The 68,655-nt window shown below is 51.2% G+C and overlaps 1 protein-coding gene and 1 pseudogene across 3 annotated transcripts; one reads left to right on the forward strand and one right to left on the reverse strand.

The window, feature by feature from the left end:
• Window positions 1-31,799: 31,799 nt before the first annotated feature.
• On the reverse strand, window positions 31,800-32,133 carry LOC116950465 (small ribosomal subunit protein eS17 pseudogene; annotated as a pseudogene).
• A 6,127-nt stretch (window positions 32,134-38,260) lies between these two features.
• On the forward strand, window positions 38,261-50,222 carry LOC116950528 (uncharacterized). 3 transcript variants are annotated; one of them, XM_032968382.2, is made up of 10 exons: window positions 38,261-38,632; window positions 40,635-40,798; window positions 46,443-46,521; window positions 46,781-46,891; window positions 47,237-47,468; window positions 47,694-47,785; window positions 48,246-48,329; window positions 48,594-48,673; window positions 48,824-48,872; window positions 49,000-50,222. In XM_032968382.2, exons 2-10 carry the CDS (start codon window positions 40,745-40,747, stop codon window positions 49,098-49,100), a joined length of 882 nt encoding a protein of 293 aa, XP_032824273.1. In that variant the 5' UTR covers window positions 38,261-38,632; window positions 40,635-40,744; the 3' UTR covers window positions 49,101-50,222. The 3 variants fall into 3 exon arrangements, with proteins under 3 accessions (XP_032824273.1, XP_032824274.1, XP_075928993.1); XM_032968383.2 differs by having other exon boundaries at window positions 40,638-40,798; XM_076072878.1 differs by lacking the exon at window positions 38,261-38,632 and adding an exon at window positions 40,078-40,179.
• Window positions 50,223-68,655: the final 18,433 nt, after the last annotated feature.

Raw genomic sequence — 68,655 nt, forward strand, 5'->3', positions numbered from 1 at the left:
GCACAGCTGTCAACCCATGGCACCTTGGGGTCTGTCCCGTGACCTCCTGCACCTAGCCTGGCACAGCTGTCAACCCATGGCACCTTGGGGTCTGTCCCGTGACCTCCTGCACTTAGCCTGGCACAGCTGTCAACCCATGGCACCTTGGGGCCTGTCCCGTGACCTCCTGCACCTAGCCTGGCACAGCAGTCAACCCATGGCACCTTGGGGCCTGTCCCGTGACCTTCTGCACCTAGCCTGCCACAGCTGTCAACCCATGGCACCTTGGGGTCTGTCCCGTGACCTCCTGCACCTAGCCTGGCACAGCAGTCAACCCATGGCACCTTGGGGTCTGTCCCGTGGCCTCCTGCACCTAGCCTGGCACAGCAGTCAACCCATGGCACCTTGGGGTCTGTCCCGTGACCTCCTGCACCTAGCCTGGCACAGCAGTCAACCCATGGCACCTTGGGGTTTGTCCCGTGACCTCCTGCCAGCAGCGAGCCTTCCACACTTCACGTGGCCTCAGAGTGCACCTAGCCTGGCACAAGCGCCGTGGTGACGTCACCGCCGTTTGGTGGCTGTTGTGGTGGGTAGGAGTGTGGGTGTTTGGGGTGTAGATAGTAGGGGTAAGGATAGTAGGGGTGGGGGGTAAGGATAGTAGGGAGGGGGTAAGGACAGTAGGGGTGGGGGGGTAAGGATAGTAGGGGTGGGGGGGGTAAGGACAGTAGGGTGGGGGGTAAGGATAGTAGGAGTGGGGGGTAAGGATAGTAGGGGTCACACCTATTACCATCATTAAGGGAAAAAACGGTGATCCAATCTCCGACCCCCAGGAACAGGTTTGCAAATTTGCTGAGCATTTCTGTGAGGTCCTGGGGGAGGGAAAATCCCTCAGCCAGGAAAACATCGTGGCACAAAGTGAGGATGACCCTGCTGAGGCTGCGGTGCCTCAAATATTAGAGGAAGTCACCCCCAGTAAGTGGCTGGCTGAGGTGCCATCTGTTGAGGAAGTACTGAAGGCGATCCGGAGTCTGAGACCAGGAAAGGCAGCAGGCAGAGATGATCTCCCAAGCGAAATGCTGAGGGAGGGTGGCGTTTGTGCACAGACTGCCCTATATGACATCATAACAACAGTCTGGACCACTGGACGGGTTTCCGCGGGATTGGAAGGATGCCCTGGTGGTCCCCCTCTTTAAGAAGGGGGACCGCACAGACTGTAACAACTACAGGGGCATCTCACTCCTCAGTGTGTCGGAAAAGGTCCTGGCAAGTATTATTCAACATCGCCATGCTAGGCACGCTGAGGAGAGGCTTGCGGAGCCCCAATGCGGTTTCAGGAGAGGGCGGTCCAGCACAGACGCAATTTTTTCCGTCCGTCTGCTACAGCAGAGGTGTCAAGGCAGAGGTGTCAAGGCCTATGATACCATCAGTAGGCCTGGGCTCTGGGTTGTTCTTCGTGCTTTTGGAGTACCTGACCCTCTGCTCACGATCATTAAGGACCTTCATGATGGTGAGCGGGCCCGGGTAAAACTACGTGGCCGGGAGTCAGAGCCATTCCCTGTACACCTTGGGGTGCGACAGGGATGTCCTCTGGCTCCCACATTATTTAACATCTATTTTGACCACGTAGTTCGTGAAGCCTTCAATAGCTGTACCGGGGGAATCTCCATACAGTGAGGGAAAAAAGTATTTGATCCCCTGCTGATTTTGTACGTTTGCCCACTGACAAAGAAATGATCAGTCTATAATTTTAATGGTAGGTTTATTTGAACAGTGAGAGACAGAATAACAACAACAAAATCCGGAAAAACGCATGTCAAAAATGTTATAAATTGATTTGCATTTTAATGAGGGAACTAAGTATTTGACCCCTCTGCAAAAGATGACTTAGTACTTGGTGACAAAACCCTTGTTGGCAATCACAGAGGTCAGACGTTTCTTGTAGTTGTCCACCAGGTTTGCACACATCTCAGGAGGGATTTTGTCCCACTCCTCTTTGCAGATCTTCTCCAAGTCATTAAGGTTTCGAGGCTGACGTTTGGCAACTCGAACGTTCAGCTCCCTCCACAGATTTTCTATGGGATTAAGGTCTGGAGACTGGCTAGGCCACTCCAGGACCTTGATGTGCTTCTTCTTGAGCCACTCCTTTGTTGCCTTGGCAGTGTGTTTTGGGTCATTGTCATGCTGGAATACCCATCCATGACCCATTTTCAATGCCTTGGCTGAGGGAAGGAGGTTCTCACCCAAGATTTGACGGTACATGGCCCCGTCCATCGTCCCTTTGATGGGGTGAAGTTGTCCTGTCCCCTTAGCAGAAAAACACCCCCAAAACATGTTTCCACCTCCATGTTTGACGGTGGGGATGGTGTTCTTGGGGTCATAGGCAGCATTCCTCCTCCTCCAAACACCGCAAGTTGAGTTGATGCCAAAGAGCTCCATTTTGGTCTCATCTGACCACAACACTTTCACCCAGTTGTCCTCTGAATCATTCAGATGTTCAATGGCAAACTTCAGACGGGCATGTATATGTGCTTTCTTGAGCAGGGGGGCCTTGCAGGCGCTGCAGGATTTCAGTCCTTCACGGCGTAGTGTGTTACCAATTGTTTTCTTGGTGACTATGGTCCCAGCTGCCTTGAGATCATTGACAAGATCCTCCCGTGTAGTTCGGGGCTGATTCCTCACCGTTCTCATGATCATTGCAACTCCACGAGGTGAGATCTTGCATGGAGCCCCAGGCCGAGGGAGATTGACAGCTCTTTTGTGTTTCTTCCATTTGCGAATAATCGCACCAACTGTTGTCACCTCACCAAGCTTCTTGGCAATGGTCTTGTAGCCAATTCCAGCCTTGTGTAGGTCTACAATCTTGTCCCTGACATCTTTGGAGAGCTCTTCGGTCTTGGCCATGGTGGAGAGTTTGGAATCTGATTGATTGATTGATTGCATCTGTGGACAGGTGTCTTTTATACAGCTTACAAGCTGAGATTAGGAGCACTCCCTTTAAGAGTGTGCTCCTAATCTCAGCTCGTTACCTGTATAAAAGACACCTGGGAGCCAGAAATCTTTCTGATTGAGAGGGGGTCAAATACGTATTTCCCTCATTAAAATGCAAATCAATTTATAACATTTTTGACATGCGTTTTTCTTGATTTTTTTGTTGTTATTCTGTCTCTCACTGTTGAAATAAACCTACCATTAAAATTATAGACTGATCATTTATTTTGTCAGTGGGCAAACGTACAAAATCAGCAAGGGATCAAATACCTTTTTCCCTCACTGTATGGAACAGATATAATGGGAGGCTGATCGATGCCCGGGTGCGGTCAAGGGATGGCTCCCTATTGCTCAACCACGTTATATATGCCGATGATTTGGTAATAGCTGCTCATTCAGAGGAGGAGTTGGAGACGCTGCTGCTGAGACTGGAGCGTGCCACTTAGAGATGGGGCCTTACCATCAGCCCCACCAAAACTAAGCACCTGCCTGGGTATTTTGTACCATCGGACACTCCACCCCCACAACTCCCAATCGGTGATGGGGCAGTTGTGGAGAGAGTGGAGAGTTTCCCATACCTGGGCAGTGTGCTTATGACCGGCTCCAGTTTAACAGCAGAGGTCTCACTCCGAATCAGTCGAGCGGCAATATCTTTCCATCGGTTGCGTAACACTGTGTGGAAGCTACCTGGTCTGTCGCTCCGCACAAAGCTTCAGGTCTTCTCGGCCACGGTCATTCCCTCCCTTCTCTACGCTTGCGAAACGTGGACCCCCCTAATGGAACATCTTCGCCGGTTAGAAACATTTAGGCTGGCCTGCCTACGACCCATCCTGGGTTTAACCAGGCTGGATTGTGTGAGGAGCTCACAAATACTTGAAAGATCCGGGCACGGTCCCATCGGTGAGCTCCTCCGGCAAGCACGGCTGCGTTGGCTGGGTCATGTAGCCCGCATGCCCAGCCACCGCATGCCGAAACAGCTTTTGTTCGGCCGAATCGAGGAGGCTAAACGGGCGCGGCACGGGCTAGAGAAGAGATGGAGTGACGTGGTACAGGAGGACGTGGAGCTGAGTGGACTTGCCGATGACTGGTACCAGCTGTGTTAAGATCGGCCTCTGTGGAGGAGGCTCGTGAAGGACGCTACTGGGCAGTTGGAGGCAGTCGCCTTCCAACAACAACGGAGGGCGGAGGAGCGACGCTCACAACAACGAGCGGAGCGCCGGGTGGCTAAAGCACAGCAGGTTGGCACAGTAGGGGGCACAGGTGGTGCATCAGCCGGTCATCTCAGTCATCTCAGTCAGTCGACCCGTGGCACCTGGGTCTGCCCCGTGACCTCCTGCCCGCGGGCGTTCGACGCTTCACGTGGCCTCAAGGTGCACATAGCCTGGCACAAGCGTCGTGGTGCCGTCACCGCCACTTAGTGGCGAATGGCGGTTTGGCGGTTGTTGTTGTGTGTAAATGTGTGAATGTGTATGTGTGTAAATGTGTGTGTATGTTTGTGTGTGTGTGTAACTGTGAGTGTGTATGTTTGTGTGTGTGTAACTGTGAGTGTGTATGTTTGTGTGTGTATGTGTGTGTGTATGTTTGTGTGTGTGTGTGTAACTGTGAGTGTTTGTCTCGTCTCGCTCCCCTGACGCCTCTCTCTGTAATCGGCGCTGACAGCTCATTTCCCGTGAGCCCACGGATTCTACAGCCAACAGCTGAACCTCGTGCATCCCCCCCCAAACCACAACCCCCACCTCCACCTCGACACCACAACCCCCACCTCCACCACTCCTCCACCACACCTCCTCCACACCCCCAAACCTCATCCACACTCCCACACCACAACCCCCACCTCCACCACACCTCCACCACACCCCCCAAACCACAACCCCCACCTCATCCACACTCCCACACCACAACCCCCACCTTCACCACACCTCCACCACAACAACAACAACCGCCATTCGCCACTAAGTGGTGGTGACGTCACCACGACGCTTGTGCCAGGCCATGTGCACCTTGAGGCCACGTGAAGTGTCGAACGCCCGCGGACAGGAGGTCACGGGGCAGACCCAGGTGCCACGGGTCGACTGACTAAGATGACTGAGATGACTGGCTGATGCACCACCTGTGCCCCCGACTGTGCTAACCTGCTGCGGCGCTCCGCTCGTTGTTGTGAGCGTCGCTCCTCCGCCCTCCGTTGTTGTTGGAGGGCGACTGCCTCCAACTGCCCAGTAGCATCCTTCACGAGCCTCCTCCACAGAGGCCGATCTTGACACCGCTGCTACCAGTCATCGGCAAGTCCACTCAACTCCACGTCCTCCTGTACCACATCACTCCATCTCTTCTCTAGCCCGTGCAGCGCCCGTATAGCCCCCTCGATCCGGCTGAACAAAAGCTGTTTCGGCATGCAGTGGCTGGGCATGCGGGCTACATGACCCAGCCAACGCAGCCTTGCCTGCCGGAGGAGCTCACCGATGGGACCTTGCCCAGATCTTTCAAGGATTTGTGAGCTCCTCACACAATCCAGCCTGGTTAAACCCAGGATGGATCGTAGGCAGGCTAGCCTAAATGTTTCTAACCGGCGAAGATGTTCCATTAGGGGGGTCCACGTTTCGCAAGCCTATAGAAGGGAGGGAATGACCGTGGCCGAGAAGACCTGAAGCTTTGTGCGGAGCGACAGACCAGGTAGCTTTCGCACAGCGTTACGCAACCGATGAAAAGATATTGCCGCTCGACTGATTCGGAGTGAGACCTCTGCTGTTAAACTGGAGCCGGTCATAAGCACACTGCCCAGGTATGGGAAACTCTCCACTCTCTCCACAACTGCCCCATCACCGATTGGGAGTTGTGGGGGTGGAGTGTCCGATGGTACAAAATACCCAGGCAGGTGCTTAGTTTTGGTGGGGCTGATGGTAAGGCCCCATCTCTTAGTGGCACGCACCAGTCTCAGCAGCAGCGTCTCCAACGCCTCCTCTGAATGAGCAGCTATTACCAAATCATCGGCATACATAACGTGGCAATAGGGAGCCATCCCTTGACCGCACCCGGGCATCGATCAGCCTCCCATTATATCGGTACCAAATGCAGATTCCCCCGGGACAGCTATTGAAGGCTTCACGAACTACGTGGTCAAAATAGATGTTAAATAATGTGGGAGCCAGAGGACATCCCTGTCGCACCCCAAGGTGTACAGGGAATGGCTCTGACTCCCGGCCACGTAGTTTTACCTGGGCCCGCTCACCATCGTGAAGGTCCTTAATGATCGTGAACAGAGGGTCAGGGACTCCAAAAGCACGAAGAACATCCCAGAGCCCAGGCCTACTGATGGTATCATAGGCCTTGACCAGGTCAATAAAGCAGAGATGTAGGTCTTGTTGGAATTCCCTACACCTCTGCTGTAGCAGACGGACAGAAAATATGGCATCTGTGCAGGACCGCCCCTTCCTGAAACCGCATTGGGACTCCGCAAGCCTCTCCTCAGCGTGCCTGGCAAGGCGATGTTGAATAATCCTTGCCAGGACCTTTCCCGGCACACCTCCCAAACCACAACCCCCACCTCATCCACACTCCCACACCACAACCCTCACCTCCACCACACCTCCTCCACACCTCCTCCACACCCCCCAAGCCACAACCCAACAACCATTACACAACAACCATCACCACAACACGGTCCGCACCACCACCACCACAGTGAGAGCGAGAGAGTGGAGTCTCTCTATGTTCTCCGCTTTCCAGCCCGCAGCTATAAACAAGACCCCCATCAACCACAATACACGTTGTTGTTGTATTTTTTTTCTGGGTTAGATCGCGTGCATATGTGTCGTTCAACCCGCCACCACCCGACTCAGCCCAGATTTGTGTCTGTCTGCCGCCTGATGATGCCGGTTGTAATTACTGGCGAAACGTCGGACTCAGATTGTAAACGTTGTGGATTTGCACTCCAACACACAACCGGTGTGGCTGTGTACTAGTGACGAATTGGCCACGTCCCGTTAACGTGACACACCTCACCAATTGGCTGTGTCGGGTGGTGGCGGGATTAACGACGTATTTATGTTCACGCGATATAACCCAAAAAACAACATCTACTACGGATGACATTGGCCGCGAAAGCCTCCTGCGTGCGAAGACCCCTTCAACATTTATTTATTTTATTTCATAGTTTCATAGTTTATTTATTTGGTATAGCCCCGTGAGCCATTCGGCTCTTGAATCGGGTGCAACCGCAACAAACAAAAAACATGAACAAGAAAACATCTTAAAGTGACTATGTGACTGTGCAAACAGAAAATCCAGGAAAAAAACAGCAAAATATTCCTGAAATAGCACCGTACACCAACGCTGTGTGCAAAAATCCCAGTGGGATGCAAGTCAAATAACAACAACAACCACAAGACAACTAAGATTAAGGCCATCAGTCTAACTCCGTACTACAATAAACAAAAACATGGCCAAAAACAAAAAAAAAGTTTTCGAAATCACCAAAATAAAAGCCATAAATGCAATGTAACAGTGATCATAGGGACTGTGACCGAATTTTTTACAATAAACTACATAAATAAATTATAACACCAAAATCTAGAGCCATATTTTAGGCCACTGAATAGCAATGGCAGCTAGGGGTGTACAACTCCTCTAGAGCAGTTTTGAGTGAAGATCTCATAGGTAGTGATTCAAGTTGCAGTTTATTGGCAATAGCATTCCACAACATCAGCAGCAACAGCGAAGAACGTCTCTCGCTCGCATCCCCGTTACGCACGGACCTACTTTGCAATCTAGTGGTAGTGCCTTACGCCGGTAATGCCCCCCCCCACCCCGCCCCTTGCCCCAAGCGCCCACTCATAGCCAGCCTGGGGGTGAGCCGCAGCGCGCCGCGCGCCTCCCGCGTAGCTGCATCGCCCCCTAGCGGAAGTCGCGAATCCGGCGGCTGCGGGGCGCCTGCCGTGGGTCTCCCACGGTGGGTCTCCCAAGTTTCTCCCTGAGTTTCGTCTTACACATCCCATCAAGCAAAGCGAGTTGAGCCCTCCGGTGTCGACTCCGTTTGGGGGGGGGGGGGGTTGTGGGGGACCCTTCCGGCAGCATCGACGGCGGCAAGGAATTGCAGGGCTGCGCTTCGGGGCCGTGCTTGTAACGCCAACCCGAGTTCGACTCCCGCTCGCGGCCAACGGCGGTGACGGGCATGTGAACGGGTCCTGGACCTCCTCCCCTAGGTCGACTCAGCCGCAAAATGAGTACCCGGTGCGGTGTGTAACCATCGCCACCGGGGAGACAAAGGCGTCCGGGCGTGGTTTCTGGCCACCCACCCCCTCGTGATGCCGTGCCAACCTTCATAGGTGCTGCTCACTAAGCACTTGCCCCAACAGTCTGTTAAGGCTGCACAGGGGATCTTTGTCTTTGCATCCCGGGGATCATGGTTCTGGTGCTGTGTGCCAGTTGCGTGTGTATGGGTCTCTATGTGAGTCTGTCCCTATGTGTGGCTATGGGTATCTGTGTGAGTCTCTGGGTCTCTATGTGAGTCTGTCTCTATGTGTGGCTATGGGTATCTGTGTGAGTCTCTGGGTCTCTATGTGAGTCTGTCTCTATGTGTGGCTATGGGTATCTGTGTGAGTCTCTGGGTCTCTATGTGAGTCTGTCTCTATGTGTGGCTATGGGTATCTGTGTGAGTCTATGGGTCTCAATGTGAGTCTATAGTTATTTGTGTGGCTTTGGGTATCTGTGTGAGTCTATAGTTATTTGTGTGGCTATGGGTATCTGTGTGAGTCTCTGGGTCTCTATGTGAGTCCGTCTCTATGTGTGGCTATGGGTATCTGTGTGAGTCTCTGGATCTCTATGTGAGTCTGTCTCTATGTGTGGCTATGGGTATCTGTGTGAGTCTATGGGTCTCAAAATGAGTCTATAGTTATTTATGTGGCTAAGGGTATCTGTGTGAGTCTCTGGATCTCTATGTGAGTCTGTCTCTATGTGTGGCTATTGGCATCTGTGTGAGTCTCTGGGTCTCTATGTGAGTCTGTCTCTATGTGTGGCTATGGATATCTGTGTGAGTCTCTGGGTCTCTATGTGAGTCTGTCTCTATGTGTGGCTATGGATATCTGTGTGAGTCTCTGGGTCTCTATGTGAGTCTGTCTATATGTGTGGCTATGGGTATCTGTGTGAGTCTCTGGGTCTCTATGTGAGTCTGTCTCTATGTGTGGCTATGGATATCTGTGTGAGTCTATGGGTCTCTATGTGAGTCTGTCTCTATGTGTGGCTATGGGTATATGTGTGAGTCTCTGGGTCTCTATGTGAGTCTGTCTCTATGTGTGGCTATGGATATCTGTGTGAGTCTATGGGTCTCTATGTGAGTCTGTCTCTATGTGTGGCTATGGGTATCTGTGTGAGTCTATGGGTCTCTATGTTAGTCTATAGTTATTTGTGTGACTATGGGTATCTGTGTGAGTCTCTGGGTCTCTATGTGAGTCTGTCTCTATGTGTGGCTATGGGTATCTGTGTGAGTCTATGGGTTTCTATGTGAGTCTGTCTCTATGTGTGGCTATGGGTATCTGTGTGAGTGAATCTATGGGTCTCTATGTGAGTCTATAGTTATTTGTGTGGCTATGGGTATCTGTGTGAGTCTCTGGGTCACTATGTGAGTCTGTCTCTATGTGTGGCTATGGGTATCTGTATGAGTCTATGGGTCTCAATGTGAGTCTATAGTTATTTGTGTGGCTATGGGTATGTGTGAGTCTCTGGATCTCTATGTGAATCTGTCTCTATGTGTAGCTATGGGTATCTGTGTGAGTCTATGGGTCTCAATGTGAGTCTATAGTTATTTGTGTGGCTATGGGTATCTGTGTGAGTCTCTGGGTCTCTATGTGAGTCTGTCTCTATGTGTGGCTATGGGTATCTGTGTGAGTCTCTGGGTCTCTATGTGAATCTGTCTCTATGTGTGGCTATGGGTATCTGCGTGAGTCTCTGGGTCTCTATGTGAGTCTGTCTCCATGTGTGGCTATGGGTATCTGTGTGACTCTATGGGTCTCTATGTGAGTCTATAGTTATTTGTGTGGCTATGGGTATCTGTGTGAGTCTCTGGGTCTCTATGTGAGTCTGTCTCTATGTGTGGCTATGGGTATCTGTGTGAATCTATGGGTCTCTATGTGAATCTATAGTTACTTGTGTGGCTATGGGTATCTGTGTGAGTCTCTGGGTCTCTATGTGAGTCTGTCTCTATGTGTGGCTATGGTTATCTGTGTGAGTCTATGGGTCTCTATGTGAGTCTATAGTTATTTGTGTGGCTATGGGTATCTGTGTGAGTCGCTGGGTCTCTATGTGAGTCTGTCTCTATGTGTGGCTATGGGTATCTGTGTGAGTCTCTGGATCTCTATGTGAGTCTGTGGATCACTATGAGTCTATGGGTATTTGGTGAATCTATCTCTGTGTGAGTTTATGGGTCTCTATGTGAGCCTGTTTCTGTGTGATGATATGGGTCTCTATGTGAGTGCCTCTATGTGTCGCTATGGGACCTCTGTGTGAGTCTATGGGTTTCTGTATGTGGCTATGAGTCTCTAGATGAGTCTTTAAGTATTTGTGTGAATCTATAGGTATTGTTGTGAGTCTATGGGTAGTTGTGTGAGTCTATGGGTCTATATGTGCGGCTGTGTGTCTCTATGTGTATCTATAGCTATTTTTGTAAGTCTATGGGTCTCTGTGTGAGTCTATAGATATTTGTGTAAGTCTATGGGTCACTATGTGAGTCTATAGTTATTTGTGTAAGTCTATGGGTCTCTATGTGAGTCTATAGTTATTTGCGCAAGTCTATGGGTCACTATGTGAATCTATAGGTATTTGTATCAGTCTATGGGTCTCTATGTGAGTCTATAGATATTTGTGTATGTCTATGGGTCTCTATGTGAGTCTATAGGTATTTGCCTAAGTCTATGGGTCTCTATTTGTGTCTATAGTTATTTGTGTAAGTCTATGGGTCTCTATTTGTGTCTATAGGTATTTGTGTAAGTCTATGGGTCTCTATGTGAGTCTATAGTTATTTGTGTAAGTCTATGGGTCTCTATTTGTGTCTATAGGTATTTGTGTAAGTCTATGGGTCTCTATGTGTGTCTATAGTTATTTGCCTAAGTCTATGGGTCTCTATTTGTGTCTATAGGTATTTGTGTTAGTCTATGGGTCTCTATGTAAGTCTATGGGTATGTGTTTAAGTCTAAGGGTCTCTATGTGAGTCTATAGTTAGTTGTGTAAGTCTATGGGTCTCTATGTGAGTCTATAGTTATTTGTGTAAGTCTACGGGTCTCTATGGGAGTCTATGGTTAGCTAAGTCAGGAGAGCCTCGCTGAGTCTCAGGACTCATTGGCCGGCGGGTGCTACCACATGAGAAGCGAACCAAACAAAGCAGATAAAAGGAAGAACGCTGTGCACGATGGGGGAGACACATTCACATCTCCGTACGGATTGATTCAATAATCCGCTTACTGAAATTCTAACTCGCGGTCCTGGGAAGTTCCATCTCGACGCGACCCACCAACCCTCGCCTCTGAAACCGCCCGGACCCCTGGCGCGCGCGTCGCGTGCAAGGAGCCATGCAGCCACCAGAGGGCGCTGCAGCCCCGAACACTCACAGAGAACCATAGACTCATCACACAGAGACCCATAGACTCATCATCATACAGAGACCCATAGACTCATCACACAGAGACCCATAGACTCATCATCATACAGAGACCCATAGACTCATCACACAGAGACCCATAGACTCATCACACAGAGACCCATAGACTCACACAGAGACCCATAGACTCACACAGAGACCCATAGACTCATCATACAGAGACCCATAGACTCAGAGACCCATAGACTCATCACACAGAGACCCATAGACTCACACAGAGACCCATAGAATCGTTACACAGAGACCCATAGACTCATCACACAGAGACCCATAGACTCATCACACAGAGACCCATAGACTCACACAGAGACCCATAGACTCATCACACAGAGACCCATAGACTCATTACACAGAGACCCATAGACTCACAGAGACCCATAGACTCACACAGAGACCCATAGACTCACACAGAGTCCCATAGACTCACCACACAGAGACCCATAGACTCATTACACAGAGACCCATAGACTAATCACACAGAGACCCATAGACTCATCACACAGAGACCCATAGACTCATCACACAGAGACCCATAGACTCACAGAGACCCATAGACTCACACAGAGTCCCATAGACTCATTACACAAAGACCCATAGACTCATCACACAGAGACCCATAGACTCATCACACAGAGACCCATAGACTCACAGAGTCCCATAGACTCATCACACAGAGTCCTATAGACTCACAGAGACCCATAGACTCACACAGAGTCCCATAGACTCACCACACAGAGACCCATAGACTCATTACACAGAGACCCATAGACTCATCACACAGAGACCAATAGACTGATCACACAGAGACCCATAGACTCACTACACAGAGACCCATAGACTCATCACACAGAGACCCATAGACTCATCACACAGAGACCCATAGAATCACACAGAGTCCCATAGACTCACACAGAGACCCATAGACTCAGACAGAGTCCCATAGACTCATCACACAGAGTCCCATAGACTCACTCATAGACCCATAGACTCACACAGGGGCATCATAGACTCAAACAGAGACCCATAGACTCACACGGAGACCCATAGACTCACACAGGGGCCCATAGACTTACACAGGGGTCCATAGACTCACACAGAGACCCATAGACTCACACAGAGACCCATAGACTCGCACAGAGACCCATTGACTCACACAGAGACCCATAGACACACATAGATAACCATAGACTCAAACAGAGAACAATAGACTCACACAGTTACCCGTAGACTACGTGGGTCTATATGGGTCTCTGTGGATCCCTGTGAGACGATATAAGTATATGAGGGTCTCTATGGGTATCTGAGGGTCTCTATGGGTCTCTGTGGGTCTCTATGAGTCTGTGGGTCTCTATGGATCTCTGTGGGTCTCTATGGCTATGTGGGTCTACGTGGGTCTTTATGGGTCTCTGTGGGTCTCCCTAGGCCTCTGTGGGTCTCTATGGATATGTGGGTCGCTTTGGGTCTCTATGGGTCTCTGTGAGTCTCTTTGGGCCTCTGTGGGTCTCTATGGGTATGTGGGTCGTCGTGGGTCTCTATGGGTCTCTGTGGACCTCTGTGGGTCTCTATGGGTATGTGGATCTCTATGGGTATGTGGATCTCCCATGGGTCTCTATGGGTCTCTGTGAGTCTCCGCTGGGACTATGTGGGTCTATATGGGTATGTGGGTCGTCGTGGGTCTCTATGGATCTCTGTGGACCTCTGTGGGTATCTATGGGTATGTGGATCTCCCGTGGGTCTCTACGGGTCTCTGTGAGTCTCTATGGGTATGTGGGTCTCTATGGGTATGTGGATCTCCCGTGGGTCTCTATGGGTCTCTGTGGGTATCTATGGGTATGTAGATCTCCTGCGGGGGCTTCCTGTACCTCTGTGGGTCTCTAAGGAGGACGAGGGGCTTCCCCTTCAACCCCCCCACACGGTTGGAGCAGCGCCGAGACATCGAGGGGTTCGGGGGCGGTGGTGGAGGCTCCGCGCCGGGCTTCCTGTGGGAGTGCGCTGCCGTGATTGGCCGCCTCAGCGGTGGTCTTGCGGATCGGATGATGTTTACGTCGGGGTCACAGTGAGTCAGCTCGGACCCACGTGGGGAGACGTTGGAATGGGGGGAGCGGTCACGCAGTGGTCGCTATCGCCCTGTGCAATATTAACGTCACGATCTTTACCCCGCTACAGCTCCCACAGCCCCTACAGCACCCACAGTCCCGACAGCTCTTGTTGCTGTTTTCCCCAAGCAGCGTTCCAGTAGCGCGACTGCTCCTCGCTGTGCCAGAAGGAGGAGGAGGAGGCAGTAGAGCAAGTGGGCAAACTCTCCCTCTGTTTATTCCACCTGTACGGGGTGGGTGGGTGGGGTCGGGGGCCCGATTATGACCCATCATCATCATCACCACCACGTTTGGACAGAGCGCATGGTCCAGAGGGCTTCATCTGGCCTAATGAGGAGCAGGTGACATTGTTTGCGTCGCTAAAATCCCACGCGCCTGTGGCCCCCACCGAACGCCGCCCGAACTTTGCCGCACAAAGCGAAACGCAACAGCGGTCCATGCCCGTTCAGCGTCGAGAATCGCTCGCGACGATTGAAGATCCCACCCCACCGTGTCACCTGAACAGATTTTTGTTGTTGTTGTTACGGCACGCGCTGTGTGAGCGAGCAGCGAACTCGCCGGGTTTGTCATCTCTGTCCACCGCTCATAACAAAGACAAAGATTCCCTGTGTAGCCTGCAACAGACTGTTGGGGCAAGTGCTGCTAGCCAGCAGCTATGAAAGTGGGAACGGCACAGACGGAGTGGGTGTGCCAGCACCACGCCCGGCCGCCTTTGTCTCCCCGAGTGGCGATGTTTAACACAACGCATCAGCTACTCATTTTAACAATCACAGTTCAGACCTTGTTACAACATTGGGGTTGTTTTTTTTTATCTGCACCAGTTTCCACTGCTCGCAGGTGTAACAGGGGGCCATAGCACTGTGTTGCATTATATTTTCAAGCTTGCTATGCTTGTTTTCTCGTTCATTTGTACCTGGTTGCTTGTGTTGCAATCGAAACGTCGTATTCAATTGTTATTGAATTTATTTCTACGTGACTTTACCGAAAGAACCAAAGAGCAATTCCTGCAGTCACGAAAGCTTCGAATTTAATTTGTATGTTATATTTTAAAGATAAGTTTTTAAATAAATGTTTTCCCCCAGGCAATGCCTGCTACTTCCTGCTCGTACTAAATAAATAAAAAAGTCGTGCTCAATATATAAATAAATAGGGTCGTGTGTTCCCTTTGTCTCTTAATGCAGGAAGTTAATGTGTGGTGTGTGTGTGTAGTGTTTGTAGTGTGTGTGTAGTGTGTGTGGTGTGTGTGTGTAGTGTGTGTGGTGTGTGTAGTGTGTGTGTGTGAGGTGTGTGTGAGGTGTGTGTGGTGTGTGTGTGGTGTGTGTGTGAGGTGTGTGTGGTGTGTGTGTGGTATGTGTGAGGTGTGTGTGGTATGTGTGAGGTGTGTGTGGTGTGTGTGTGTGTGGTGTGTGTGAGGTGTGTGTGGTGTGTGTGTAGTGTGTGTGTGGTGTGTGTAGTGTGTGGTGTATGTGATGTGTGTGTAGTGTGTGTGGTGTGTGTGTGGTGCGTGTGAGGTGTGTGTGGGGTGTGTGTGTGGTTCGTGTGAGGTGTGTGGTGTGTGTGTGTGGTGAGCGGTAGTGTAGCGGTTAACGCGCTGCACTACGAACTCGGTGACCCGGGTTCGATTCCCGCTCGCGGACCAACATCAGTGACGATTATCTGAACCAGTCCCGGGCCTCCCCTAGGTCGACTCAGCCTCAAATGAGTACCTGGCGCGGTGTGTTAAACATCGCCACTTGGGAGATAAGCCGGCCGGGCGTGGTGTTGGCCACCCACCCCCTCGTGTGCCGTGCCGGCCATCATAGGTGCTGGCTAGCAGCACTTGCCCCAACAGTCAGTTGCAGGCTCCACGGTGGATCTTTATCTTTGTTATGAACGGTTGACAGAGACGACAAACCCGACGCGCTCCGAGTTCGCTGCTCGCTCACACAGCGCGTGCCGCAACAGCAACAACAACAAATCTGTTCAGGTTACACCGTGGGGTGGAATCTTCAATCGTCGCGAGCAATTCTCGATGGATGTTGCATCACGCGGCACGCCGACCGGCTCGAGCCCGCTGTTGTGTTCGCTTTGTGCAGGAATGTTCGGAAGATCGCACTCCTGTTGGGCCACGTCACAGGCGCGTTGTGATGTCAGACCCCCCCAGCAATGCCACTTGCTGCTCACGTGGCCAGATGAAGCCCTCGGGGACCATGCGCTTTGCCACAAACGTGGTGGTGATGGTGACTCGTAGAGGCTCATATGGACTCACAGAGATGCATCGAGGCACATCGAGACTGGGTTAACGGTGGGTTAATGTTGACCAATGTTAGCGCGCAAAACTTGAGCCAGCCGCAGCACCTAAAACCTGGCAGGACCCTCCTGAAAATCAGTCTTGAGGCTCTCTCCTCCTGGGCCCACAAGTGGAATATCAGTAGGAATAATACACCACTGTACGTACACTACAAAGACAAAGATCCCCCGTTTAGCCTCAGCAGACTGTTGGGGCAAGTGCTTTTGGCAAGTAGCGCGTATGAAGGCCGGTTTGTAACACGAGGGGGTGGGTGATCAATACCACACCCAGCCGTCTTTGTCTCCCCAGTGCTGATGTTTCTACGCGCCACGCTCGTGTGTATAGAGGCGGACATCGACTTGCGAACACCCGACTTACGAACACCCACACTTACGAACACCCGACTTACGAACACCCACACTTGCGAGTTCGCGACTTAAAACGCGAACTCGCACTTGCAAACTGAACCGTGGGACTATTTTGTTTAGAGGAGGGATCCTCCACAAGATGTAATGAGTCAACATCGAGCTCGGAGTGTTTGTGTGTGTGCGCGCATGTGCACGTGTGTGTGTGGCTGTATGTATGTACGTGTGCGTGTGTGTGTGGAATAGTAGCGTAGCGTTTAGGGTGCTGCGCTACGAACCCGGCAACCCGAGTTCGATTCCCGCTTACGATTATCCGAACCGGTCCTAGGCCTTCCCTAGGTCGATTCAGCACTTGTCCCAACAGTCTGTTAAGGCTATATGGGGGATATTTGTGTGTGAAAGTGAGTGAGTGTGTGTGTGTGTGAAGGTGAGTGAAAGTGAGTGTGTCGACTCAGCCTCAAATGAGTAGCTGATGCGGTGTGTAAAACATCGCCACTCGGGAAGACAAAGGCGGCCGGGCGTAGTGCTGGCCACCCACCCCGTCTGTGCTGTTCCGGCATTCCATCAGTGGCGCTGGCGAACAACACCTGGACTAACACCTGGACTAACAGCCGGTTGTGAGGCGACACGGGGGATCTTTGTTTTGTGCCGTGTGTGTGTGTCCGTGTGTGTGTGTGCGTGTGTGTGTGCCCCGTGTGTGTGTGTGCGTGTGCCCGTGTGTGTGTGTGCGCCCCGTGTGTGTGTGTGCGTGTGTTGTGGGTAGCGGTAGTGTAGCGGTTAGCGAGCTGCGCTATGAACCTGGCGACCCGGGTTCGATTCCTGCTAACGGCCAACACCAGTGACGATTATCTGAACCGGTCCTGGGCCTCCCCTAGGTCGACTCAGCCTCAAATGAGTACCTGGTGCGGTGTGTAAACATCGCCACTAGGGAGACAAAGGCGGTCCGGCGTGGTGCTGGCCACCCACCCCCTCGTGTACCGTTCCGGCCTTCATAGGTGCTCGCTAACAGCACTTGCCCCTACAGTCTGTTAAGGCTATACGGGGGATCGTTGTCTTTGTTGTGTGCGTGTGTGCCCCGTGTGTGTGCCCCGTGTGTGCCCCGTGCGTGTGTGTGTGTGCCCCGTGTGTGTGTGTGTGTGCCCCGTGTGTGTGTGTGCCCGTGTGTGTGTGTGCCCCGTGTGTGTGTGTCCCGTGTGTGTGTGTGTGCCCCGTGTGTGTGTGCCCCGTGTGTGTGTGTGCCCGTGTGTGTGTGTGTGCCCCGTGTGTGTGTGTGGTGACTCGAGCCACTTCCGATAAGCCGGCCAGCGCAAGAACTCATTGCAAGTGAAAACAAAATCGATTATTTTTCCTGTTCTATGTTACTTTATTTACGTTTTATTTACCATACAATTTTTTTTTGTTGACGGTGTTACATTACAAACGTACAATATTTCTTCATGTTAATGAGTTCAAAGAAAACTTCCCTTTTTTTGCCGAACCGTAGACACATTTCAGAACGACTCAACGTATGGACATCTAAACGCAGTGCATCGCCGTGCTCCCGACTTACGAACCGTTCGACTTACGAACGCGGTGTGGCCGGTTCCATTGCCCGGCCACCTTTGTCTCCCCGTTGCCGATGTTTACAAAAAAACCAACAACGCACAGACACACCGCTCACAGACAAAGATCCCCCCGTAACAGACTGCTGGGGCGAGTGCTGTTAGCGAGCACCTATTAAGGGCGGTACGACACGCCAGAGTGGTAGGTGGCCAGCACCACGCCCGACCGCCTTTGTCTCCCTAGTGACGATGTCTACAACATCGCACCGGGTTGCTCAACTTATAGGGGTGGCCCAGGACCGTCTCGGATAACGAATTGCCTTCGTAATCCGAGGTCCAGGGCGTCAACTCTTAACGCATCGCTCAATCTTGATCGTACGCGCCGATGCCGCTCATCCCGGCAGAACTGGCACGCTCCGAGGGGGGGATGGGGGGGATCAAGGCAGGGAGAGAGACCCCGTGACGACCTCGGCGGCTCTCCTCCGCTGAGCAGGGCGAATTGCGACCGCGCGGGAAGTGATAAGAGTGGAATCCCGTGCGCGCGCAACGTTGACGGATCGCGTACGACAAGTGGTAAATAATAATAGTAACAATAACATCTAAATATATATTTTACATTTGAGACGTTACGTTAAGGCGATTCCTGAGCAGGTGCGTCTTACACAGACCACGGGAGTTAACAATAATGATGATGATGGTTTAAATGAAGAAGTGAGAAAGTCGTTTGCGAATAACGAAAGGGCAACGAGTCACAGGGGTTGAGCTGTCACAACCCCTGTGACCCCCCCCCCCTCCTCCACCCCGAGATACCGTGGTGACAGTGAGCGATGCACCACATGAAGATCTTAGGGGGCCGTCCATAAATGACTTGGGTCGCCAGGTTCGTAGGGCAGCGCGCTCACCGCCAGGGGCGGAGCCAGGATTTTGACTTTGGCGGGGAGGCTGACTTCAATATTGTGAGATATCTCAGTGTGTTTATGTTTTCCAATGGGCACCACAAATGTATAAAACAAATTTTATTGGATGTGAACGCAGAGTTTATTAATAGGTCGGAGCCGCTGATAAGTTCGCAAGGCTGCCGCTCAAGCAGCCTGCAGGGCAGCACAAGGTGGCAGCCTGCAGGGCAGCACACAAGGTGGCAGCCTGCAGGGCAGCACAAGGTGGCAGCCTGCAGGGCAGCCTGCAGGGCAGCACGAGGTGCCAGCCTGCAGGGCAGCACAAGGTGGCAGCCTGCAGGGCAGCACAAGGTGGCAGCCTGCAGGGCAGCACAAGGTGGCAGCCTGCAGGGCAGCCTGCAGGGCAGCACACGAGGTGACAGCCTGCAGCATTTTGCAGCAGCCGGATATCCGGTTATCCCGATTACCGACTTTCTCAAAATTTCAGGGGGGGCAAAGCCCCCTCCCCCAGTCCCCCCCCCCCCCTGTGGCTCCGCCCCTGCTCACTGCTACACTACCGCTCCCCACAACAACAACAACACACACGCGCGCGCGCACACACCCACCAAACCCAAACACGCAATATCCTTCTCATGCTGCTGCCCCCGACACGCATAACCCAAACAAAACCACGCGTGCGCAACCAGCGACGGTGAAACACGTGACCAGTCACGCGAGCCTCGTGATCGGCCGCGTCACACAAGAGCCACCACCCCTTAGGGTTCGTGAAACAGTGGTTGTCCGAGTGTAATGATCACCTCGTGGTGGTGTGGCGAGCGGTCAGGTGGAAGCGGGGGGGCTCCCCCAGTATTTCATCTGTACTCGCACGGTGCCACCTAGAGGCGGTGTTGACCGTGAACGGGAATCGAACCCGGGTGGCCAGGTTCTTAGGGCAGCGCGCTCACCGCCAGGGGCGGAGCCAGGATTTTGACTTTGGGGTGGAGGCTGACTTCAATATTCTGAGATATCTCAGTGTGTTTATGTTTTCCAATGGGCGCCACAAATGTATAAAACAAATTTTATTGGATTTGAACGCGGAGTTTATTAATAGGTCGGAGCCACTGATGTGGCTGATAAGTTCGCAAGGTTGCCGCTCAAGCAGCCTGCAGGGCAGCACAAGGTGGCAGCCTGCAGGGCAGCACGAGGTGGCAGCCTGCAGGGCAGCACGAGGTGGTAGCCTGCAGGGCAGCACGAGGTGGCAGCCTGCAGGGCAGCACACGAGGTGGCAGCCTGCAGCATTTTGCAGCAGCCGGATATCCGGTTATCCCGAATACCGACTTTCTCAAAATTTCAGGGGGGGCAAAGCCCCCTCCCCCAGCCCCCCCCCGTGGCTCCGCCCCTGCTCACTGCTACACTACCGCTCCCCACAACAACAACAACACACACACGCGCGCGCACACACCCACCAAACCCAAACACGCAATATCCTTCTCATGCTGCTGCAACCGACACGCATAACCCAAACAAAACCACGCGTGCGCAACCAGCGACGGTGAAACACGTGACCAGTCACGCGAGCCTCGTGATCGGCCGCGTGAAACAGTGGTTGTCCGAGTGTAATGATCACCTCCTGGTGGTGTGGCGAGCGGTCAAGTGGAAGGGGGGGGGGGCTCCCCCAGTATTTAATCTGTACTCGCACGGTGCCACCTAGAGGCGGTGTTGACCGTGAATGGGAATCGAACCCGGGTCGCCAGGTTCGTAGGGCAGCGCGCTCACCGCCAGGGGCGGAGCCAGGATTTTGACTTTGGGGAGGCTGACTTCAATATTCTGAGCAGATAGTATTCCCGTCTTTGCTCTACTAACTGTTGGTCACCTAATATACAAACCTATACCTCATATTTTTAACCTGTCCATCAACGAAGCATCAATTCCTCGAGAATGGAAACATTCCTATGTCCGTCCACTCCACAAAGGGGGCCCTAAAGATGATCCAAATAACTACCGACCTATCTCAATTATGTCCCCGTTGATGAACATTTTTGAAAAATTATTGACCTACCAAATTAGCAGTTTCCTGTCCACCAACAATCTACTACATCTAAAACAATCTGGGTTCCGAAAATAATACAGCACCACATCTGCTGCATTAGACTCTCTGAATCACATTTGCAGTAGCCTTGATAATAAGCAGTACTGTGCCTGTCTTTTTCTAGACCTGTCCAAAGCTTTTGATACAGTAGACCACAACACCCTGCTTAGTAAACTAAGTTGCCTCTGTTGTTCCGAAAACGCAGTGAAATTGTTACAAAATTACCTCTTTTCTCGCACCCAGACTGTATTCACATTCCCTATTGCCGTAAAAAAACTGGAGGAAGGACCTTTGCTATTGATGCCCCCAGAGTCTGGAATGCTATTGCCAATAAACTGCAACTTGAATCGCTACTAATGAGATCTTCTCTCAAAACTGCTCTAGAGGAGTTGTACACCCCTAGCTGCCACTGCTATTCATTGGCGTAAAATAAAATAAAATGTTTCGCTCCGGATGACGCTGCAAAGTATTATCTGTATTTTGATTTAGCGTGCTGATCTTAAAGGTGCATTGAAAAATTTGATACTCCGACCGATGCTTCTGTTGTTGTGGAGTAACTCATGCAGGCAGCTATGGCTCTAGGATTTGGTGTTACATGCTATTTATGTAGTTTATTGTAAAAATTCGGTCACAGTCCCTGTGATCACTGTTACGTTGCAATTATGGCTTTCATCTTCTTTGGTTCTTTCGGTAAAGTCACGTAGAATGAGAATAAAATAATAAATTGATAAAATAAAATAACACAATAATATTCTCAGGTGAGAATAACACAATAATATTCTCAGGTGAGAATATTATTGTGTTATTTTATTTTATCAATTTATTATTTTATTCTCATTCTACGTGACTTTACCGAAAGAACCAAAGAAGATGAATCATTGCAGTCACGAAAGCTTTAAATCGAAAATTATGGCTTTATTTTTTGGTGATTTCGAAAACGTTTTTTGGTTTGGACATGTTTGTTTTGTTGTAGTACCGAGTTAAACTGATGGCCTTAATCTAAGTTTTCTTGTGGTTGTTGTTGTTGTTTGACTTGCATCCCACTGGGATTTTTTGCACACAGCGTTGGTGTACGGTGCTTTTTTCAGGAATATTTTGGCTGTTTTTTTTCAGGAATATTTTGCTGTTTTTTTCCTGGATTTTCTGTTTGCACAGTCAACACATAGTCACTTTAAGATGTTTTTCTTGTTCGTGTTTTTTTGTTTGTTGTGGTTGCACCCGATTCAAGAGCCGAATGGCTCACAGGGCTATACCAAAATATATAAATTGAAAAAACCTTCCTGGCTCACCCCCTGCGTCCGTCCTCCCTGGCTCCTCCCCCCTCCTCTTACCCTATGTAATTAATCTCTCATTACAAATAGCTCTCTCAAGAGTAATTTTGCTGTGCTTTTTTTTTACACCTGATGAAGGAAGCTTGTGTTGCCTCCGAAGCGTCGTGATTTAATTCAGTCGTTTTCATTTTTTGTTTTATTTATTAAATCTTTTTTTCACCTTACGTGACTTTACCGAACGAACCAATGAATGCGTGTCGGTAGAGTTGACCTGTGACCCTGCCCGGGCCTGCCCCGTCTCGTCAACCTCTGCTGGAGCCCCACACCCCCCACCCTCGCCCCGCCCCCCGCCCCTCACCCCCCACCGCCCCGCCCCCCGCCCCACACCCCCACCCCCACGTCTGCCCGCTACGTCGCGACCGAGCACGTGACTCGGCCGCACCCTCCACCCCCACCGCCTTTTGAGATGACGCGCGGGACCCCGTGACAGTCCCCCCCTCCCCCCACGAACTTTGGCCTACTCTTCCACTTCGAGAATGGAAGAGGCGCGCGCGGCGTTACCCCCCCAGAAGAGGCAGACGAGGAGCGATTCCACCCCCCTCCACCCCCCGTGTAGACTTCAACACAGACCGATAACACTGATCATCGGTGGCCTTAGCAAACAGCAGCAGCAGCAAGCGATGAAGGCCGACACGGTACGAGACGGGGGGTAGAGTGGTACTCATTTGAGGTCGAGTAGACCTAGGGGAGGCACAGGGCAATCGTCTGCCGGTGTTTGGTGGTAGACGCGGCGCGCTAACCGTTGCGCCACCGCTCCCCGCCGGTACGGTCGCGACGGGCCCCGTGTCCACGTGTGTGTCCACGTGTGTGTTACATGTGTGTGTATACACGTGTGTATACAAGTGTGTGTGTGTATACAAGTGTGTATACATGTGTGTCTGCGTGTGTGTAGCTCACAGGGCTATACCAAAATAAATAAACTGAAAACTGAAACTGTTTGCGGCTTCCTCTTTGCCCGAATCGCATCGTCGTTCATCACTGGGGGTCATTAGGGTTCGGTGTTAATCACTGGGGCTCCCTTAGGGTTCAGTGTTAATCACTGGGGGTCTTAGGGTTCAGTGTTAATCACTGGGGGCTCCCTTAGGGTTCAGTGTTAATCACTGGGGGCTCCCTTAGGGTTCAGTGTTAATCACTGGGGGTCAATAGGGTTCAAGTGTTAATCACTGGGGGTCTTAGGGTTTAGTGTTAATCACTGGGGGTCAATAGGGTTCAGTGTTAATCACTGGGGGTCTTAGGGTTTAGTGTTAATCACTGGGGGTCAATAGGGTTCAGTGTTAATCACTGGGGGTCCCTTAGGGTTCAGTGTTAATCACTGGGGGTCTTAGGGTTCAGTGTTAATCACTGGGGGTCAATAGGGTTCAAGTGTTAATCACTGGGGGCTCCCTTAGGGTTCAGTGTTAATCACTGGGGGCTCCCTTAGGGTTCAGTGTTAATCAATGGGGGTCCCTTAGGGTTCAGTGTTAATCACTGGGGCTCCCTTAGGGTTCAGTGTTAATCACTGGGGCTCCCTTAGGGTTCTGTGTTAATCACTGGGGGTCATTAGGGTTCAGTGTTAATCACTGGGGGCTCCCTTAGGGTTCAGTGTTAATCAATGGGGGTCATTAGGGTTCAGTGTTAATCACTGGGGGCTCTCTTAGGGTTCAGTGTTAATCAATGGGGGTCCCTTAGGGTTCAGTGTTAATCACTGGGGCTCCCTTAAGGTTCAGTGTTAATCACTGGGGCTCCCTTAGGGTTCTGTGGTAATCACTGGGGGTCTTAGGGTTCAGTGTTAATCACTGGGGGTCTTAGGGTTCAGTGTTAATCACTGGGGGTCTTAGGGTTCAGTGTTAATCACTGGGGCTCACTTAGGGTTCAGTGTTAATCACTGGGGGTCAATAGGGTTCAGTGTTAATCACTGGGGGTCTTAGGGTTCAGTGTTAATCACTAGGGGCTCCCTTAGGGTTCAGTGTTAATCACTGGGGGCTCTCTTAGGGTTCACTGTTAATCAATGGGGGTCCCTTAGGGTTCAGTGTTAATCACTGGGGCTCCCTTAGGGTTCAGTGTTAATCACTGGGGGTCAATAGGGTTCAGTGTTAATCACTGGGGATCTTAGGGTTCAGTGTTAATCACTGGGGGTCTTAGGGTTCAGTGTTAATCACTGGGGGCTCCCTGAGGGTTCAGTGTTAATCACTGGGGCTCCCTTAGGGTTCAGTGTTAATCACTGGTGGTCTTAGGGTTCAGTGTTAATCACTGGGGGTCAATAGGGTTCAGTGTTAATCACTGGGGGTCATTAGGGTTCATTGTTAATCACTGGGGGTCTCAGGGTTCAGTGTTAATCACTGGGGCTCACTTAGGGTTCAGTGTTAATCACTGGGGGTCTTAGGGTTCAGTGTTAATCACTGGCGGTCAATAGGGTTCAGTGTTAATCACTGGGGGTCTTGGGTTCAGTGTTAATCACTGGGGCTTACTTAGGGTTCAGTGTTAATCACTGGGGGTCTTAGGGTTCAGTGTTAATCACTGGGGGTCAATAGGGTTCAGTGTTAATCACTGGGGGTCAATAGGGTTCAGTGTTAATCACTGGGGGTCTTAGGGTTCAGTATTAATCACTGGGGGTCTTAGGGTTCAGTGTTAATCACTGGGGGCTCCCTTAGGGTTCAGTGTTAATCACTGGGGCTCCCCTAGGGTTCAGTGTTAATCACTGGGGGTCTTAGGGTTCAGTGTTAATCACTGGGGGTTAATAGGGTTCGGTGTTAATCAATGGGGGTCCCTTAGGGTTCAGTGTTAATCACTGGGGGTCAATAGGGTTCAGTGTTAATCACTGGGGGTCTTAAGGTTCAGTGTTAATCACTGGGGGTCTTAGGGTTCAGTGTTAATCACTGGGGGTCAATAGGTTTCAGTGTTAATCACTGGGGGTCTTAGGGTTCAGTGTTAATCACTGGGGCTCCCTTAGGATTCAGTGTTAATCACTGGGGGCTCCCTTAGGGTTCAGTGTTAATCACTGGGGCTCCCTTAGGGTTCAGTGTTAATCACTGGGGGTCAATAGGGTTCAGTGTTAATCACTGGGGGTCTTAGGGTTCAGTGTTAATCACTGGGGCTCCCTTAGGGTTCAGTGTTAATCACTGGGGGTCTTAGGGTTCAGTGTTAATCACTGGGGGTCAATAGGGTTCAGTGTTAATCACTGGAGGTCAATAGGGTTCAGTGTTAATCACTAGGGGTCTTAGGGTTCAGTGTTAATCACTGGGGGCTCCCTTAGGGTTCAGTGTTAATCACTGGGGGTCATTAGGGTTCAGTGTTAATCACTGGGGGTCTTAGGGTTCAGTGTTAATCACTGGGGGTCAATAGGGTTCAGTGTTAATCACTGGGGGCTCCCTTAGGGTTCAGTGTTAATCACTGGGGGTCAATAGGGTTCAGTGTTAATCACTGGGGGTCTTAAGGTTCAGTGTTAATCACTGGGGGTCTTAGGGTTCAGTGTTAATCACTGGGGGCTCCCTTAGGGTTCAGTGTTAATCACTGGGGCTCCCTTAGGGTTCAGTGTTAATCACTGGGGGTCTTAGGGTTCAGTGTTAATCACTGGGGGTCAATAGGGTTCAGTGTTAATCACTGGGGGTCATTAGGGTTCAGTGTTAATCACTGGGGGTCTTAGGGTTCAGTGTTAATCACTGGGGCTCACTTAGGGTTCAGTGTTAATCACTGGGGGTCTTAGGATTCAGTGTTAATCACTGGGGGCTCCCTTAGGGTTCAGTGTTAATCACTGGGGGCTCCCTTAGGGTTCGGTGTTAATCACTGGGGGCTCCCTTAGGGTTCAGTGTTAATCACTGGGGCTCCCTTAGGGTTCTGTGTTAATCACTGGGGGTCAATAGGGTTCGGTGTTAATCACTGGGGGTCTTAGGGTTCAGTGTTAATCACTGGGGGCTCCCTTAGGGTGCAGTGTTAATCACTGGGGGTCATTAGGGTTCAGTGTTAATCACATGGGGGTCATTAGGGTTCAGTGTTAATCAGCGCACAATGACCGTGGCACGTACAGCAGATGGGGTTGTGGAAGTGGTTCTGAGCCTTCTACTGCAGACCCCCCCCCCACCTTTGGTTCTCAATCATTACACGATGATGTATCTAAGGGGCCGTCCATAAATGACGTCACGCGATTTTTTACCCCCCCCCCCCCCTCGTCACAATGCGTCACAAAAAGTCAGACCCCCCCCCCTCAAATATGACGTCACAAAGCTCTGCCCTCTCCCCACCAAAAACAAAATAAACCATGCTTCAAAGCGCTTTAAACTATTGTGATTGTAGCGCGTATTTAATGTGGCGCTGCACTCTGATGTTGTAGGAGAAAACATTTATTAAAAAGTCTATTTAATTAAGTAGAACGCGTTGTCTATATTTACTTAAAGTTGGGCATTTTGGCGTGACGTCACATTTCTCAAACCACCCCCCCCCCTTCGTCACACATCGTCACAAACGTCTGACCCCCCACCCCTAGGTGCGTGACGTCATTTATGAACGGCCCCTAATAGGGATACACAGGGGGTTGATGAAACGAAGTAAGTTGTCGCTGAACGTGCCCGTTCTTAATTTGCGTCCTTCGATGATTTACCGTCTTCAAAAACAAATCTGGGCGCGGGGGGTGGGTTGATGCACCCCCTGGTGAAGCACCACTACTCTACTCTGGGGGGGGGGGTTGATGCACCCCCTGGTGAAGCACCACTACTCTACTCTGTGGGGGGGGGGGTTGATGTACCCCCTGGTGAAGCACCACTACTCTACTCTGGGGGGGGGGTTGATGCACCCCCTGGTGAAGCACCACTACGCTACTCTGTGGGGGGGGGTTGATGCACCCCCTGGTGAAGCACCACTACTTTACTCTGGGGGGGGGGGTTGATGCACCCCCTGGTGAAGCACCACTACTCTACTCTGGGGGGGGGGGGTTGATGCACCCCCTGGTGAAGCACCACTACGCTACTCTGTGGGGGGGTTGATGTACCCCTGGTGAAGCACCACTACTCTACTCTGTGGGGGGGTTGATGTACCCCCTGGTGAAGCACCACTACTCTACTCTGTGGGGGGGGGGGGAGGTTGATGTACCCCCTGGTGAAGCACCACTACTCTACTCTGTGGGGGGGGGGGGGGGGGGTTGATGTACCCCCTGGTGAAGCACCACTACTCTACTCCGTGGGGGGGGGGGGTTGATGTACCCCCTGGTGAAGCACCACTACTCTACTCTGTGGGGGGGGGGCGGGTGCGTGATGCACCCCCTGGTGAAGCACCACTACTCTACTCTGTGGGGGGTGGGTGCGTGATGCACCCCCTGGTGAAGGACCACTACGCTACTCTGTGGGGGGGGGGGGGTTGATGTACCCCCTGGTGAAGGACCACTACTCTGTGGGGGGGGGGGGTTGATGCACCCCCTGGTGAAGCACCACTACTCTACTCTGTGGGGGGGGGGGTTGATGTACCCCCTGGTGAAGCACCACTACTCTACTCTGGGGGGGGGGGGGTTGATGTACCCCCTGGTGAAGCACCACTACTCTACTCTGTGGGGGGGTTGATGCGTGATGCACCCCCTGGTGAAGCACCACTACGCTACTCTACGCTACGCTAACGCGGACCGAGATGCACGCGGTGGGGGGGGGGTTGTGAGGCCACTGAAAAATACCGAAGCGCGTCTCGCCACTGCGCGTTGCCAAATCTGCGCCGCGTTGGCCGCGCGGCGAGGAGCCGTGGTGAGGTTACTCTGGGCCGGTCGGGCAAGGGGTGGAGGCGGCGGGGTGGACGTGGTGGTGGTGGCGGGGTGGAGGTGGTGGCGGGGTGGAGGTGGTGGCGGGGTGAGGTTACTCTGGGCCGGTCGGGCAAGGGGTGGAGGCGGCGGGGTGGAGGTGGTGGCGGGGTGAGGTTACTCTCGGCCATTGTCACACTGTCCTGCAGAAGACTCCCAGCCCCGCGCGCAGAGTTTGTGATAAGAGGGCAGGGAATGCGCTGGGGGAAAGCCACGTGATGGGTGGGTGGTGATGACGATTTCCCTCTGTGTAAGACACGCGACTTGGTGTCCGATGTTAAACTCTCTTACTCGAAACCCCCCCACTTCCCCAGGTCCCTCCCCCTCCCCCCCTCGCCACTGCGCACTTCGACTGGGTGAGTTATTGTCGAGGAAAAATCCCCAATCCGAGTCACGCGCTCTCCTCTCCCCGAGCCGTGCACTGAGCAGGAGTCAGGCGCGTCCCGCCAGGCGCCGTGGCCTCGAGGTTCCGTGCAGAGTTATTGTTTCACCCCCCCCCCCCCCCACGGGAAATATCCGATGAGCTATAAAGCTCTTTGTCTCAGATGTCCAGCAGACAATAGGAAAACACGATGGGAGTCCAAAGTATAGGAAAGGATAAGCAAATCAATTTAAATAAGTAATATATTTTTTTTTTACTTTTTTTTTTTAAACACGTTTTTATGAAATGTACCGTAGTAGTAATGGCATAAAACTCCATGACTCCAGGAAGTGGCCCCGAAGTTTGCCATAACGTAAGGGGGACCGTGGCCAATTACAGGCAACGTCAGTTGAGCGTGGACAATTAGACCTAAGCCGAAACATAACATATAAAAAATGTTTCAATATTTTTATGATATTATATAGTTATTGTCATCGGTATGACATAAGTATAACAAGTTTGCAGTCGATACCACATTGGGAAGTAGGATAAAATTCAGTTACAAGATTTGAAGATACAACGACAACAACAATGACGACAACAGACAGTGAGTTAAATAAAAGCGTGTAAAATAGACACGAATAAAACTAAACTATTGATTTGTAATCTTTCAAGGTAAAGCCCGCTGAGCTTATTATCTTATTTTTTTAGAAGCGACCTGGCCACAAATGATAGCTCAACAGTGGCCTATCGCGTGGGACATTTTTTTTAAGCAGCAAAATAATCGTGCAGAGCGACCGTGCGCTTCAAACAACAACAACAATTGAATTCCCGGAAGGCGGCAGTGTGTGGCTGATGGAATGTGTAGAATTCACGTGTGCTGCTGCTGCTGTTGTGGTGCGACAACGCACAACAATCACTGCTATCAACGCACAACAATCACTGCTATCTCCCACGCACCACAACAGCAGCAGCAGCACACGTGAATTCTACACATTCCATCAGCCACACACTGCCGCCTTCCGGGAATTCATCTCAATGGTTAAAAACTAGAAAATACTCTTGAGTCGGTTTCGACAGTGCCTCATCAGCGGCAGTGTCAGGACTTGACTTGGACCAACGCTGGTGATCTGCCCAGATGTTGTAGGCAAGGACACTCTCTGTTAGATATGGGTCCTAGCCCGACCAAAAACTCTATGATAAACATACGGATAGACGTGCAGATAGACATGCACGTGTTCAAACATACGGCCAGAGAGATGGACATTAGCGCAAACGAATTTCTTCATAATAATTGCGTTAGCGTGTTCAGCTCGTTGTTCTTTCCCCGCAACTCTGATGAGCACGGTTGGCTACGTGCGGTGCGAAAGAAAAAGCTGAACGTACTTACAGACGGATATACAGACAGGGGGACGTACAGACGGATATACAGACAGGCGGACGTACAGACGGATATACGGACGGACGGACATATTGACAGACAGACGGGGGTGGGGAGATAGCGGCAGTGCCGATCACCCAAACCCCACGTGTGCCCGTGCCGGCCCTAAAAGCTGCTCGCAATCAGCACTTACCCCAACAACAGCCTCTCATAAGACGATAGGGGAGGAATCTTTGTCGAGTGTCTATTGTGTGTGCTTGTGTGTGCGTGACTCGTGTGTGTGTACATTGTGGTGACTCATTACGCCACTTCCGACAATCAGCACGGATTTATTTTTCTATTTACGTAACTTTATTTCACTTTTATTTGCTGGACATGCAGCAATTTTATTTACAGTGTTGCATGATACGCTATTGCGTCTTATTTTGTATGAGTTTAACAATGCTTCACTTTTTATTGAACCGCAACACGTTTCATAACGCTGGCAGTGTGGCTATTTAAATGAAAGTGCATTGTGGTGTTTTCCGACTTACGAACCGTTCGATTTACAAACAGGTCCCAGGAACTAGTGTGGTTCCTAAGTCAAGGACTGTCGCACACATACGGACAGACATACGAGCAGGCAGACAGACGGCAAGACAGACGGATCGCCGCCACGGTGGCTATGAGATGTTAACTACCTCGCCTGGTCTACAGGAGGTCGTGGGCTCCATCCCAACCCTGACGCCTGCTGCTGCTGTATATTTGGAGTTTGCGTGTCTCTCTCTCTCATCATCACGGTGGCTAGGAGATGTTAACTACCTCGCCTGGTATACAGGAGGTCGTGGGCTCCATCCAAACCCTGACGCATGCTGCTGCTGTACATTTGGAGTTTGCGTGTCTCTCTCTCTCCCCGTGGTCGTGTGGCTTTGTCTCCGGCTCTTCCGGTTTTTCCCTCGCACGTCTAGAATCAACATCACGCGTTCAGAATATTTGCCGGCTATACATTTCCACGTGGTCTACGTACACGCAGTATGTTGAACTTGCTTCGCACCCGTACATAGCCCAACCGTGCTAAGCCACTTCGTTCAACTATCGTGATAGCCAGGTCGCTTCTGAAAAACTATAGAGGGACTCCTTTACTTACAAACGAGTTAGGTTCCAGAGGTCTGTTCGTAAGTCGATTTGTTCATAAGTCCAACTTTACTCCCGTCGATTCCCAAACATGTTGTACGGCGTCTACACTAAACATGGGGAATTACTGTAAATGTAGTGTAATCTCCTGCAGATGTAGATGCCACTGGTTCTTCATGTTCTGCAGATGTAGATGCCACTGGTTGTTCATGTTCGGCAGATGTAGATGCCACTGTTCCTTCATGTTTTACAGATGTAGATACCACCACCACAATCTTTTACGCTGCAGTTGAACTTACGACTCTCGGTCCGAACAGGCAACTGGACACACGGACAGGTTTGTTCGTATCTCTGAACGTTCGTAAGTCAAGTGTTCGTAAGTGGAGGAGTCCCTGTAAAGCTCAGAGGGCCTTATCTGGTAACTAAATAAATACATGTATTGGGGTCAAGAGAGACCGTATATAGGGCAGACCCTGACCCGAGGGGCGGTAGAAAACAACGCATCAGGGTGCGCGTTTCCGCATGGCGCAACATCCGGAGATGTCACTGCGAGGTGTTGTTGCCTGGAGGGTGCCTGGGGGTTGTGGTGCACGTGGAGAGATGCGCACTTGGAATTACCCAGAAATGCAGAGACTCGCACACTCGTGCCAAGCAAGACCCCTCCCCATCCCCTCCTCCTCCACAGACTGTTGGGGCAAGTGCTGCTAGCGAGCACCTATGAAGGCCGGTATGGCACACGAGGGGGTGGGTGGCCAGCACCACGCCCGGCCGCCTTTGTTTCCTTCGTGGTGGTGTTTACTATACATCGTGCCAGGTACTCATTTGAGGCTGAGTCGACCTAGGGGAAGCCCAGGACCGGTTCAAATAATCGTCACTGGTATTGGTCGTGAGCGGGAATCGAGCTAGGGTCGTCGTGTTCGTAGCCTAGTGTGCTAACCGCTGCGCCACCGTTCCCCATTCACTCACTCTTCCATCGTGATCACGCCATTCTCACCGAGCCCTCTCTCTCTCTCTGCCTCTCTCTTTTTGTTCAGATTTGTATCGTTTTATTTTTGACAACACGAATGCGTTTTAGATCCGCGTCGACCGTAAGGTCCATGCCCAGAATAGGTTGAGTGACCTGCAGGTTGGGCAGGTTTCCAAAGTCCAGCACTTTCAGCGTCTCCTTGGCTTGCTGGGGATGATGGCGATCTCCTCGCACACGCGCTTGTTGGTGTGGAAGTCATTGCACAGGCGGGTGTAGTACTTCTCGATTATCACCCGCGCCGCCTTCTTCATCGTCTTGGTGCGTACGCGACCCATGTTGCCTGCGCGCCGAACTCTCTCTGCCTCTCTCTGCATCTCTCTCTTTCTGCATCTCTCTGCCTATCTCTGCATCTCTCTCTGCCTCTCTTTGCATCTCTCTCTGCCTCTCTCTTTCTGCCTCTCTCTCTGCATCTCTCTCTGCATCTCTCTCTGCCTCTCTCTGCCTCTCCTTTTTTTAACGATCAGAGCAAACAAGAAGATGCACGGTGTAGTCGGCACTTTTCTTCGTTCATCATTTCGTTTTTTTTATGCTTTGCTTTATGTAAACCCCCCCCCCCCCCCCCTTTTTAAATGAAATATTTCACAATAGATTTCACGCTCTGCTCTCCTTACCCCTTACCTCTCTCTCTACCCCCTCCCTCCCTCTCTATCTGCCTACGTCACCCTCCCTCTTCCTCGGTGTCTGTGCAATGTGCCAGAGAGTTATGTGTGAGCCCAGCACGAGCGGCGGAGGAATGCTGCAGCCCTAGGGGGCTCGGTGAACATCCCGCCACACCCCCCAATAGTTAAAGAGCCACACAATGCCAAGCGGTGAACACGAGACGGTCGCCTTTTTAAAAATGATGAGCCGCAAGCGGTTCCGGAGCCGCAGGTTGCGAACCCCTGGCCATGGTAAACTGGACTTCCTTGGTAAACTGGACTCTCATGGTAAACTGGACTTCCTTGGTAAACTGGACTCTCGTGGTAAACTGGACTTCCTTGGTAAACTGGACTCTCATGGTAAACTGGACTCTCATAGTAAACTGGACTTGCATGGTAAACTGGACTCTCATAGTAAACTGGACTTCCTTGGTAAACTGGACTCTCATAGTAAACTGGACTTCCATGGTAAAACTGGACTTCCATGGTAAACTGGACTCTCATAGTAAACTGGACTCTTATGGTAAACTGGACTCTCTTAGTAAACTGGACTCTCATGGTATACTGGACTTCCATGGTAAATTGGACTCTCATGGTAAACTGGACTTCCATGGTAAACTGGACTCTCATGGTAAACTGGACTCTCAAGGTAAACTGGACTTCCATGGAAAACTGGACTTCCATAGTAAACTTGACTCTCATAGTAAACTGGACTTCCATGTTAAACTGGACTTCCATGGTAAACTGGACTCTCATGGTAAACTGGACTCTCATAGTAAACTGGACTTCCATGGTAAACTGGACTTCCATGGTAAACTGGACTCTTATAGTAAACTGGACTCTCATAGTAAACTGGACTTCCATGGTAAACTGGACTTCCATGGTAAACTGGACTTCCTTGGTAAACTGGACTCTTGTGGTAAACTGGACTTCCATGTTTCAGGAGATCTGCAACCACAATAATAAGCAAGAAGAGTATTTATTTTTCCCTTTCGAATATTTGAAGAGCCGCCGCTGCAGTTCCACCCTTGAGGGCCCATGGGAGATTGCGTAACACGTGGGCCGTGCTGGTGCCGGTGGTTGGCGATTGCGGTCAGCTGGAGGCAGTCGCCCTCTCAACAACAAAGCGCAGAGGAGCGGCCGCTCACAGAGAACAAGCGGAGCACCGGGCGGATAACCTGAGGCAAGTTGGCACAGCTGGGTGCATCTGCCGGTCATCTCAGTCGGTCAACCTCGTGGCACCTGCAGGGTCTGTCCCGTGACCTCCTCCTGCTGCACCTAGCCTGGCACAGCAGTCAAACCCGTGGCACCTGCAGGGTCTGTCCCGTGACCTCCTCCTGCTGCACCTAGCCTGGCACAGCAGTCAAACCCGTGGCACCTTCATGGTCTGTTTCGTCACCTCCTCCCGCTGCACCTAGCCTGGCACAGCAGTCAAACCCATGGCACCTGCAGGGTCTGTCCCGTGACCTCCTGCACCTAGCCTGGCACAGCAGCCAAACCCGTGGCACCTGCAGGGTCTGTCCCATGGCCTCCTGCCAGCGAGCCTTCGACACTTAAACGTGGCCTCAAAGTGCACCTGGCCTGGCACAAGCGCCGCTGTGACGTCAACGTGACTTAGTGGATTGTGGCTACGCCTCCCCTAGGTCAACTCAGCCTCAAATGAGCAAGCCGGTGCGGTGTGTAAACGTCGCCACTACGGAGGCAAAGGCAGCCGGCGCACCGAGCTCGATTTCCGCTCACGGACACTAACACCAGCGAAGAATACCTGAATGGGTCCTGGGACTCCCCTAGGTCGGCTCGGCCTCGAACGAGTACCTTGTGCGATGTGTAAACGTCGCCACTGGGGAGACAAAGGCGGCCGGGCGTGGTGCTGGCCACCCCACCCCCCTCACGTGCCATGCCGGCCTTCATAGGCGCTGCTCGCTGGCGGAGTTTTACTTCTATATTTGTGGGTGGGTGAGGCAGGGGTGCACTTCGTCACGGGGGATCTTTTGTCTTTGCCTACGCCGCTGCACGTGGCTACCTGCGACCCCAGCGCTGTGGAGTCAGCAGCGGCAGCGAGGGGATTGGTGGATCACGCACAGATGGTGGGAAACTCCGACCCCGTGGATGGGCGTCGAGGAGGAGCCGAACTCCTTTGGCTCGCGAGAAGGCGGTGCATTAGTGTCGACTCATCGCCGCAACGCGATCACGCCATCCTCACCGAGCCCTCCCTCTCACCCTCTCTCTCTCTCGCCCTGCCTCAAACGTACCACACACGGGCCGGGGTGACGTGCGCGACTTCTTCGACCGCTGGGGGGCCGAAAGCGCCCTCCGTACCAGCATGAAAGGCACCCTCCTTCTCACCGTCTAACGTGCTCTGTCGTCAGCGTCGCTTGCGGTGACGAACGCCACCACCATGTGACTCTTTTTGTGTTGTGCGTGGCACGTGTGTTTTTTTATTGTTTGTGTTATTTGTTGCTGTATTCCGTATCGAAATCACCTCCAGTGTTGTTCCTGCTGGCGGCAATAAATTTGTTTTTAAAAAGTCAAAAGTCTCTCTCTGCCTCCCTCTCTCCCCTCTCTCTCTTTTTTTTTACGATCAGAGGAAACAAAAAGCTTTAGTTTATTCGGCACTTTGCTTCGTTCATCACGTCGGGTCTTCTTGGTTTTCCCCTCCACATTCAGAATCAACATCGCGCGTTTAGAGTTTTTGGCTGCTGTAAATTTCCACACGATGATAAGCCCACTTCGTTGAGCTATCACTTGTGTGCAAGGTCGCTTATGAAAAAAAGAGCATTATAGCTCAGTTGCGACGTTACCTGGTAAAATAACGTCGAGTGATTCAGAGGCACGGAAAACCCACAGACAAGAGGGTACCAATAATTGCCCAAGCTCTGTGCTCCTACAGTGAGGGGAAAAAAAGTATTTGATCCGCTGCTGATTTTGTACGTTTTCCCACTGACAAAGAAATGATCAGTCTATACTTTTAATGGTAGGTTTATTTGAACAGTGAGAGCCAGAATAACAACAATAAAAACGCATGTCAAAAATGTTATAAATTGATTGGCATTTTAATGAGGGAAATAAGTATTTGACCCCTCTGCAAAACATGACTTAGTACTTGATGGCCAAACCCTTGTTGGCAATCACAGAGGTCAGGCGTTTCTTGTAGTTGGCCACCAGGTTTGCACACATCTCAGGAGGGATTTTGTCCCACTCCTCTTTGCAGATCTTCTCCAAGTCATTGTTTCAAGGCTGACGTTTGGCAACTCGAACCTTCAGCTCCCTCCACAGATTTTCTATGAGATTAAGGTCTGGAGACTGGCTAGGCCACTCCAGGACCTTAATGTGCTTCTTCTTGAGCCACTCCTTTGTTGCCTTGGCCGTGTGTTTTGGGTCATTGTCATGCTGGAATACCCATCCGCGACCCATTTTCAATGCCCTGGCTGAGGGAAGGAGGTTCTCACCCAAGATTTGACGGTACATGGCCCCGTCCATCGTCCCTTTGATGCGGTGAAGTTGTCCTGTCCCCTTAGCAGAAAAACACCCCCAAAGCATAATGTTTCCACATCCATATTTGACGGTGGGGATGGTGTTCTTGGGGTCATAAGCGGCATTCCTCTTCCTCCAAACACGGCGAGTTGAGTTGATGCCAAAGAGCTCCATTTTGGTCTCATTTGACCACAACACTTTCACCCAATTGTCCTCTGAATCATTCAGATGTTCATTGGCAAACTTCAGACGGGCATGTATATGTGCTTTCTTGAGCAGGGGGACCTTGCGGGCACTGCAGGATTTCAGTCCTTCACGGCATAGTGTGTTACCAATTTTTTATTGGTGACTATAGTCTCAGCTGCCTTGAGATCATTGACAACATCCTCCCGTGTAGTTATGGGCTGATTCCTCACCGTTCTCATGATCATTGTAACTCCACGAGGTGAGATCTTGCATGGAGCCCCAGGCCGAGGAAGATTAACAGATCTTTTGTGTTTCTTCCATTTGCGAATAATCACACCAACTGTTGTCACCTTCTCACCAAGCTCCTTGGCAATGGTCTTGTAGCCCATTCCAGCCTTGTGTAGGTCTACAATCTTGTCCCTGACATCCTTGGAGAGCTCTTTGGTCTTGGTCATTGTGGAGAGTTTGGAATCTGATTGATTGCTTCTGTGGACAGGTGTCTTTTATACAGGTAACAAGCTGAGATTAGGAGCACTCCCTTTAAGAGTGTGCCCCTAATCTCAGCTCGTTACCTGTATAAAAGACACCTGGGAGCCAGAAATCTTTCTGATTGAGAGGGGGTCAAATACTTATTTCCCTCATTAAAATGCAAATCAATTTATAACATTTTTGACATGCGTTTTTCTGGATGTTTTTGTTGTTATTGTCTCTCACTGTTCAAATAAACCTACCATTAAAATTCTAGACTGATAATTTCTTTGTCAGTGGGCAAATGTACAAAATCAGCAGGGGATCAAATACTTTTTTTCCGTCACTGTATATTGGGATGCAATAAATAAGTGATATCCTAACTATACTCATTGTTTTTTTCGGTAAAGTCACCTAAATTTAGTTTTAAAGCTTTCGTGACTGCAGGGATTCATATTCTTGGTTCTCTCGGTAAAGTCACGTAGAAGGGAAATAATAAAAAATAAAACAATAAAATTCGCACGACGTTTCGATTGCAACACAAATCAATCATCAGGTGTGAAAACTACAGCAAGAACATTTTTTTTAAATAGTGGCGGTTTTTTTTCTTAACGTTAAGAAAAACACCGCCACTACGCGTAGGTATAACATTTAATAAATTAGGACGTTTCGATCGCAACACAAGCGGGTCGTCCTCAGGCGGAAAAAAAATACAATCCAGAAGTGGAACCGCTGAACTAGCGAGAGAGCAGTCACAAGCGATATCCTCTCCCAATCAGTCGCACGGCCTCCCTCCTGGCAGCGCATGAGTTCAGCAGCATTGGGGTTCAACACTGGCAATAACTCAGAACTGGTTTCGACTCGCGGTGTCTCATCAGGTAGCAAGTCAGCCTTGACTTGAACCAATGCTGCAAGTGGGAAAAAACGAATTTGATCGCAAAAAAATAAATAAAATTACTCGAATAACATTTAAACAGATAACGTTACATTTTGAAACTTTTTTTAATAACTGATAGTGTTTAAATTAAAATACTAAAATATCCGAATGCCTAAGACATAAATACCAAATGATAAGACGTGAATATTCGCCATTCTTCTACAGCTGAAGTTCTCTCCTGCTCTACTGTGGGCCCTGGATGACGTAAAGGCGCACGAGGGGAGGGGGGCGGTGAGGGCAACACCACGCCCGGACGCCTTTGTCTTCCTACAACATAGGAGTTTTAAGTCAAAGTTTTAATTCAAAATAGGAGTATCCATAAGAGGGTTTTTTTTTTTTTAAAGTTAGGTCGCATAAATATTATTTACGCGATCTATCCCAAGACACCCCGTAAAGGCGCACGAGGGGAGGGGGGCGGTGTGGGCAACACCACGCCCGGACGCCTTTGTCTTCCTACAACATAGGAGTTTTAAGTCAAAGTTTTAATTCAAAATAGCAGTATCCATAAGAGGGTTTTTTTTTTAAAGTTAGGTCGCATAAATATTATTTATTATTTACGCGATCTATCCCAAGAAACCCCGTATTATAGATATTGGTTGCGAATTCCTAGGTGTTAACTATCAAAGGAATGCAACACAACGTCTCCACTTACAACCTTGCATTTCCCCACTCCGAGATGAGGGCGAGTTGAGCAGGGGGCGTGGGGGAAACCCCTTCTGGCTGACGTCATCCACAGTCTGGGACAGGGGGCGGGGCTATAAAGGGCAACGAATCAAGTGGGCAGCCCCCACACGCGGAGTTGCTCCGTGTCGCTCGCTCAGTCGCTCAGTCACTCAGTCACTCACCTGGACACCCACTCAGTCGCTCAGTCACTCACCTGGACACCCACTCAGTCGCTCAGTCACTCACCTGGACACCCGCTCAGTCGCTCAGTCACTCACCTAGTCACTCAGTCACTCACCTAGTCGCTCAGTCGTTCACCTGATCACTCGCTCAGTCACTCAACTGACCTGGTAAAATAAAGTGTTTTATAGTCGCTCAGTCAACTCCGCTAGTCACTTCAGTCCAGCAAAGAGGTCGACCCCGCGCGGATGTATTACTACCTGCCCGGGCGACAGGTGAGTCGAGCGTGTGGGTGAGGGTGAGGGTTGGGTGAGCGTCTCACACTGTGACTGTGAAGTTACTTCCGGGTTTGATGAGCCACCGGTGGGATTCCAACCGGCATTTACACAAAGATCACCCCCGACCGGCCTGAACGGACTGTTGGGGCCAGCACCACGCCCGGCCGCCTTTGTCTCCCCAGTGGCGATGTTTACACACCGCACCAGGCTACTCATTTGAGGCCGAGTCGACCTAGGGGAGGCCCAGAACCGGTTCAGATAATCGTCACCGGTGTGGGTTCGTGAGCGGGATTCTAACTCGGGTTGCCGGATTCGTAGTGCAGCGTAGCACTAACCGGTACGCCACCGCTCCTCACAGACACACACGCGCAGAGACACACACGCGCAGAGACACACACACGCAGAGATACACACACGCAGAGATACACACGCAGAGATACACACATGTATACACACACGCAGAGATACACACGTAGACACACACGCAGACACACGCACACATGTATACACACACGCAGACACACACGTGGACACACACGCGGACACACACATGTTTACACACGCAGAGATACGTGAACACACACGCAGACACACGTGGACACACACGTAGACACACACACACGTAGACACACACGTAGACACACACGCAGACACGCAGACACACACACGCATACACACGCATACACACGTGTGTATACACACACGTGGACACACATGTATACACACACATGTATACACACACGTGGACACACACACACATGTATACACACATGTATACACACACACGTGGACACACACACACGTGGACACGGGGCCCGTCGCGACCGTACCGGTGTGACGATCGATGGGGAGCGGTGGCGCAACGGTTAGCGCGCCGCGTCTACCACCAAACACCGGCAGACGATTGCCCTGTGCCTCCCCTAGGTCTACTCGACCTCAAATGAGTACCACTCTACCCCCCGTCGCGTACCGTGTCGGCCTTCATCGCTTGCTGCTGCTGCTGTTTGCTAAGGCCACTGGTGATCAGTGTTATCGGTCTGTGTTGAAGTCTACACGGGGGGTGGAGGGGGTGGAATCGCACCTCGTCTGCCTCTTCTGGGGGGGTAACGCCGCGCGCGCGCGCCTCTTCCATTCTCGAAGTGGAAGAGTAGGCCAAAGTTCGTGGGTGGGGGGGGAGGACTGTCACGGGGTCCCGCGCGTCATCTCAAAAGGCGGTGGGGGTGGAGGGTGCGGCCGAGTCACGTGCTCGGTCGTGACGTGGGCGGGCGGGCGGGCAGACGTGGGGGTGGGGGTGGAGGGTGCGGCCGAGTCACGCGCTCGGTCATGACGTAGCGGGCAGGGGTGGGGGGCGGGGCGGTGGGGGGCTCCAGCAGAGGTTGACAAGACGGGGCAGGCCCGGGCAGGGTCACAGGTCAACTCTACCGACACGCATTCATTGGTTCGTTCGGTAAAGTCACGTAAGGTGAAAAAAAAAAGATTTAATAAATGAAAACGACTGAATTAAATCACGACGTTTCGGAGGCAACACAAGCTTCCTTCATCAGGTGTAAAAAAAAAGCACAGCAAAATTACTCTTGAGAGAGCTTTTTGTAATGAGAGGGGGTCAAATACGTATTTCCCTCATTACAATGCAAATCAATTTATAACATTTTTGACATGCGTTTTTCTGGATTTTTGTTGTTGTTATTCTGTCTCTCACTGTTCAAACAAACCTACCATTAAAATTATAGACTGATCATTTCTTTGTCAGTGGGCAAACGTACAAAATCAGCAGGGGATCAAATACTTTTTTTCCCTCACTGTATGAAGCGCCGGCACGGCACACAAAGGGATGGGTGGCCAGCACCACGCCCGGCCGCCTTTGTCTCCCTCGCGGACGTGCTTTACACACAGCGCACCAGCTACTCATTTGAGGCCGAGCCGACCTAGGGGAGGCCCATAACGTTACACACAGACACTGATGCCGTGATGTGGTTGTCTCCCTCCCTCGGGGCTCCAGAAGAATTGAGAGGAGAGAGAAGAGAAGGAGAGAGAAGAGAGGAGAGAAGAGAGGAGACTTACCTCTCCGAGTTGCTGAGGTCGGAGAGAGGCGAGGAGCAGGCAGCCACGATGACTCGGAAGAGCTTACCGTCGTCTCTCCTGCTGAGTAGCCTCATCGTCCAGGTTGGTGATTCACGGTCGGGCCTGTGTGTGTGTGTATGTACGTGGTGTGTGTACGTAAGGTGTGTGTGTGTGTACGTAATGTGTGTGCGTATGTACGTGGTGTGTGTGTGTATACGTAGTGTGTGTACACGTGGTGTGTGTGTGTGTGTGTACACGTGGTGTGTGTGTGTACACGTGGTGTGTGTGTGTGTACACGTGGTGTGTGTGTGTGTACACGTGGTGTGTGTGTGTGCACACGTGGTGTGTGTGTGTACACGTGGTGTGTGTGTACACGTGGTGTGTGTGTACACGTGGTGTGTGTGTGTGTGCACGTGGTGTGTGTGTGTGTACACGTGGTGTGTGTGTGTGTACACGTGGGGTGTGTGTGTACACGTGGTGTGTGTGTACACGTGGTGTGTGTGTACACGTGGTGTGTGTGTACACGTGGTGTGTGTATACGTGGTGTGTGTATACGTGGTGTCTGTGTATGTATACGTGGTGTCTGTGTATGTATATGTGGTGTCTGTGTATGTATACGTGGTGTCTGTGTATGTATACGTGGTGTCTGTGTACACGTGGTGTGTGTGTGTACACGTGGTGTGTGTGTGTGTGTGTACACGTGGTGTGTGTGTGTGTGTGTACACGTGGTGTGTGTACACGTGGTGTGTGTGTACACGTGGTGTGTGTACACGTGGTGTGTGTACACGTGGTGTGTGTGTGTACACGTGGTGTGTGTGTGTACACGTGGTGTGTGTGTGTGTGTACACGTGGTGTGTGTGTGTACACGTGGTGTGTGTGTGTACACGTGGTGTGTGTGTGTGTGTACACGTGGTGTGTGTGTACACGTGGTGTGTGTACACGTGGTGTGTGTACACGTGGTGTGTGTGTGTGTGTACACGTGGTGTGTGTGTGTGTACACGTGGTGTGTGTACACGTGGTGTGTGTGTACACGTGGTGTGTGTGTACACGTGGTGTGTGTGTGTGTACACGTGGTGTCTGTGTATGTACACGTGGTGTCTGTGTATGTACACGTGGTGTGTGTGTGTGTACACGTGGTGTGTGTGTACACGTGGTGTGTGTGTGTGTACACGTGGTGTGTGTGTGTGTACACGTGGTGTGTGTGTGTGTACACGTGGTGTGTGTGTGTGTACACGTGGTGTGTGTGTGTGTGTACACGTGGTGTGTGTGTACACGTGGTGTGTGTGTGTGTGTACACGTGGTGTGTGTGTACACGTGGTGTGTGTGTGTGTGTACACGTGGTGTGTGTGTGTACACGTGGTGTGTGTGTGTGTACACGTGGTGTGTGTGTGTGTGTACACGTGGTGTGTGTGTGTGTGTGTACACGTGGTGTGTGTGTGTGTACACGTGGTGTGTGTGTGTGTGTACACGTGGTGTGTGTGTGTGTACACGTGGTGTGTGTGTGTACACGTGGTGTGTGTGTACACGTGGTGTGTGTGTACACGTGGTGTGTGTGTGTGTACACGTGGTGTGTGTGTACACGTGGTGTGTGTGTGTGTACACGTGGTGTGTGTGTACACGTGGTGTGTGTGTGTGTGTACACGTGGTGTGTGTGTGTACACGTGGTGTGTGTGTGTGTACACGTGGTGTGTGTGTGTGTACACGTGGTGTGTGTACACGTGGTGTGTGTGTACACGTGGTGTGTGTGTACACGTGGTGTGTGTGTGTGTGTACACGTGGTGTGTGTGTGTGTGTACACGTGGTGTGTGTGTGTGTGTACACGTGGTGTGTGTGTGTGTGTACACGTGGTGTGTGTGTGTGTACACGTGGTGTGTGTGTGTGTACACGTGGTGTGTGTGTGTGTGTACACGTGGTGTGTGTGTGTGTACACGTGGTGTGTGTGTGTGTACACGTGGTGTGTGTGTACACGTGGTGTGTGTGTGTGTACACGTGGTGTGTGTGTGCGTGGTGAGCGGTGGCGTAGCGGTCTGCGCTGCACTACGAGTCGCGGCGGTCTGGAGTTCGATTCCCGTTCACGGCCAACGCCGGTGACGATTATCTGAACTGGTCCTGGGCCTCGCCTAGGTCGACTCAGCCACAAATGAGTACCTGGTGCGGTGTGTAAACATCGCCACTGGGGAGACAAAGGCGATCGGGCGTAGTTTTGGCCACTCAGCCACTCGTGTTCCGTGGCGACCTCTATTGGTGCTGCTCGCCAACAGCACTTGCCCCTACAGTCTGTTAAGCCTACACGGGGGATATTTGTCTTTGTCTGTGTGTGACTATGTCTGTGTGTGTCTATGTCTGTGTGTGTCTATGTATGTATATGTCTGTATGTATGTCTGTGTGTGTCTATGTGTGTGACTATGTCTGTATGTATGTATATGTCTGTGTGTGACTATGTCTGTATGTATGTATATGTCTGTGTGTGACTATGTCTGTATGTATGTATATGTCTGTGTGTGACTATGTCTGTATGTATGTATATGTCTGTGTGTGACTATGTCTGTGTATATGTCTGTGTGTGTATATGTCTGTATGTATATGTCTGGGTGTGTATATGTCTGTATGTATATGTCTGTGTGTGTCTATGTCTGTATGTATATGTCTGTGTGTGTCTATGTCTGTATGTATATGTCTGTGTGTGTCTATGTCTGTATGTATATGTCTGTGTGTGTCTATGTCTGTATGTATATGTCTGTGTGTGTCTATGTCTGTATGTATATGTCTGTGTGTGTCTATGTCTGTATGTATATGTCTGTGTGTGACTATGTCTGTATGTATATGTCTGTGTCGATTTTCAATTCAGTAATTTGAGGAGCCACGTTTCGAATTCGGCAAACGTGAGCCACGACAATAAAACACGGGAATAGGCGTTATTACACCTTTCGGGCAATAATACAGGAAGTTAAATCTTGACTTCAAGCTTTTGTGCAGGAATTCATATTCTTTGGGTCTTTCGGTAAAGTCGCCTATCTAGTGACTTTACCGAAAGACCCAAAGAGTATAGAAAAACAGGAGGTGTTACGATGTTCAAACACCCAATTATAGATACCTTTCTTTAAAAAAATCAAGTACTGCATTTAGCCACACACACTACTTGTGGAAAAACATGCAAACCAACGTGCTCTGATGATGTATGCATTGTCTTTGAAACTCATTGGGCCTACACCAGACACTGCTTTCTTTGTGGCCTAGTCTCACCAGTGGTGTTGGACCAGAGAAGGCCTGGTTCTCAAGGCCATAAACAAGGCTGTCTCTTGGCTGGGCCAATCGCTTTCGAAGACAATGCATACACTATTATCAGAGCATGTTTGTTTGCCACAAGTGCCGTGTGCGGTTACTGCAGACTTGATGCCTTGCCAAAAAAAGGCGTCTATTTGGCTGTTTGAACATCTTAACACAACTCCTGTTTATTGCCAGAGGATCGTCTCGCCCATCCTTACACACTCGCACCACACAAACAACACGGCATGCCTTCCGCACTCGACATCGACACGCTCGCGTCGCACACATCAATCAAGGGAAGCGTCGGAGGTCAGGAGGGGTCACGCACGTCACGCACACAGCACGGCAGCCTTGGGCAGGTAATAGAGATCGGGGGGGGGGGGGGGGGGGTTGTGAGCACTGAAGGCGCACGACACACAAACCCCACGGGTGGCTGGATGACCACTGATCGGATTGGTGCGGTGAGCGGATCGGGGAAGAGCCATAAATCGGAGAAGGGTGATTGGTGGAGAAGGGCGGAGAGGACGTTTTAAAGGGACTGTGGAACGAGGAAACGGGGTTGGTTTTGATGATGAGTGTTGCTGTGGTGTACGAGCGGTAACGGCGGAATAAATAAGTTGAAGTACACCGGCCCAAGTCTCATTTTCACTGCTAAAACAAAGGTCCCAGAGACATGGGCCATCACGCCGACACACCACAGTGGCCGACTCTCACCAATGGAGCGCCACGGTGGCTAGGAGATGTTAACTACCTCGCCTGGTATGCAAGAGGTCGTGGGTTCGAGCCCAACCCTGTTGCCTGTTGTATATTTGGAGTCTGCGTGTCTCTCTCTCTCATCATCATGGTGGCTAGGAAATGTTAACTACCTCGCCTGGTATGTAGGAGGTCGTGGGTTCGAGCCTGACCCTGATGCCTACTGCTGTATATTTGGAGTTTGCGTTGTCTCTCTCTCTCTCCATCTCTTTCCCTGTGATTGCGTGGATTTTTCTCGGGGTCCTCTGGGGTTTTCCCCCCCCCTCCACATTTAGAATCAACGTCGCGTGTATTTGGGTGCTGCTATGAATGTCCACGCGATGATATATATGTTGAGCTGTCGTTTGTGATAGTCAGGTCGCTTCTGAAAAAAAGATTCAGAGCTCAGTGGGCCTTGCCTGGTGAAATAAAAAAAATGTTTAGTATAGACGCCAGTGGATCTTTTACATCCACCGTCAAGAAGGCGGGCGGGCGGGCGCGTGGTAGTAGTATTGTTTTTGCGGTTAATACACACGCGGGTGTTTTGTGGTTTCTTAACTTCCGGCTTTACAATCAATCGGTGCCTCCTCCACACCATAGACCTCCCCTTTCAACCATCACCCCCAACCACAACCATCATGATCATCTTTTGATTTAAAGCTTTCGTGACTGCAGGGATTCATATTCTTGGTTCTTTCGGTAAAGTCACGTATAAGGGAAACAATGAAGTAAGAAAAAATATAAAACAATAATACCATTTTATTGTTTTATATTTTTATTATTTTATTGTTTCCCTTCTACATGACTTTACCGAAAGAACCAAGAATATCATGATCATCGTCATCATCACCGCCATCGCCAGTATCTTCATCACCACCATCACTGTTGCCATCACCACCGTGTTCGTCATTATGATCACTGTTACCATTGTCATTAGCACCACCATCACCACTATTGTCATTATCGTCACCGTCATCGCCATCACTATTATCGTCATCACCGTTGTCATAATCGTCATCACCACCCCTATTGTCATCATAAGCGTCACTGTCATCACCATCACTATTATCGTCATCACCATCATACCTGTTAACCCCTTATGAGTGCCTACCTGATTAAAGACCAATCGAGACCTTATTGGTCACCCCGGTGCCCTTATAAATGCCAACGTTCATCCTACAAAGTCCCATTACAAGGGAGAAACACAACACAAATAGACACAAAAAACACGTTTTTGCCTGTATTGAAATGTCTGTACGCCGTATGGACATGAAAACTCAAATTTCCCTGTACAAGAATACGGGGTAAACCGTATGGGTTGACAGGTATGCTATCATCACCGTTGTCATCATTGTCATCATCGTCACCACCACCATTGTCAGCACCATCGTCACCAGTATTGTCATTATCATGGTCATCATGAGCAGCAGCCGGAGTTACGTCTTGATCGGTTCCGTCGGAGGAAACCTTAGGCTGAGTTACCGGCAGCGGTGGAGCAGGCCCAACTGGATTTTGAGTGTGGTGGGCGGAGGGGAAGAAAAGGAGCCACTTTACCTGAACTCGGAACGAGATGACAGCTTGTGACGTCTCTCTTACCTGTCTCCTCACTCACGTGTGCGTCTCCCTCGCCCGCGTCCCTCACCCGAGGCTCTTGCCTGTCACTATGACCTGCCCCTCCTGTGTCTCTCACCTGTGCCCCTTACCTGTGACTCACCTTGCGTCTCTCTCTCTCTCTCACCATGTCTAGATGCTGTGCGTGGGCGGGACTCCGGTCACGTCGCCTCCGTGCACCCTGCCTGGGCCCTGGGACATCCGCTGTCTCCCAGGTGAGACTCTACGCTCGCACACAAACGCACCGCGTGCCAACCCCATTGGCCGCGTTGGGTTGTGGCTGGGGGGGGGGGGGGGGGGGGTTCCGACGACACGGACGTGGCCGGATTAAAACGCGCACGCTGCCCGCCTGCCCGCCCAGGAAGACCGATGGCGAGTGGCGGGTTGGCATGGCTGCGAGCTCGCCTTTCCGCTGCCTGCCCGTTAACGATTTCTCTTTTTTTCTTCTCGTGCGGCGTGGGTGGGGGCGCCCAGGGTGCTTCCTCCAGGAGGAGAGCGGCACCTGCGCCCCGTGCCCGCGCGGCTCCTTCATGGACCACGCCAACACCAAACATAAGTGCCTCAGGTGCAGAAGCTGCAACGCAGGTACCGCTCGCGAGCCGTGCAGGATACATGCACGAGTCACATGACCACATACGAGTCACACGATCACTCCCAAGACTTGCATGAGCCACATGACCACAAGCCACGCACAAAATACACACGAGTCACATGACCACGCACGAGTCACATGACCACGCACGAGTCACATGACCACGCACGAGTCACATGACCACGCATGACACAAACAGCATTCAGGCAAGTCTACGCCCAGGTTGATTCTGTGTTGCGGGGTGAGAACGCAGCAGCATGGAGACACGCCAGCCCAGAGCACACAGCCAACCCCCTCGCTCTTCACCCCACCCTCCCCCGCCCATCCCCCTGGAGCAGATGCCGGCTTCGAGGAGGAGCGGCCGTGCAGTGCGCTGGCCAATGCGGAGTGCCGGTGCCGTCCCGGCCTGCACTGCGTGAGCCCCGACTGCCCGCTCTGCTCGGGGCAGCCGCTCTGCCCCCCGGGGCAGCAGCCCGGGCCCCCCCCGGAGGCCACCTCCTGCATCCCCTGCCCACCCGGCTCCTACTCCGACTCCACGTCCGCCACGCTGCCCTGCAGGGAGCACACGCGGTGAGTGCCGTGGGTGTGGTGGTGGTGGTGGTGGTGATGATAGTGTGTGGGTGTATGGTGGTGATGATGGTGGTGATAGACATGGTGGTGATAGTGACGGTGGTGGTGTTTATGGTGGTGGTATGATGGTGGTGATAGGGATGGTGGTGATAGGGATGGTGGTGGTATTGATGGTGGTGGTATTGATGGTCGTGAAGTTGGTGATGGTCGTGTGTGTGTGTGCAGCTGTGAGGATTCTGGATTGAGAACCATTACCAATGGCACGGAGACTACAGACACAAAGTGTGAAGACCAAGGAGTGGCCTACCTCACATATGGTATGCATGGGGGAGGGGGCGTGGGTGGTGCGGTGGGGAAGTGTACGGGGGGGGGGGCACAGGGACGTGGAGATAAGAGCCACACGAAGACAAAGATCCCCCGTGTAGCCTTAGCAGACTGTTGGGGCAAGTGCTGTTAGCGAACAACACCTATGAAGGCCAGCACGGCACACGAGGGGGCGGGTGGCCAACACCACGCCCGGTCACCGAGTAGCGATGTTGTTTACACACCACACCAGGTACACATTTGAGGTTGAGTCGACCTAGGGGAGGCCCAGGACCAATTTAGATAATCGTCACCGGTGTTTGGCGGTGGCCATGAGCGGGAATCGAACCCGGGTAGCCAGGTTCGTAGCACAGCACGGTAACCGCTACACTACCGCTCCCCACCACACGCACACTCTGACACTGAGTACACCGTGCTGGTGCTGAGAGTGAGTTGCCGCTGCTGTGCCCCCAGGGTCGATTTTGATGATGGTGGCGCCGCTGGTGGTGCTGGCGGTGCTGGTGGTGGTGGGGCTCTGCTGCATACTTCACCGCAAAGGTGAGAAGCACAGCGCCCTCCGCACCGAGACCGGCACCACCGCCCCAGGTCACAGAGGCCGTGGTCCCAATCCGGGTCTCGGTCGCCCAGCCACAGCGATCACACCAAGGTTCCCGTAGACTCACGCAGAGGCCCGTAGACTTTCACATCAAATAATTTTGATGACAGCGATGATGATGATGACGAAGAGCCACTGATGATGAGATGCGAGGTGGAGCCACTACGAGTGGGGGCTGACGGCACTTTCCGTGACGCTCTCTGTAGGCTGTTGCAAGAAGGAAAGAGACGACGTGGAGTTTTACAACAAGGAGGACAGCCTGACGCACCTGCAGCCCTCCAACGAGGTGAGTGACACCTCCCTCCCTCCCCCACTCTCTCCCCTCCCTCCCTCCACCACTCCCTCCCCACTCCCCCCTCCCTGGGCTACGACTACATGTGCGTCTCCATGCTCGCTGCGGTCCCTGAGCGTGCGTTCTTCTCTTCGTGTCCTGCAGGAGAACGACGATGACGTCCCCAACGTTCCCGGCGCTATGGTCCCTCATGGTACGGTACACTCTCCCGTTCTCGTCAACCCTACAACGTGAATAATGAGTCTTCGTAGCTGCGCTTGAAAACGCAACAACAACAACAACTAAACGCGTTTACCTTTCTGCCCCCCCCCCTCCCTTAGTTCCCGGCATCCAGTTCAACGTGAATGCTCAGGTCGTGCAAATCGGAAACTCGAACCGCTGCTCTGTGGACGGACATGAGCCGGGCTCCCCGGTGACATAATCCACGGGGGTAGCAAGCGGCAGCAGCAGAAGCTACGGGGGGGGGGGGGGTGGGCAGATAGATGGCCCCCCAGGGAAAGCCCCCCACCCCCCCCACACACCCGCACCTCGTGAGGGAATGGCAACAGTGTCGTCGGAACTCTCGCAGACGGAGAATGCCGGAAGAAGAGCAGAGGAGAAGGGGAGGCCTTGCTGGTGGCGGGGTGATCGCGGCTTCAAGAGAGGAGCGATGGACACTGGCGGAATGAGGGGGGGGGGGGCCGCAATGGGGCCCGCTTCGCGTACCCGACGACTTGCTCAGTGCATTGATGCCCGCGTCTTTTTTGCACGTACCGTGGTTACCTCGCCATCGCTTACCCCCGGGGGTTACGAACTTTTACCGCGAGGTACCCAAATGTTTTTAGGCTGCGTGGCGATGCGCTGGTTACCCAGATGGCACCGGGAGCGTCAGCGGTGGTCCTGATTACGTTGGCAATTATATTGATTGTACCTGTCGTATAATTAAGGGTGGCAAGGACTGAGGATTTAACGTGGAAAAGACAAAGGCGACAGAGTTCGGAAGGGAGGACATCGAGAAAGAAGCATAATCGCGGGAAAGCGGCAAGGTTTGCGAACGTTAAGGAATTTGTATAGTTGGGAAGGATCCGGACATGGGAAAATAACCGCACGGGAGACACGGGTGCGAGAATAGGAAAGGCAAAAGGAGGAACGGCAGGACTTGGGTGACATCTGGAGAAGCAAGCGAATCGGCCACAAGACCAAAGTGAGGACGTGCGTGTTCAGTACAGCTTTGTACGCCGGCGAGAATTGGAGGTTTTAACAACGACTGGCGGAGATACGACACTGGCACTCAAAATCGCACCGCTGGAGAAGGATGCTGCATCTACGCTGGAACCCAAGAGTGACCAACGTAGAAGTGATCAAAATGCCTAGAAATTTATTTTGGTTATATATTCTTTATACATCGGTTGTGCGGTTGACTTGGTCTTGGGATTATATTTATCGGCGTAATCGTGACGGGGTGGTTGGTATATCCCGGTGATTGATTGAATGGCTGTTCGGCGCGATGTCCGACGTTTGGATGCGTGATGCCCGGCGCAATAAACCCGCAGCCTCCACCCGACGCACCTTCCGATTCGTGCGGTTGGCTACACGCGTACGGTGCGAAAGAAGTTCAACGCGCGATACGCAACAACGCACGCCTGGGGAACCTGCTCGCTCATCCCCACGCACGGAGACCAACCGCGTGCGGCCCACGAAGAGGGCCCCAGGCATTATGACTTCACTGCTGCCCCCCCTTACCACACACATCCAAAACCATGACGTCACTCCGCGCGGAATTTTGGTGACCTCATACCCCCCCCCACCCTACACGTTATCCACCGCACACCGGCCTGAGTTCAGAGAGCCCGGTTCATTAATTAAGCAGCCACGCCCACTAGTCGGTAGTCCCACCCACCACTCAGATAACCCCGCCCACTATGGTAGCCACGCCCACTAATCGGGTAACTTCTCAGGTGACCCTGCCCACTGCTCGCATAGCCCCACCCACTGCTTGTGTCGCTCCATCCACTGCTAAGGTCGGTATGGCTGACCTGGTATGACCCACCCAATGTCTCACCCGGTATGGCCCACGTGGTATGGTTTGCCTGGTATGATCCACCCAATATGGCTCGCTCAGTATAGATGTCTCGCCCAGAATGGCTCACCCGGTACGGCGCTCCTGCTATGGTTTGCCCGGTGTGGGTCACTGGGTATGGCTCACCTGGTACGGCTCACCTGGTACGGCTCACCTGGACTAAACGAGTTGCATGTCAGGTTGGAGGATAACAGCGAAACCGCAATCTGCTTCGAGTTCAGCCGGAGCTGCCTGCAGCCAGGGCGAGGTTCATCCGGGGTCGAATTATGGATACCCCCGTGGCTAGGAGATGTTAACTACCTCGCCTGATATACAGGAGGGCATGGGTTCGATCCCGACCCTAACGCCTGCTGTATATTTAGACTTTGCGGTCTCTCTCATTATCACGGTGGCTAGGAGATGTTAACTACCTCGCCTGGTATGCAGGAGTTTAGAGTTATTTGTCTGCTATATATTTCCGCGTGATGAGATCAGCCGCTTTCTCTCGGCTATCATTTGCGATAGCCAGGTCGCTTCTGAAAAAATAAACGAGCTAATACAGCTCAATGGGGCCTTACCTGGTAAAAGTAAAAAATCAAACATCCGGCGTCAACAACACAAGAGCTCTCGTTTACTCTCGTCCATTGCGCAATCTCCTGTAACGTGGTCTTGGTGGTTGTTCGTTACCTGCTGGCAATAATTCCTTTCGACTGCGTCACCGATATCTCGGGCTGGAGGACCATAAAAGGCAACTTCCATGAGCACTGTTGGCTATGTACGGTGCGAAAGAAGTCGCAACGTTAAGGGCACGATGTGGCGTCACCTCGTGTCGTGTAACCTCAACGCCTTTTCACCCTCGCTTGATTTATTTTTCAATCGTGAAGCATTTTGTGTTTATTTATTTACTTTAACCCTTTTGTACTCTCTGTGTTAATCCGGCTCTCAGTTGCGCCGCCGAGTCAATTGGCAAAACTCGAGCCGTCGAGGCATTAATAATTATTTGTTGTGATTAGTAATTGATTCCTAACAAGCCGTGACGTCACCGTCGTGGCCTCGCCGCCCGTGGCTCATCCCTCGCCGGCGTGGCCACTCTCGAGGACCCCTCTCGAGGACCCCTCTATAGGACCCCTCTCAAGGACCCCTCTCGAGGACCCCTCCCTAGGACGTGCGTGCCCACCGCGTCTGCGTGGCACGCGGGCGAGAATTGGAGGTTGACAAAGACCGGCGGAGCCACGACACCGGCACTCGAAATTGCATCGGACTTCAAAGGGTGACCGACGGAGAAAGTGAGAAAAATGTTGCGCCGTAGAAGACGACGCCGACCAGCTGATGATGATGATGCAGCGGGCAGTGATGGGAATGAAACCGGCACTATTTGTGGTCACGCGTAGCAGCAGTAGTAGTAGGAGGAGGATGGACAACAGCTGGACAATACAAAGTGGTGGTGGTGTTGTTCTTCGGGGGGAAATGTAAGGAACTGGAAAGAGAGGAAGACACCATGAGAGATTGGCGCCAGGAAGACGTGGCCGCTACTTTAACACGTTGGCACGAGACAGGGGAAAGTGGAAACACGTGATGGGGAAATGTGCAGTGAACACCGACGGGCTATCTGCCCACGGATTGTCGTGATGATGATGATAGTAGAGTATAGGAGACATTGTAATACATCTCAGTATATCAGTAATGCTTTTCACACCGATGGTTTGTGCTGTATAGATGGCCCAGTGGATTACCAAGCATCCCCTTTGTAGGTGCTGTACCACGTTACAATCCACCATCCCATCGATCCCTTTGCTGCTGTTTAAGTACTTTTCATTCTGGTCTTCAGGAGCGCATCCTGGGCATGAATCGGGGTTTGCCTAGATATTGATTTTGGCTCTGTATTGTTTATACATCGGTTGTGGGGTTGACTGGGTATCGTGATTGTATTGATCTTGATGGGGTGGCGGTAAATCCCAGTGATTGATTTTGTTTCTGTTCGGCCCGATGTCCGACGTTTCGATGCGTGATGCCCGGTGGAGCTTGTCCCCCGCGCAATAAACCCGCAGCCTCCACCCGACTCACCTTCCGATTCGCGCGGTTGGTTCGACGCGTACGGTGCGAAAGAAGTTCAACGCGCGATACGCAACAACGCGCGCCTGGGGACCTGCTCGCTCATCGCCACGCACGGAGACCAGCCGCGTGCGCCCCACAAAGAGGGCCCCAGGCATTATGACCTCACTGCTGCCCCCCCCCACACACATCCGAAACGATTACGTCACCCCGCACGTGATTTTGGTGACATCATACTCCCAACACCCCACTCTACCCGTTATCCACCGCCCACCATCCTTAGCTCAGATAGCCCGGCACATTAATTAAGTAGCCACACCCACTTGTCGGTAGCCCCACCCAATACTCAGATCACCCCGCCCACAATTTCTTTTGTAACCACGCCCACTCATCTGATTAGCCACGCCCACTACTCAGGTGACCCACTGCTCGCATAGCCCCGCCCACTGCTTGTGGAGCTCCATCCACTGCTGAGGTGACTGCCAGACCCAACAGTCGGTGTGCCTTGAAGACCAAAGTGTCGTCAGCATGTTGTTATTACGACGACGAGGCTGGTCTCGTTTGTCAGGTCCTGCCAGCTTTCTATGGTGGCGTTGGGCGATGTTGCCGCTGTGCGTAATCCCATTTTAGTGATGTGAAAGTCACTTTTGAATGTGGCCAATACCAGTTACAAGCAATAATAAAGGTGTTTTTATTTGGGTTAGGTCACGTAAATATAAACGTGTCGCTAGGCGCGATATAACCCAAAGCAATCTTTACTTTTGGATGATAGTGGTCGCGAAAGCCTACACGTATTAAAGCGACGGGTTACCACGTGTCTATGTTAAAGACGCGGGAGGAACCCCACGCTGAACGGGGGGAAAACACAAACTCCACAAGGAGTGTCGCCCCCGTCGGGAATCGAACCACCTCCACGCACCACCTCCACGCACCACCTCCACGCACCACCTCCACGCACCACCTCCACGCACCACCTCCACGCACCACCTCCACGCACCACCTCCACGCACCACCTCCACGCACCACCTCCACGCACCACCTCCACGCACCACCTCCACGCACCACCTCCACGGACCACCTCCACGGACCACCTCCACGCACCACCTCCACGCACCACCTCCACGCACCACCTCCACGCACCACCTCCACGCACCACCTCCACGCACCACCGCCACCCACCACCCACCACCGCCTCCACCGCCACCTCCACCGCCACCCTCCACCGCCACAACCTCCACCCACCACCGCCACAACAGCCACCCACCACCGCCACAACCGCCACCCACCACCGCCACAACCTCCACCCACCACCGCCACCCACCACCGCCACCCACCACCAAACCACTGCCACCGTCGACTGAGCTCAGAGGAATGGAATGCGAAAGCATCGCTGCAGGTGACTTTCTAAAATATTATATTCTTGTTCGACAAGTCGGTAGGTATTTTGGCAAACATCATTCCACCTGCTAACGTGCGGTTGACGGCTTGTATAAACTTAACTAAACATTTAACCATACAAGGCCCTCTGAGCTATAAAGCTCTTTTTTTCAGAAGCAACCTGCCCGCAAATGACAGCTCAACGAAGTGGCTTATCGCGTGGAAATGTATAGTAGTAGCCAAACACTCTAAAGCAGGGGTCAGGAACCTGTTTGGCAGAGAGAGCCATGAAAGCCACATATATTAAACAAAAAATTCCGTGAGAGCCATATAATATTTTTTAACACTGAATACAACTAAATGCGTGTATTTTTAACTAAGACCACCAATTTCGATTTAAAGCTTTCGTGACTGCAAGGATGCATCTTCTTTGGTTCATTTGGTAAAGTCACGTAGAATGAGAATAAAATAATAAATTGATGAAATAAAATAACACAATAAAATTATTACGACGTTTCGGCCACAACACAAGCGGCCTTCATCAGGTGAAGGGACGAGACTGTCTGGAGGACAGTCTCGTCTGGAGGACAGTCTCGGGATAAGAAGGCTCAACTAATCGAGTCTCTCACCTTTCTGAAGAGATGCCGCGACTCTAAGGCGCTTTGTTTCTTCTCACACAGCTTAAAGGTCGCGATCTGAGCGTGGCTTTTTCGCTCCAGCGCTGTCCTCCAGACAGTCTCGTCCCTTCACCTGATGAAGGCCGCTTGTGTTGTGGCCGAAACGTCGTGAAAATTTTATTGTGTTATTTTATTTTATCAATTTATTATTTTATTCTCATTCTACGTGACTTTACCGAAAAAAACATAGAAGATAAGACCACCAATTTTAGAATATAGTAAGTCTCTGAATGTATCCTTTTTAATAACGTTGTTATCCCAACAACCAATAATAAATAAAATATTTCTTACCATTAATGCGACTTCTGGTGCTGCATGGGTTTTCTGATGGCTTTGTAGTCTGGTTGATACGTGGTGAGGTTAAGCTTCATGCAGGCGTTGAGGCTTTCATCCGTTAAACGGGATCGTAGGTTAGTCTTGATGTTTTTTAGATGTGAGAACGACTGGTCAGATGAATACGTAGAACCAAACATGGTCAATACAGCAATACTCACACGCTGCATTGTGTGTGGTATGTGACAGGAAGCGCGTTCCATGTTTTGACAATCAGCTGGTCTGCGGGTTGAAGTTTATTCATTTCTGTCCACTTGTGTTTGCTCGCCAGCTCTGCTTGCTGTCGTTCAAGTCTTTCCAAATCTTCATTCGGTGACTTGAACTTATTCACCCACATGTCTGAGGCCTTAAGGTCAGCAACTTCCAGCTCAAAATCTCTGATGGAGACACCAGGGATGTAACTCAGGTCGGCTTTGTCCACTGCACACTCGTGTGGATGAGTGATGAACTTGAAAAGACGAGTCTGCTCACGAAATTCTCCAAAGCGTGCTTTGAATGACTGCTGGAGATCAGATGTGAAGCCAGCTAGCTGCTGGAGATCAAAATGTTGAACGGGGTCACTTGCTGTGCACGCATCTTTAAATTCTCTCAGTTTTTCAAAGTGCAGTAAACGACCTGTTTCAATATCCACAATGAAGAGTTCCAGCTTGTTTTCAAATGCAAACACTGCTTGTTGAAGGGATAAGACTGTATTTCCAATGGCTTGCATTTTCACATTGAGCTAGTTCAGATGTCCAGTCATGGAGACAAGATAGTAAAACTTCAGGAGCCACTCAGTGTTAGCTAGCTTAGGATGCTCGACATCTTTCATTTCAAGAAATGTCCGGATTTCGCTCAGGCAAGCCGCAAAACGGCTGAGCACCTTCCCTCTTGACAAACCAACGCACATTGCTGTGCAAAAGCAGACCGGGAAAATGATTCCCAACTTCATCCAGCAGTGTTTTAAACTGGCGATCAAGTTGACCACCCGAATGACCAGTGGCATCACCTCACCAAGCTGCTCGCCACACATTTGAGCACAAAGCGCCTCCTGACGTAGAATGCAGTGAAGACTTAGGATTGGTCTTTTTTCATGTTGACGAAGAAGCGCTACAAATCCTCTGTTTTTCCCCACCATACACGGAGCACCATCAGTACACACCGAAATAAGCTTATCCATCGGTAGATTTTTTTCTTTAGCGAACTCAATGAAAGACTTGAATAAATCCTCCCCTCTTGTTGACCCTTTCATTGGCAAAACAGCAAGACTTTCCTCACGCAGTGTGTCACCGGCAGCATACCTTGCAATCACACTGAACTGGGATAAATGACTTACGTCTGTTGACTCATCCAAAGCGAGGGGAAAGTATGGCGCTGCATGTATGTCCTTCACTTGTTTCCTCCACTTGATTTGCCATCATTATGGTACGATCGTGAACAGTTTTTGCTGACAGAGGCATGTGTTTTATTCGCTTGATTATCTTGTCTTTATCCGAAAAGTCGTCAAAAAGTTCGTTGGCCACATCAAGCATGAATGTTTTGGCATACTCGCCATCTGTGAATGGCCTTCCGTTCCCTCACAATTGCTAAAGAACCAGCAAAGCTAGCCGAATTCCCGTCACCTTGTCTGGTCCACACACGGAGTGACCAGCTTGCACTCTGGACAGTAGCTCTTGGCATGCCTTCTTTCTGCTGTCCCCCGCTGGATATTTCGATGCAAATGTAGCATGGCGTGTGTCGAAGTGCCGCTTCATATTTGACCGTTTCATCGATGAAATTTTATCTTTGCATATTAGACACACCGCAGAACCTGCTCTCTCCACAAAGGCGAATTCTTCTGTCCATTCGTGCTCAAATATGCGGTACTCCTCATCTTTTTTTTCTTTTCGCCATCTTCTTCATCAAAAGGGTTTGCGCTGCATGAATTAGCCAGCTGACTATTTGATTAAAATGACGGAAGTTTACTTCTTGACCTCACAACGACCCGTAGGCTACCGCATTATCCAATAAAAATAGAGTTTTGGTGTCGGACAGCTGGGATTGGCTCCAGCCACCTGCAACCCTGAGCAGGAGCGGTAGAAAATGGATGGATTAAAATGCATGAGAATGTTTTATATTTTAAACGTTATTTTTAACACCGTGATTTCTGTAATGTTTTACTTTAATGTGAGCGGAATTATTCATTACTTATCATGTTAAGAAATGTCAGCTAAGATGTATTTGCGAGCCAGATGCAGTCATCAAAAGAGCCACATCTGGCTCGCGAGCCATAGGTTGCCGACCCCTGTCTAAAGGCATCGTTTTTAAAAGTGGCGGGGAAAAAAACCGAAGGACCCGGAGGAAAAAAATCCACGTGACCACGGGAAGAGAGGCACGCAAACTCCAAATATACAGCAGGCGTCAGGGTTGGGAGCGAACCCATGCTCTCCTGCATAGCAGGCGAGGTAGTTATCTCGCCACGGTGGCACCCCGATACTGGTGAGAGGTACGGGACACGTGAATCCCATCCTATTTATTGTTACTGCTTTTTATATTTTCCCAGGTCAGATGCAGTGAGCTCTTTCTCAGAAGCGAGCTGGCCACAAATGACAGCTCAACGGAGTGGCTTAACATGTGGACATGTATAGTAGTAGCCAAACACTCCAAACGCGTGATGGTGATTCTAAATGTTGAGGAAAGAAAGCGGAGGACTCGGAAAAAAATCCATGCGATCACGGGGAGAGAGACATGCAAACTCCAAATATAGAGCAGAGGTCGGGATCGAATCCACGACCTCCTGCACCCCAGGCGAGGTAGTTAACATCTCCTAGTCACCGTGTTGATGATGACGAAAGAGAGACGCAAACTCCAAATATAATGCAGGCATCAGGGTCGGAATTGAATCCACGACCTCCACCTGTACACCAGGCGAGGTCAGCTGGGATCTCGCCACCGCGCCGCCCCTAGCCAGGTGGCTGTCCCGAGTACAATGGACGAATTGATAGGATTGACTTATGTTTTGTTCCACAAGTCATTGCTAAACTTGGCAAGCGCCGGGCGGCTAAAATTCAGCAAGTCAGTACAGTAGGGAGCAAAGGTCTTCCCAGTCAACCCATAGTACCTGGGTCTGTGCCGTGACCTCCTCCTGCCTGGCACGTCAGTCAACCCATGGCACCTGGCTCTGCCCCGTGACCGCCTGCCAGCGAGTCTTCCACATTTCACGTGGCCTCAAGATGCACCTAGCCTGGCACAAGCGTCGTGGTGACCACTTCGTGGCGAACGGCGTCTGTTGTTGTAAAAGGTTTCTGCCCTACAATCGCTCGCTCGTGGCCACTGCTGCCGGAATCACCTCCAGCGAGACGCAAATTATTTATTCATTTTTACGCAGTCAAAATCTTAAAGAGTATTTGGCGACTGCTGTGAATGATCGCGTGATGAGCCAATTTTGTTGAGCTATCATTTGCCATGGCCAGGTCGCTTCTTGAAAAATAGCTACGCAGCTCGGTGAGCATTGCCTGGTAATATAAATATATACTGTATATTAAAGGAACATTTGTGAATGTGTGTCTGTTCGAAATGTTTAGCATACTTCTCGACATGCAAGAAACTTGAAATTTGGCATGTGGGTAGCATCCAGACTGTACACAATGCAAACATTTTAAAAATGTATTTTGGGGGGGAGAGTGGGTAAAAGACCATCAAGTGTGTGGCGTCAACACGCATCCAGGACTGGCGATAATCGATATCTGGTGAACGTTTGTGGTATCGATTAATAGGGGAATAGGCCGATTCTAAAGAAATCTACACCTTTCGATTCCGTTGCGCGATTTAAAGAATCGAATCTTGGCGCGCGAGCGTAAGTTTTTTTTGTCCCCACCGCGCGTTGTGTTTTATTTTAATTAATGAGGTAATGATCAAAATTTTATTTTCATTTGTATATGTTATGTTTTTAAGTTTTGAGAATTTTTTTTTTAAATATATATTCCCCCCCCCCCCCCGGGCAACGCCGGGCACTTCCGGCTCGTAGTAAATAAAATCAATGTCGACCCTGACGAGTGATGGCAGGAAGCTGTCATTTCCATATTGTCTTTATCTAGGGTATGATGAAGCAGATATTGTCCAGATTGTGAGATACCTCGCATGTAACGGATGGATTTTGACACGCATTTCAAACACACACACAGATATTCTTAGTTTTTTCGGTAAAGTCACGTTGAAGAGAAACAACAAAATAATAAAATATATATATAAAACAATAAAAAATTCTCACGACGTTTCGACCATAACTCAAACGGTCGTCTTCAGGTGTGTTGGTTCGCATAAATTTATGCGAGAGAATTTTTTATTGTTTTATATATATATTATTTTGTTGTTTCTCTTCAACGTGACTTTACCGAAAAAACTAAGAATATGAATTACTGCAGTCACGAAAGCTTTAAATCAAAACACACACAGATGTTAATACAATCAAGTCTCTCATTTATTAAAGGTCGGAGCACCAGTCATCAAGGTGGCTACTAACACTCGGTCCAAATAATACTGAAAACTAATAAATTAATCAATGGCTTACTTTGAATTTTTTTATTAATAAGGCATCAGCCCGTGTACAATATGATGGTTGTGATCAGGCTAACTTCACAACAAAGGTAATGAGCTTCAAGTCGACAGAGGTTTTTGTTTTGGGGTTAGATCGTGTAAATATAAATGTGTCATTAAACCCGCCACCACCCGACACAGCCAATTAGTAAGGTTATAATCTTGATTTGAGGCTTTCGTGACTGCAGGGATTCATCTTCTTGGTTCTTTCGGTAAAGTCACCACGTAGAACGGAAATAAAATAATAAAAATAAAACATTTCCATTCTACGTGACTTCACCGAAAGAACCAAGAAGATACGTAGCTTTTGATGAAACAAAGCAGTTCTACTTATGTGCCGGTGCTCAACTTGTGATTTACTTTCGACAAACAAACATCTGGCCACGTCTCCCACTCCCAGACAGGGCATCTCGCACTCCCAGGGGATGCGTGCACCCCGGGTGTAATTAGGGACCACTGCTCTCGAGTGACATTTTCCTTGAGGCCGTGTCACGCACGGCACGTGACCTTTGAGCGCGTTTCGGTGCAAAGCCTTTACCCCTCCACCAGGCACGCGTGGGTTCTCTGTTGTCCCTCCAATGCAGGCGTCTCGCTTAACGAGGCACTTACGTTCCGCGAGAATTGCTCGGTGGGCGAAAACTCGTGGGACGATCGCTGTTTTCCCAATTGACTCACTCCCATGGCAAGAGCCGGACTTACGGTTGCAGGCCGAGCACGTTCCACTCTGCAACGTGAGAAATACAAATTCGTTTTTGCGCAAGAAATACAAATGAGATTTTTAGATAAATTGATAAAACATCACTTTTGACGGAGAGTGATTGACTATAACGCAACGCCTCTCAGGGGTCGCTAGTTCCAAATCCCCGCCCCTCCCGCGCCCCCAAGCTCTGTGGTTCTCTATATAGCATGGTGGTTTCAGTCACTTCATGAGTGTTGAAGGAAACACGGAGAAAACCCGCGTGTGCGAGGGGGCAACACTCAACCCCAAACCGATGGAAATTACTCTATTTGCTCTACCGGCCTTCCAATGGCGAGCCTAGGGGTACGTCAAACTCCTCGACACACGTGGCAAGGGAGTTTCACGACGTTTCGAGTGCGGTCCACCAACCCTCTCTGCTGCCACCACGTCGCTCGCTCCCTGCTGCCATTCCACGTGCAGCGTGGAAAGCCACCACCGTGTGCACTTTCACGTTTTCCCGACTCGCCCGGAACGGCTAACCCGGTAGGGCTCACGTGGTATGGCTCAGCTAGCGTGGCTCACTCGGTGTGGCTCGGTTGGAATGGTTCACCCGGTATGGCTCACGTGGTATGGCTCTTCTGGTACGGTTTGACCATAATTATTTGCCCCGTGTGGCTCACTCGGTATGGCTCACCCGGTATGGCTCACCCGGTATGGCTGACCTTGTATGATCAACCCAATATGACTCACACGGTATGGATGGCTCGCCCAGAATGGCTCACCTGGTACGGTTTCACGTGGGCACCACACAGTTGCATGTCAGGCTGGAGGATGACCGCGAAATCACGGTCTGCTGCGAGTTCAGCCGGAGCGGCCTGCAGCTAGGGCGAGTTTCATCCGGGGTCGAAGTATGGACACCCCCGTGGCTAGGAGATGTTAACTACCTCGCCTGGTATGCAAGAGTTTAGAGTTATTTGTCCGCTAAGCTCCAGGGTGATTTCAACAAACTACAACATCAGCTAGTTTCTCTTAAACTAGTCCTGAATACCTCCAAAACCAAGGTCCTATGCTTCTCACCGGGACTAAAGCAGGAAGTTATTTTTCCCCAATTACATTCCTTGAATAATGATCAAATAGAGCAAGTCAAGATCTATAAGTATCTTGGGGTCATCCTGGATTCAAAACTTAGTTTTGAAGATCACATTGATTATATTGGTAAAAAGACAAAAATAAAAATTGGTTTTCTGTATCGACACAAGCACTGTTTCCCCCCAATGTTCCGTTTGGAATTGATAAAAGCTACCATACTGCCTCTACTTGACTACTGTGGCATCGTGTATAAATCAGCCCCAAGTACTGTGCTGAAGAAGCTTGATTCCATCTATCACTCGGCCTTAAGATTTGCATTGAACTGCCCATATAGGACTCACCACTGTGATCTCTACATTGGGTCAAACTAAACATCTCTTAATGTTCGACGGCTTGTGCACCAGATCTTATTTATTCACGATATACTTACAAAAAATTCCGCAGACTACCTACTGGATCTCCTCTCTGTTTCAAAGAACAAATTGGACCTCAGGTCTTCGCTCATTTACCAGCTTCACATTCCCTATTGCCGTACAAAAACTGGAGGAAGGGCCTTTGCTATTGATGCCCCCAGGGTCTGGAATGCTATTGCCAATAAACTGCAACTTGAATCACTACCTATGAGATCTTCACTCAAAACTGCTCTAGAGGAGTTGTACAACCCTAGCTGCCACTGCTATTCAGTGGCCTAAAATATGGCTCTAAATTTTGGTGTTATAATTTATTTATGTAGTTTATTGTTAAAAATTCGGTCACAGTCCCTATGATCACTGTTACATTGGATTTATGGCTTTTATTTTGGTGATTTCGAAAAGTTTTTTTTTATTTGGCCATGTTTTTGTTTATTGTAGTACGGAGTTAGACTGATGGCTTTAATCTTAGTTGTCTTGTGGTTGTTGTTGTTGTTATTTGACTTGCATCCCACTGGGATTTTTGCACACAGCGTTGGTGTACGGTGCTATTTCAGGAATATTTTGCTGTTTTTCCTGGATTTTCTGTTTGCACAGTCACATAATCACTTTAAGATGTTTTCTTGTTCATGTTTTTTGTTTGTTGCGGTTGCACCCGATTCAAGAGCCGAATGGCTCACAGGGCTATACCAAATAAATGAACTATGAACTATGAACTTCTCTCGGCTATCATTTGCGATAGCCAGGTCGCTTCTGAAAAAATAAACGAGCTAATACAGCTCAATGGGGCCTTACCTGGTAAAAGTAAAAAAATAAATCAAACATCCGGCGACAACAACACAAGAGCTCTCGTTTACTCTCATCCATTGCGCAATCTCCTGTAACGTGGTCTTGGTGGTTGTTCGTTACCTGCTGAAAATAATTCCTTTCGATTGCGTCACCGATATCTCGGGCTGGAGGACCATAAAAGGCAACTTCCATGAGCACTGTTGGCTATGTACGGTGCGAAAGAAGTCGCAACGTTAAGGGCACGATGTGGCGTCACCTCGTGTCGTGTGACCTCAACACCTCCTCACTCTCGCTTGATTTATTGTTCAATGAAGATGCATTATCTTTTTTTAATGTTTTTTTTTGTTTAACCCTCTTGTGCTATTTGTGTTAATCCGCCTCTCAGTTGGACCACCGAGGCAATTGGACGTCGCGAGTGGTCGAGCATTATTTATTATTTGGTCCATATTAGAGTTTTTTTGGGTTAGATCGCGTAAATATATAAATGTTGTGTCGTTAAAACCCGCCACCAACCCGACACAGCCAACTAGTAAGAGTTGTCACGTAAACAGAACGTGGCCAATTCGTCACTAGCACAGCACTAGTGTGTTGCAGAGCCAAGCCACAACATTTACAATCTGAGTACGACGTTTCGCCAGTAATTACAACTAGCTTCATCAGGCTTTCGCCTGATTAAGCTAGTTGTAATCTAACCCCAAAAAAACCCCCTCTATTATGGATGATATCGGTGGCGAAAGCACACTTGTTAAACTTATTGGTTGTTATTATTATGATGATTGATTCCTTACAAGCCGTGACGTCGATGTCGTCGCCTCGCCACCCGTGGCTCATCCCTCGTCGACGCAGCAGCGGCCGCTCTGGACCCTGGGGGGGGGGGGGAGCCGAGTTCCAACGGTGGGGGACCAAACTCCTCTCCCACGGAGAACGTCCCCGTCTCCCCTGTCTGTGATCCCCCCTAACTGTGATCCCCTCTGTCTGTGATCCCCTTGTCTGTGATCCCCCTGTCTGTGATCCCCTCTGTCTGTGATCCCTCTGTCTGTGATCCCCCTGTCTGTGATCCCCTTGTCTGTGATCCCCCTGTCTGTGATCCCCCTGTCTGTGACCCCCTTGTCTATGATCTCCCTGTCTGTGATCCCCCTGTCTGTGACCCCCTTGTCTATGATCTCCCTGTCTGTGATCCCCTCTGTCTGTGACCCCCCCCCTGTCTGTGATCCCCCTGTCTGTGATCCCCTCTGTCTGTGATCCCCCTGTCTATGATCCCCTTGTCTATGATCCCCCTGTCTGTGATCCCCTCTGTCTGTGATCCCCCCCCTGTCTGTGATCCCCCTGTCTGTGATCCCCTCTGTCTGTGATCCCCCTGTCTGTGATCCCCCTGTCTGTGATCCCCTCTGTCTGTGATCCCCCCCTGTCTGTGATCCCCCTGTCTGTGATCCCCTCTGTCTGTGATCCCCCTGTCTGTGATCCCCTCTGTCTGTGATCCCCCCCCCCTGTCTGTGATCCCACTGTCTGTGATCCCCTCTGTCTGTGATCCCCCTGTCTGTGATCCCCCTGTCTGTGATCCCCTTTGTCTGTGATCCCCCCCCCCTGTCTGTGATCCCCCTGTCTGTGATACCCTCTGTCTGTGATCCCCCTGTCTATGATCCCCCTGTCTATGATCCCCTTGTCTGTGATCCCCCTGTCTGTGATCCCCCTGTCTATGATCCCCTTGTCTGTGATCCCCCTGTCTGTGATCCCCCTGTCCTCCCCGTCTCCCCCCCCCCACCCCGTGAAGCGCACGGAGTTTGAGACCCGCGCTGTGTCAACAACCCCAAGCGCGTGCCACCACCACCACCGTCACCACCACCGTCACCACCACCACCGCCACCACTACCACCACTGCCGCTACCACCGCCACCACTACCACCACCGCCGCCACCACCGCTACCATCACCACCACCACCACCACCGCTACCACCGTCACCACTACCACCACCACCACCGTCACCATTACCACCACCACCACCGCCACCACCGCTACCGTCACCACCACCACAGCCGTCACTACCACCGTCACCACTACCACCACCACCACTGCCGCTACCACCGTCACCACCACCACCACCGCCACCACCGCTACCACCTGCAGCGTGGGACCACCCTGCCCCAGCCACTCGGCCGCCTCAGCCAGCCGCTCTTCGGAGTTGGCTCCACGAAGACCGCAACCCGTGCCGCTTGGCCGTCGCGTGCCTGTTAGATCGTGCAAATAGAAATGCGTCGCTAAATCTGCCTGCCCGCCCGCCCGCCACCCGACGCAGCCAATTAGTGAGGGCTTGGCACGTAAACGAAACGCGTCAATTCGCTATTAGAACGGGGACTTCTCTCCTTACAAACGAGCTAGGTTCCAGAGGTCTCCTAGTAAGTCAATTAGTTCGTAAGTACAACTTTACTCCTGTCGATTCCAAACATGTTGTACGGCCTGTACACCAAACACAGGGAATGGCTTTAAAGTTGTGTAATATCCTGTAGATGTAGGTGCCACTGGTTCTTCACGTTCTGCAGATGTAGATGCCACTGGTTCTTCACGTCTTGAAGATGTAGATGCCACTGGTTCTTCACGTTCTGCAGATGTAGGTGCCACTGGTTCTTCACGTTTTGCAGATGTAGATGCCACTGGTTCTTCATGTTCTGCAGATGTAGATGCCACTGATTCTTCACATTCTGCAGATGTAGATGCCACTGGTTCTTCACATTCTGCAGATGTAGATGCCACTGGTTCTTCACGTTCTGCAGATGCCACTAGTTCTTCACGTTCTGCAGATGTAGATGCCACTGGTTTTTCACGTTCTGCAGATGTAGATGCCACTGGTTCTTCACGTTCTGCAGATGTAGATGCCACTGGTTCTTCACGTTCTGCAGATGCCACTAGTTCTTCACGTTCTGCAGATGTAGATGCCACTGGTTTTTCACGTTCTGCAGATGTAGATGCCAATGGTTCTTCATGTTCTGTAGATGTAGATGCCACTGGTTCTTCACGTTCTGCAGATGTAGATGCCACTGGTTCTTCACGTTCTGCAGATGCCACTAGTTCTTCACGTTCTGCAGATGTAGATGCCACTGGTTTTTCACGTTCTGCAGATGTAGATGCCACTGGTTCTTCACGTTCTGCAGATGTAGATGCCACTGGTTCTTCACGTTCTGCAGATTCCACTAGTTCTTTGCGTTCTGCAGATGTAGATGCCACTGGTTCTTCACGTTCTGCAGATGTAGATGCCACTGGTTCTTCACGTTCTGCAGATGCCACTAGTTCTTCACGTTATGCAGATGTAGATGCCACTGGTTTTTCACGTTCTGCAGATGTAGATGCCACTGGTTCTTCACGTTCTGCAGATGTAGATACCAATGGTTCTTCACGTTCTGTAGATGTAGATGCCACTGGTTCTTCACGTTCTGCAGATGTAGATGTCACTGGTTCTTCACGTTCTGTAGATGCGACTGGTTCTTCACGTTCTGCAGATGTAGATGCCACTGGTTCTTCACGTCCTGCAGATGTAGGTACCACCACCGCCATCTATTGCGCGGAGGTTGAACTTACGGCTCTCGGTTTCGAACATCAAAAGCACGACTTAAGCACCGCCACGTAACTACAACAACTCCTTAGTTTCATCAACCCCTACGCATTCATGAACACTGCAGATTTGTTTTACGATTGAGCGCGACAAAGAGGCGGCACGGCTGCGGTGAAATGTTGAGAACCACCGAGCTAACCCAACAGGACCAGCAATGAGAATCAGCCTGTAAGTTCTGAATGACACGACGATGTTTCGCCAAAGAATCCACGGCGAGCGAGGACCGCTAAGGCTCGCGTGACGATGACGAGCGATGGCGACGAAGATGATGACGGCTTATTGGCGGTGTCAATGGGGGGGGGGGGGGGGGGGGCGGAATCATTTTTGGGTTTCTCAGCAAATCGCCGAGGAAGAGGCGGAGAGGGAACGTCGGTGGGAGAGTCCCCCGGCGTCGAATCGAGAGGCGGACGGCGAGACATCGCACGTGGTTTGACCATACTTCACCACCGACCCGCGCGTGGTCAAGTATGGTCAAACGTGTGCCGTGAGCGACGAGGTGTGATTTGCGGGGGGGGGGTGGTGGTGGTGGGGTGTCGGCCTTGGCTCAGAAACTGTCGGGCGGTGGATATTGTTCGCGGCGTCGTTAAACCCGCCACCACCCGACGCGGCCGATGAGTCGAAGTTGCCACGTCAACAAACAGGCCAATTCGTGTTCGGCACGAACCGGTTGTGTGACGGAGAGTGATCCCACTGCAGGCTACAACGACGTCGACAACTTCAGCATCATCGGCATGTCAGCAGTAGGGGAAATCCCGTTGACCCCGAAATCAAATTCCCCCAAAAACCCCACCCCCAAACACCACCCACCAACTCCACCCACCAACTCCACCCACCAACTCCGCCCCCAAACTCCACCCCCAAACTCCACCCACCAACTCCACCCACCAACTCCACCCACCAACTCCACCCCCAAACCCCACCCCCAAACTCCACCCACCAACTCCACCCACCAACTCCACCCACCAACTCCACCCACCAACTCCACCCCCAAACTCCACCCACCAACTCCACCCACCAACTCCACCCACCAACTCTACCCCCAAACCCCACCACCAAACTCCAGCCACCAACTCCACCCACCAACTCCACCCACCAACTTCACCCACCAACTCCACCCACCAACTCCACCTACCAACTTCACCCCCAAACTCCACCCACCAACTCCACCCACCAACTCCACCCACCAACTCCACCCCCAAACTCCACCCACCAACTCCACCCACCAACTCCACCCACCAACTCCACCCCCAAACTCCACCCCCAAACTCCACCCACCAACTCCACCCACCAACTCCACCCACCAACCCCACCCCCAAACCCCACCCACCAACTCCACCCACCAACTCCACCCACCAACTCCACCCCCAAACTCCACCCACCAACTCAACCCACCAACTCCACCCACCAACTCCACCCACCAACTCCACCCACCAACTCCACCCCCCCAACTCCACCCACCAACTCCACCCACCAACTCCACCCACCAACTCCACCCACCAACTCCACCCCCCCAACTCCACCCACCAACTCCACCCACCAACTCCACCCACCAACTCCACCCCCAAACTCCACCCCCAAACTCCAACCAACTCCACCCACCAACCCCACCCCCAAACCCCACCCACCAACTCCACCCACCAACTCCACCAACTCCACCCCAAACTCCACCCACCAACTCCACCCACCAACTCCACCACCAACTCCACCCCCAACTCCACCCACCAACTCCACCCACCAACTCCACCCCTAAACTCCACCCCCAAACTCCACCCACCAACTCCACCCACCAACTTCACCCCCCCCAACTCCACCCACCAACTCCACCCACCTACCGGAAACCCCCGCACCTCCCTCCCCACAACTCCACCCACCAACTCCACCCACCAACTCCACCCACCAACTCCACCGCCAAACTCCACCCCCAAACTCCACCCCCAAACTCCACCCACCAACTCCACCCACCAACTTCACCCCCCCAACTCCACCCACCAACTCCACCCACCTACCCCACCCCCAAACCCCACCCACCAACTCCACCCACCAACTCCACCCCCAAACTCCACCCACCAACTCAACCCACCAACTCCACCCACCAACTCCACCCACCAACTCGACCCCCAACTCCACCCACCAACTCCACCCCCCCAACTCCACCCACCAACTCCACCCACCAACTCCACCCACCAACTCCACCCCCCAACTCCACCCACCAACTCCACCCACCAACTCCATCCACCAACTCCACCCCCAAACTCCACCCCCAAACTCCACCCACCAACTCAACCCACCAACTCCACCCACCAACCCCACCCCCAAACCCCACCCCCAACTCCACCCACCAACTCCACCCACCAACTCCACCCCTAAACTCCA

This window comes from Petromyzon marinus, chromosome 39, assembly GCF_048934315.1.
Source record: "Petromyzon marinus isolate PM22_M1 ecotype Great Lakes invasive population chromosome 39, UKy_Petmar_22M1.pri1.0, whole genome shotgun sequence".
NCBI lineage: Eukaryota > Metazoa > Chordata > Hyperoartia > Petromyzontiformes > Petromyzontidae > Petromyzon > Petromyzon marinus.

What these genes read in the sequence shown, in the direction of transcription:
- LOC116950528 (XM_032968382.2), top strand. Translation starts at nt 40,745, where the DNA reads ATGACTCGGAAGAGCTTACCGTCGTCTCTCCTGCTGAGTAGCCTCATC. An exon ending in GGACATCCGCTGTCTCCCAG is followed by an intron (nt 46,522 to 46,780) that starts GTGAGACTCTAC and finishes GGGGGCGCCCAG; the next exon opens with GGTGCTTCCTCCAGGAGGAG. An exon ending in GTGCAGAAGCTGCAACGCAG is followed by an intron (nt 46,892 to 47,236) that starts GTACCGCTCGCG and finishes CCCCTGGAGCAG; the next exon opens with ATGCCGGCTTCGAGGAGGAG.